This window comes from Lottia gigantea (assembly GCF_000327385.1).
Source record: "Lottia gigantea unplaced genomic scaffold LOTGIsca_40, whole genome shotgun sequence".
NCBI classification, from domain to species: domain Eukaryota; kingdom Metazoa; phylum Mollusca; class Gastropoda; family Lottiidae; genus Lottia; species Lottia gigantea.
The window spans coordinates 558,344-630,432 of NW_008709380.1; the positions used below are offsets into that span (position 1 = coordinate 558,344).

The window sequence follows — 72,089 nt, forward strand, 5'->3', positions numbered from 1 at the left end:
ATTACAGTATTAAAATGTAGGTTATTTAAATGTCCAGAACGTAAATAATTACTGTTTGTCCAGGTTATGATTGGCTCCAATCTCATCTTGAACAAACAGTCTCTTAATCATTTCATTTAATCATTCATAGATTCCGCTTAATCTACTTTTATTTTGTCGTAGTCTCGATTATATAAGTATTATTTATACCTCATTTATTGTGATATATAGTCTGGATAGACCGCGACATACATTCCATTAGTACTATTGAATCCGCTACTTGCGATTTATCTCAAGAGTTGATTACGTCTAAATAACGATCTTGGATCGATTCATTTATGTTTGTCAACTGGCGCTGTTTGAATAGTATAGTGTAAAATGGAAAGTATAAATTTCTTTAAGGCTTTTCAATCAATCAAGAGATAATAGTGCGAGTATCATTGATACTATTTACTTATTTCCGCCGCTCTTAGAGACTCGCAAACTTCTTTTCTTTTCAACCTAAACAAACGTGTCCAATTGTATCATTCTATATATTCTTAAGGATTGGTTTCATATTTTCCATATTTCCTCCGCCCACTGTCTTAATATTCCACAGTTGGAAGAGCACATGAACTTAAATCTACTTTTAGATTTGCCCAATTAATAAACACAACCGTCATTTCAGAGCAGATAATTCTAATCGATCTGGAGCTACTTCCATAAAATCTCAAATTTCCAAATAACCCCCCTAAACTTAATATTTGCATCTTAAACTTTCATATTCCTCAGCGCACTGGGTAGTCTGAGTAGACACTATAATCTACAGGTCCAAGATCACATGTATTCAAATCAACTTTCAGATTTGCCCACTTGACGAACGAAACCGATAAGTTATGGCAGGTAACTCGAATATGTCTAGTAGTACATCCATGTGTTTTCTTGGAATGCCAAAAGAATTTTCCAAAGGGGTTTGCAAACCTTAATATCTGTATCTTGGACGACGTCACTATCGCAAATGACATTCAAGTCAACTTCTATGAATCCCTCCTAAGTTTTCCATGTATTATTGATATAACTAATATGAGTTCTACAGAAGCCAATTGACCGAATTCTTCCTGTCAACTAACTACGTCATCTTGATGTATGAACGTTTTGTTAATCATTGATAAACACAATCACTTCCGGTAGCCAATGGCGAAATTTCCGGTTTACATTACTTTAGAAAAAGACAAGTATTCCTATTTTAGATGTGATTTAGCTTGTAATCAATTGCCGCCATTCACTGATATTCAAACGGCATCGTCTGTTTTGTATGCATGTAAAGGAAAAAGTACTGGATAAACAAAGGAATCAATAGTCTCTGACATCATGAATAGAGTTGTAGTTCATTTAGATGTCATAGAATTCAATTATAAGTGAATAAACTTAGAGATAATTCGTTGCTGTTCAGACAAGCGTTAAGCAAACTATCGACCTGACTGGCCTTTTCTATAGTCTTCATTCTTTGTAAAGCTTTATTGCAGATTTATTACATAAGGGATGACAATTTCCTCAAGGGTCCAGAGGTAGATTATGGTGAATAAGTTTAGAAATATCGCTTATCCTCTACACGGCTTACAGTATCTAATTTGTTAAGAACATTCGAATGCCGCGAGATTTTAAAAATGATTGTTGTTTAAGATTTAGTAAAACAGACTTTGGCAAAAATCCACATAAGCTGCGAATCTGGATTTAAAATCCGTTTAAAAAAAGCCAAATACTAAAATAAATCTACCAAATACTATCAGTTATGTCTCTCCGTACGGGTTGTGTTTTTTTTTGTGTGTTTTAACGTTGTTCGTTTTTCAATATCGTGGCCGGTGTTGAATATTGGTGTTAATAATATCAAGTGGTTTTCAGTAATATTAGATATAGAACAAGTTTAATAATACGATATATTAATGTCAGACATCATAACTTCAACTCGTTATTATTTATAACACACGACGTTTTAAACTCGAGTAGGAATCCCTCTAGAATCTTGTACCAACTTCTCTCGTTTCTAGCATAGATGTTACTTTGTTTAGTATCTCTCTTATAGATCAGAATCTGATGTAACTGAAAAGACGTTCACTTACCTTAAAATGCCTATATCGACGTTGCTCCTAATCGTCTTACGGGGCAGTTATGAAAATTTCATCAAATTTAGGATCACGTCTTGAAGAATACCTCGAGAATGAGAAGGAAAACAAGCACATTTGAAGCCAATAATACAAGCACAAATGGAGCCAAAATTTTACCCGAATACAATTTGCGTTTTCATTTGTTTTAATGGTCAGAATACTTCAATGTTAATTTTGTATTATTTAGGTCCTTTGCATCCGAAGTTAGCGATATAACAGATCTTGAAACAGCAAATTTCAAGATAATCTGTTCTCTTTTACAATACGAAAGTAAAAATACGAGTTAAAAAAAAATGTCGTTCTATGAGGAAAGGTCATTGTATAGAAACTTGGTTTTATGTCTTTTTTACGATACGACAGAACAAGATATTACACCAGTTTTAATGAGAATTCAAATTCAAAATCGATTAGGTGGGAAGATGGATGTCTGTACGAAAAAGCGTGTGGAAACAGTTTACTAGTGTTACAGATGTAAATTTGAAACTATGGAGACATTAGTTGCTATTTCTTATTATTATTCATCATAATTTTCATTTTACATTTCGGTTTTTATGTTTGAAATTGTTGATACTTACTATTTATTTTTAACAGTAATTCATTCAGAATATCACATTTTCACCTATTTCCATAACTTGGAAGAAAATGAAGATAAAATTATTCAAATTGCCAACAAAAATTGTTCAGATCAGCTTCAATAAGAATTATTACACGTTTTAATATGATTATTTGACAATTTGTGGTGTATTTCAATGATATTTTAAACGTTATTAGGACAATAAAGTTCCCAAATAGAGGATGATGTATTCATTATTTAAAAAGAGGGTAATAAAAACACAGTGTTTAATGTTGTCATTAGATATGATTTGGTGTGTGAAGGAGTACAATTGATCTAAAAACTTAATAAGTTAAACCAATACCCAAGTACTCTTGACGAAGCCCACATCTATTAATCATTCTGTAGATAATAGATGTTTTTAATCCTTTTGATCATGATCATGGCTGTTAAAATTCTTCTTAATGATGCTCTTGAAGGCAATCCTTCTTTTGATGATGTCCTTGGTTGTTATCGTCTGATGGATGGATCCTACGGAAGGTATCTCTTATAGTTGATGCCAATGATGTCGATGAGTGCTATGGGCGGTTTCCGTCATAGGTAATTTCATTGACATTATTTATGACGACTACGGTATCCATACTTCCATTGAATATGTCCATGGATGTTATCTTATCAATGGATTATGGATTTTATCCTAGCAAAGATATACACTTTCTTTCTTTGGATGATGCTCTATGCTTATGTATTTTTTTGGTTTCCTCGCCTTTAACGCAATTCCTTAAATGAGCACTACACTTTCAGCTACCCCAGACTCTCCAAAACTGACACCCGAGATGACTAACATACATGTAAGCTTCATCTGCTATAAGTGTACACATAACTTTCTTCCCTCAGTACAATTATTAAGATGTGCATGCCAAACCAAAGGACTCATTTACGCGTTGCTCACTACTATTAGGTCTAGCATTAGTAGTAGAAGATATAGACCATAAATTATGAAAAAAAAACATTCATCTTGTAATTAGGGCGTAATTTCCGTTTTTTTAATCATAGCACCAACGAAAATCATTCGATAAATAGAATATTACCCTTTACTTTATTTTCACAGTAATATTCGTGGTGATGAACAGATAAACAATGCGGTTTAATTCAAATCGTATGCATACAGCCAATGATCATAAAGACACTTAAAATAAAATAATCATATTCGGCAAAACGATTAACAGTAACCAAGCTATCTCGACCTTTATCTTGTGCACACTACTGAGAATTGATGTGCAGTAACGTTTTATCACAAACCGGCGCCTCAGATCTATCATTTATATCAAATATATCAATTTTTCAGAGAAACTTAGACAATGTTACTTTATTGTAGTATTTTCAATGTAACAGTTCTTTCTCCCAGATAAGTTGTTTGATGTGGTTACATCTTTCACAGCGGATTAGATGTGTACTCATCTGCAAGGAAGGAACATTTAGGATGGTCAAGAGAGACAACAGAATGAAGTAGAAACTGTCCTTTTGGTTAATTTTCTGTTCTTTCAACGAGGTGTCTTATCTTAATCAAAGGTTGTTATCTGCTCGGAAGCTTTTCTGGTCTATACAAATGACAACAAAACACTTCTTAACACTTGCTCTAGTGTCGATTTATTTTTTAAAAAATAATCTTTCATCTGAAATTCCTACTTGAAATGAAGAGAATATTTATGTTTTCAAACGATAAGGTGAATATTTGAGAAGGATTCAAAAGAAATGGACAAAGATCAGACGATTCGAATGTCATGATTAACCATTTTAAACAGTTCCATCAAAATAACATTTACCAGACCTGTAAGTCGTCTGTATTTAAATTCCATTCTCTCTGTCAGAACCAGTGCCTTCTCTCGTACATAAGAATTAAATATAACCTTTGACTTATTCCAATCTTCCCGAAACAAGATAATCCCTCGCAGCCAAGCCTCAACATTCAAAAATGCTCTAAAAATGATTTACAGTTACTCACGAATTTTTTTTTTAGCGTTGTGAATATGAAGTAACCGATGGCACTCATTGTATGTTTGAATTTCTTGTTTCGCTCTTTTTTTTTTATCGTTATCTTCGGTCTATATCATATATCACGCCATCCCAAAGATTGAAAAAACCACATTAGATCTTGTGAAGTGAAATCTCAGCACTTCAACTACTTGCGACTGTCAAGTTCACTATGTGGGGTATTTTAATTGGCATTATATTGTCATTATCAACTTCATTTCTATGACTGGCATGTGGGATTCTTTCTCGATTCCTGCTAACCTGATAGTCATTACCGATTTATCAGTTCCTTCACCGTATAATAGATGACAGAAATGATATAACACGATTTCATCTGATTTATTCCAAGTTATCATGATTATTACAACATTGAGGAATTTGTTGGCGTGAAGAATGTTTTTTGTATGCTAAAACATTGTAGTATCTTTACATAGATTTTTTATTCCAACGGATTGAGGTCAATAGTGTATCAATGAACATGTTACAAGATCTCATTCTTGTTGCGGCAGAATTTAAAACACGCAGCTTGACCTCTGTAGCACAATCTTCTGGTATATCCATTGGTTAGCTCCGTTGGTCGAGAGTAAAAGTTTGAAATTTAACAATCATTGGGATAACATTTTTGATATATGACAGGTGCCATCTAGGATTTTACCATCTGTAATCATTACTAATTAATAATTAATGTATTAATATGATTTCTAAGGAATATATGTTTAAGTGATATATCCACGACGGATTACTTTCAACAGTGTAGGTGTATAATTCCATTTATTTGTACTGTAATATCTGATGCCGCAGGGTTCATTTACCTGCCATCTCTTTCTGAGAGGACATGGCTATTAATACTGTTAATGAGATCTAATTAAATAGTACTTTGCTAATTGATCACAATAATTTAACATTAGCTTTCGTATAGAGATCTTTTGGAAAAAGGCAATTACTTCTGTTTAACCTAAGCACTTCACAACTGAATAATTCTGTATATACATGTACTTGAGGCACAATTGCTCATTTGATCCACTGCATAGGCTGGTGTAGCGTTTTCATTAGGCAGTTAGGGTGCAAATAGTAGTTTCTGTTTTTATTTTCGTACTGCTTATTTGCAACTGAATTGGCTAATGAAGACGTCATGCAGCTCATAGTAAGGGCAATTTTATCAGGATTCAAGTAAGTAAGCAAGTACATAGATTATTATCTACAGGCATCAAGAAGTTATTGAAGGTTAAGTGTTACTATTAACCATTGCTGATCTGAAATCACAAAAGGTGTATTGGAGGGAGGTGAATATATGATCAGCTAATAAAAACCAGGTAGAACATAAAAACACCTGTATATATGATATTAAGAATGTTTATTTGGTAAGTTAATGGAGGCTTATTAAATGTAATCTCTGAAGAAACATTAAATGGGATGTAAGTAGTAATATTGTTTATCTATACAAGATAAATACACTAATCTTCCATGGTGAAAATACTCATAAATCTGGGTGGAGATACTGAAATCTTGGTGGGGAAACAAGGCATAACATACATGAAAATGGCTTATTTAAACGGTTTTCTGAAGAATGCTTGATCAAGTCAAATGCGTGTCGAATCTTGGCATTGTACCATATCGTGATTCGCATTGTATGATTGTAAACATTTTAACCAAGAAGTAATGCACAATTAAACTTTAAGTTGTGCCTTTCGTGTTTACATTGTGCCTTGAATACAGCTGCATCCCGTTCCATACCAATACAAATTTCCTTCTCTCTTTATTGTTTTAATATGCCGAGATTGTTTGTCTGCCTCCAGGCATTCTATAACAAGATATTATTACTATTGAAAGACAATATTTAGTTCACAATTATCGATTCACCGTATGCCATTCAGACAAATTTGGTAGTGAATTTATTATGGTTCAATTTCAATAAGTACAATGGATATCAATGTCTGCTTTGGAGAGTAGTTATCAGGCCCGTAGCGAGAGCTGATTGTTAGGAGGAGCAAGTAATATATCTTTAGGGGCAATTGTGTAAGGTGTGTATTTGCAGTCAGAATCTTTTCAGAAGGGCAATATTTATTCGGGGAGTTAGGGAGGTGATTATAACTTACTGCAGAGGTCGAGGTTTGCGTATATCATTTTCACAGTAATCATAATCAAAGAAGGAGGAAGCTTTCCAAATATATGAAAAACAAAAGCAGTAAATTTACGTGGTTGGCCAACTTCAAAGGGCACTTATCATATCTTCGGTTTAGGGTACAGGTTTGTAGTTGATGGAACAGTGATACTGGGGTCTGTTGTCTAGTATATATACTTCTGGAAATCTGCTGGTTGTTATCACTGCAATAGTATTGTGCGCTTTTGATTATCTTGAGGTTATGATATGATATGATAACAACCTCATTATTTCGTCTCTGCTGTTGGGGTTATTCTTGTGATATATGCAATATTGAAACGTTCAAATTGTCTTCCCTGGTCTCACTGGTAATTTTGATGATAAATACCAGTTAACTCCTCGATATTGCTAGAAAATATTGATAAGAAGTAAAGTTTGATTCTGCCTATGTCCAGCTTGGGATGGAACAAAAACGAGTGCTTAAATTATTTTTCGTTTCACCCACATATTGCAATGGGCATTATTTTTTTTGTCGTCGTCAAGATATAAAGGTCTATAATATCCCATTAAAATACAGATAACTAGTGTTGATTCATAGCGATTATAATGATTCTATGTCTGATTCCCTCAATTAGTCTCAAGTGTGGTGAATAGATTGTCTCGTGTGACCTGTTATACCTTTTGAAATTATGCCATGTCAGCACACCATTTTGTCATGGCACCTTGAACAGGGTCTTGTTACCTGGAAAGGATAACAATTGGACGTATGATAGTAGCCTACTCATGGGTAGAATGTTAAACAGAACTATATCTCTTCCGTTTAATGGACCTAATTCTGACCCATGAAAAAGAATAAGGTGGCCATTTTTATTAGAACCCTCTATCATTGCACTTTTTAAGTGCACAATCCGTTTCAGTACTCTCAGTCGACATTATCTTCTCGTGTTATAACCAAAATGTGATTTAATCCATTTCGTTTAATGGAGTCAGGCGCCACCACTGGGCTTATACAATACAGAACGGTAGAAGTTCGTTTTAATTTTCTCAATACCTGTATTCTCTTGCCGATAAAATCTTTTTAAATTTAGTATAGTAAAATGAGACATATTGCCACATGCAATTATTTTGCTGTCTTTTGGGATTCTATCACTGAGACTGTTAAAGACACGAATAAAAGTATTACGTATTGTATATATTTTAGTAAAATAGTGAAATATGAGAAAGTAACATAATGTTTCAAAAGTATACCGCTAACATTTATTAGGTTTGCAGCTTTCCAAATCGTGGCATTCTGCCTGCATGATACCATTTATGTCACCAAAACTTAGCTACATAAAAAGAAACCATCTTGGCATATTGACGACATTAATTTTGCATTAGGAGATTTCCAGGATTAGTTTTTTCTTACAAAAAACAATAAAACTTTTCTGATCGCTAGACATTGTTACGCTATTTGTAGAAACAGAATAAAGCTCGACCTTTTGCTACATATAATGTGAGACAAATAAAAATCTTCCGTTGAAAAGTATCTGCTCTCATAGGGCTTAAGAACCTGTCTATCTTAATTTAGCTTTCCTTTTTTATTCAATATTCTTAAATAATTTATTTGAACATTATGATTTTGATTACGTCAATACTCAAGTGAAAAAATACATTCTTTTTATATTTCAGGATATCTCCAGGATTCCACATCGGCACCAAATAATGGTAAATATGACTTGGAGATCTGGTTATGAAACACGAAGAATCCAAACTGAATTCAGTATTGCTAAATTTGTTTTGACAATGGATAATATTTAACCTAAATATCAGCACAACAGATTGCTGACGTGACATTTTAAAAATTTTCTATGAACTGTTTGCTTCAATCTCCAAATGAATGATAATCTTATTGATCATGAATAATGTATTCATAGGATTTAAATTCTGTTTTGTTAAGTACAACTAAATAACAACCTAAACAAGAAAGGGAGTTAAAAACATGTTATTTGGAAGCAAGTGAGTGACAAATACCTCAAACTAACGGACATAAAGAAATAAAAATCAGGAAATATTTGGAATTGAGGTTTTCGTGAACGGAAATAAGGAATCTATAGAAATGAAACATGTGTATTTTATGTGCCAAAATTGCGAATCGAGAAGTATTTCCGGTTAAAAATGATTATTACTGGATTTTATTGTTGTTATGCCAAAGTTACTAGCCAGTCTGAACATCAATCTAAATGAGTTGGTGATTAGGAACACAATCATTCTTCCAAACATTTTCAATAACTTTAAAATGTGATAGTCTGCTTCAATGGCAACAATGGATAACACAAGTCTTTGTGAAAATATGTCGGAATATTTCACTAATAATGAGGTGGACGCAGGGTTTGTTATCTCCACTATTTGTCTGACATTGCTAGTGGCAGTGGTAATTGCCGGTAACATCCTCGTCATAGCCGCTGTGTTGACCACTCGGAAACTCCGGACAGTGACCAATATCTTTATAGTGAATTTAGCTTGTGCAGATTTACTACTTGGAATATTTGTGCTGCCTTTTTCAGCAGCTCTGGAAGTTCTTGATAGCTGGATATTCGGGACCATTTGGTGCCATGTTTGGTTAGCGACCGATGTCCTGCTGTGTACTGCATCCATTTTTAATTTGTGCTGCATCAGTTTAGACCGTTACATAGCAATAACAAGACCAATGAAATATCCAGGATTAATGTCTTCCAAACGCGGGAAACTGCTTGTTGCAGCTACGTGGATTGTTTCCTTCTTAATCTCTCTTCCGCCATTGATTGGCTGGAACGACGGAAACGATGAAACAAGCCAACAAACAGTGAACTTAGCCAATATTAATATTAGTCAAGTAGTTTTCAAAAACTTTTATACAAACATGTCACAAAATTTTATAATGGATTCAAATTTTTATGACAATAATTCAGAGAGAATGTTTGATGAATTTCAGACATCACAACCTTGCGAGTTTATTCCAGTGAAATGTGAACTTATTAATACGCGTGGATACCGTATTTATTCAGCATTAGGTTCGTATTTTATTCCAATGTTTATTATGGTGTTTTTCTACATACGGATTTACCGTGCTGCGGTGAAGACTATATCCGCTTACCAGAAAGGTGTCCTTACGACAAAATCAAACGGAGTGACTGTAAATAATAAAGTGACGTTACGGGTTCATCGCGGTGGAAGTTACATAAACCATAATACATCCAACCGCTCAAATAAAGATTCCGTTGAGAGGCGGAAATCTGCCGAAAGTCCCTTGAATAGAGGGAATTCCAAAAAAGACATGGATACGCCTTTAATCCAGACAAACTATCCACGACGCTTCAGATCGCGGTATCATACTTACAATAAAACTAAAGAGTGTCCAACATGTGAAACTACAATAACGATAACTCGCGATTCCTCAAAATCGGACGACATTGACCAAGAACAACAACTCTCTAGTACAAATGGCATTAACCCATCGCGTGATAAAAATCAAAAAGGACGAAAAGGAAGTGATCGTTTAAAACCAACAAATGGCGTTAGAATAAAATTTTCTGGAAACGGACCAACACGAACATCGTCTGCTCTGCAGAAAACTGGTAAAAATATGAAAACTCAGATGAGAAAATTTAATCGGGAGCAGAAGGCGGCTAAAACATTAGCCATTATAGTGGGTGCTTTTATTCTGTGTTGGTTACCCTTCTTTTCTATTTATTTAATTGGTGCATTTTGTGACGATTGTATCCCTGCTGTGTTGTTTTCTGTTTTATTCTGGCTGGGGTACTGTAATTCGGCTATTAACCCCTGTGTATATGCTTTATTCGCCAAAGATTTTAGATTCGCATTCAAAAAACTGTTAACTTGTGGTATTCGAAGATTGCCGTCAAAGTCTGGATCGGACCTTGCCGCCATGAACTTAAATCCTTTACAGTCTATAAACAATTTCAGTGAAAATTCCTCGGAAAGTTGACAGTTCACTTACCGGAATGAAACTTCCGGTTCTCTTTCCTGTCACAACCTCCAGCTGTCTGTTGAACAATACGCCTGACCTTGAGACACAAAATTCTAAACTGTGTCTACTTGCTGGAGGCAAATATTTCTTTGATGTGTCTACGTAAGAATGTATTTTGAAGTCGCACGGAGACAGTTTCTAGCTGTGTGCGTGTATATGTATTGAGAACAGATTCTTTGGCATTTTTGCCAGTTTCCGTCCGACGTCTGTGGTTCCTGTAATTCAGACAGATAATGATGACACTAAACGTCACCCAGATTGAATGGTATTGCAATAAAAGCTTCATAATCTGGTCAAGCTTTCTTGAATTTAAAGGAGCCACGGGTATTGGACGGGTAATCGGAATAGAGCCAATGCTCCCTATTCAAATGCATCAATTCCATATTTGCAACGTCACTGATTATTGACTTGATACAGTACATAAAGGTTAGTGACGTCACAAATTAGAAATAGAATTTTTCAAACAGTATTTTTTTTTACCTCGAGAGACCCCGGCCCAAATTGGGCTCGTCATTTGCTTTAAAAGCCCTTTAAGGCTGCTATCGACTCAGAGTATATGTTAACTTATCTATCAACAAAATTTCTGAGTTAAGTACAGCAAAGATAATTGTGTACATCTGAGGACGAGTCAAAACATAACCACAAACAGTCCAAAATTTTTTAAGGTAGTATAGATAGCAGTTGAAACTATATAAACTATACTTATATTCTGTTCATTACTACTTATAAACCTATTAATAAAGTGGACTGCTCGTGATTGTGTTTAAATCGTACCGGATTTGCGAAGATATCTTGCTGGACTATAGTAATATTTATAAACTATCATTATTATTATTTATGTTTTATTAAAGATGTTGACAATCTGAACTGGTTGTTTATATTGATCGAATGGATATAGTCGTTTAAATATTTGATTCACCAATGTATAGAGCTTAAAGCCAGCTCTAAAATTCCACGTCTATCGTTATTGGGCTCTATTATTTTGTAAGGCAAATGTTCTTACTGCTGTACATATCTTTTTGGTATTCCGATACCGAAACCAGAATGCCTTTAAGACATCGCAGTTTATGTGCGAAAACCACCAGCCAAATTTCATTCCTTCAATTTCTCACGATGTTGTCTACTTCAGTGAATAATATCGATTAAAAAGAAATATTATATCATTCAATAAGTCATTATGTGTTTACCTTTTAAACTAATCAATGGTGAACACTAGAGGTTTTATTTAAAATCAACTTTCTATATATTGATAATATTTCTTTATCGCGCTTTGATATCAGATAATATTTCAATACATACTCAATTCCATTACATACTGCAGATTTCTGCTTCAGTGCCGTTTCTCTAAAACCATAAATAGTTAACGTCATGTGCAATTAGTTTCAAATTGTTGAATGATCATTTCTTTACACAGTCTTATGATTATAATGTGCAGTAATTTTCAAAAGCATGTTTTCAATGAAGCGTGGCATATTCAGTTGCAATTTTGACACAAACTTATGGGATAATCGATAATACTTTTCAAATGAATAACCATGGCGGTGTACCCTTGTAATACTGGTTTCTTTTCAAAAGCACCGTAATATAATCACAACGGTACACTATTATACGAAAGTTTGGTCTTATTGGTTATCATTTTTGTAAAATAAATGTCTAGGTTTCAAGAACCTGGTTAGTAGAAGCTAAGACAAATTTAGACATCCCTTGGCATTTTCGATTTTTCATTTTTGATAAGAAGATTATTGTTGACAAGATAGTAAGAAGTAAAACAAAACCGTAAAAATCGATAGCTAAGGAAAGTCTACGGGAAATTGGGCTCCAATCGGCTCGGTGACAAATGATTCTGTTTAATTGATAATGAAGCTATTTTCGTTTAAGAACTATGAGTTTGTACAGAACAAATTTATAATCCAATGCCATTTTCTTGCGATTAAAAAACAAACAGCTTCGTATATTCTTCAGTGCAACTATAGTTCACCATCAAGTCTTTGTCATAGCTACAATGAACACCATATCATCTACGAGGTGCGCTCCATTTTCTAAAAAAAAAACACCTTTTGATTCATTTAATTTCACCGAAATCAATAATTCGATAGATTTGTAGACGTAGAACTTCGGTTCTTCCATATCATAAGACAGATTTCTCTCTTAGAACTCTTTTCATAGTTAACAAAATGAATCAACTGTTAGTAGCAAAATAACCGTTGGAAAAGGTCCAAATTGCAGAGATGACAAAATATCAGTGGTCTCGGTGAAAGCGTTTATTCTCTGCTGTTGGTCTAATAGATTTGTACAAACGAAATCGAGCAGATGTCATGCCACAAATATCACATCTCTAAGACATACACTAGAGTTCAAACCACAGTAAATGAGCACTGGTAGAGCAATTACTCTTGTAAAAAACAACACTATCGGTAAAATGCTGGAAAGATGTTTGTGGTCGGAAAAGCCATGTTGGATGTTACCAATATCCCCTCCCAAAAGAAAGCGAGATTCGTCTATCTGGATATGAACCGGTGCCCAACGGAAAACTTTGAAACAACTTCCTTATTATCGTGATATCATAACTGGTTATGATTTGAGAACTAGGAGGGCATGATCAGATTCAAATGATATCTTCTTATTTAACTGGTTATTCAGTGCAATAAAAACCGATAAAAGTAGAATAATGAAAGGAATAGGGGGTTTATCTCATTTGACAGTTTGTCTCGATTCACAATCTGGAGAATTTCAAGTAGAATTTAGTGGCCTACAGCCTAATCTTTATGTTTCAATACGCGGTATTATTTCTATGAAAAACACTTAAAACTGGATAAATCCCAGATAAAAACTGGGTGAAATCAATTTTTAGCGATCAATTACAAAATCTGAAGTTTTCATGAGATTGTTCGTTAAAATAATATAAGTTTTTTTCTTCAACAAACAAAGGAGAAAAGAATTTTGTTGTATCAATATCTTGCAGGTTTTTATTTCATCATCATTTATTAATAATGACACGATACATAAACCATTCAAATACTGAAATCTAATGTTGTTGGAAACTATTGGAATGACTATGAATGTGTCGAGTTGTATTGTAATTTAAGTAGTTGTCTCCTCTAACTAAAAACACAAATATTTTACACCATGTAATTCCCGTTTCGACCCCATCTGAATGATTGCTTTAACTTATTAACATTTGTACATTTCAGTAGAGAATCGTAAAAAATCGTTACATGGTGCCTGTTAATAATGGTTGACCATTTTTCAGAAGCGTTTCTACATCCCAGAAAAGAAACTTCTCCGCTTTAGCCACCCACATTCAAATTTATCATTATAAATGGGGAAATAATTGCCTTTTGCCCCGGTAAAACCATTCAGCCATATCTTGCATTTCTGATATAGGCCGCATCGCTGACTAAGGGAGAAAACTTCAGTTTCTAATCACATGAATATATTAAGAGGAATCGAAAGCAAGTCGTTATGAACATTTAATTTTAAACACAGAGTACCAATTAATCATCATTGATGTGCAGAGCAACACCAACATGTCAGAAATTTCGTGTCCGCTAATATTCTACTTCCCAAACTGGAAATAGAAGCACACAATATTTGCAAAGGTGTAGTTATAAGATCCAAGCTCTAGAATGCAGACACAAAAATTAGGAGGGTAAGAAAAATAAAAACACTCACTGTTAATTTACTATATTTGACACTCTTTTAAATAGATACCATATATACACAATGAATAACAAGATATTATATACATTATTCAATATATAAAACAATTTATAATAAAATATATCAATAGGAAATATCTCATTGTTGTTAAAACTATATGTATATATTATGATAGAATCTTACTCTTCTTTGATCAATAATATGAAAATACAATACTTTTTTTTTCTCCTACTGGACTCATCTAAGATGTCTATTTGACAAAATGGTGGTTTATAGCTAGTTTTACTATTATTTCAAACACAAATTGACAAGAGCAACAATAATAATAATCTCTGTAAGTACTCAATACTTTAATATATTTTGGCAAACTTTATTCTTAATTCAATACAAAGTGACCTTTTATTATAGATAAACTAAACAGATAATTTCATTAGTTTCCTTCAATCTAAATTGTACTTCAAGGTTTCCTATGAGTTTAAACTGAACACGATATAAATGAGTTTAAAATGAACTTAGATAGTAACATATCATCTAATACTGGTATAAAAACACAACACAAGTTTATTATTTTAGGTTTAGGAAAGGCTATACAAATATCTACATTTATACATATAACAACCAAAAATATAAACTGTTCATATATTAGAAATAAAAAAAACTATAAGCCAGGTCCTGTTACTCAAAGAATCTTACCATAAAAAAATTGTGGTTGGCATTCAATTTTACATTTAGAAATACCATACTAACTACAAAATTGATGGTAAGATTTTAAGTGAAACAAGGCCCTGGTTTCCTCCTGTATTTCTTCACATGAGATCATTAAAATAAAATGTAAGAATAGAAAATGTTAAACACATGGACATTATCTATGATACTGGAATCATTGAGTCCAGATCAGAATATTAAATGTAGCTTCAGACTAAGTATTAAGGTGGGGAACAAAAGATTCAGTTCACATACAGGAAGGGTATAAAATAAGCTGTTATAGCTATTATCTAAAATAACACAATACCACAGAGCTTTTATAGTCTATCATTCTCACACAAAACTCATGGCCTGGGGAAATACAGCTCTAATAGACATATTGTAGTAGTTGCAGTTGGAATGTATTTTGATAATTTTTAAATGCACCATTTATGCAGCTTTAGAATGAGTATCTTTCATATTCATAAACCTTAATGTGATGGCAAAGACGTTTTCGTGGTTCCTATAAATCCAGAATATAAGCCAGATAATGATATTAAATCAGGCTAAACAAGTCATCTAAAATCTCAATAAATTGCCCTATATTCAATATCATTTACCCACTGATAAGAAGAAACTTTACATTGAGGACTACATGTATTATATATTAAATTATAGACATTTCAATAAAAACAATAAATTTGGGTTCTCATATTTGTCAAATACTGGCGTATTGTTCCGTTATTAATTAATTATTGATAACAGTTCAGTTAATAATTACAACATCTTTATAGGAAAAAACAGAGTAAATTTATTGTGTATTTATATTCAATTATATTATTGTATCTATGAAGAAAATTTGTGTAGATAAAAAATGGAAACATTATGAACACTATCTAATAATGAAAAGTGTAGATTGATAAGATGTGTATGTATATTGTACATTATCACAATGATTCAACAAGGCCCATATTAATATATATCTTAAATATAACCCTCTTATATATAAACAGAATATCTCAATTTGACTCATTTGTCGTCTTGGAAAGGCATAACAGACAATTTACTTAGTTAAAGCCAGACGTTCAACACAAATTCAATTTATATTGATTTATACAAAATGAGTAAATGATACGATATATTGTTTGTGTAATAATTTCTATATCCCGTAAATGCTAATCCAAAAAAGTTTGGCACCACTTTCTCCAATTACAAAATATATCACTTGAGGTATTCCATTGTAATAAATTTTGATGTAATCAAGGCAATGATGTCAAGTAAGGATTTCAATGCTCTAATCAGCTGAAGCTAATATAGTTTATGTCATTGAATAAAGTTGGTGCTAATCTGTTTTCTGACTAGTTTATGTATATTTATATGTAAGATATGGTCTATGTAATTATGTTTGTATGAATGAAGAAAAATCACACACAATTAAAAAATGACAGTCAATCTTGGTCCCAGATAAGGCATTCAACTGTCTGTTATTTATTCACAGAACCAAATGCAGCAAAAGCAGCATCAGTTCGTTGTTGGAATGAAGAAGAACCACTGGTAGTCGAAGACATTTTTCCCATTGTTCCTTGAGGCATTGTTCCCATCATACCTGGCTGCATTCCACCAATACCTGTTCCTTAAAATAGATGTAGATATTTACCAAATAAAGGATTTTCAATAACATAAACTTATTTAAAATAAGGGCTTTTTACACTGTAAATGAAATCAAATGAAAAGATTAAATCAGTTTCCAGAAGATGGTCCACAGTCATTATTTTGCTAGCATAACATATCTGAATTTTCTCGTAATTAATGTGAAACACTTGAAGATCCACTTTCAGGTAATACCATGCCTAAAACCAACTAATTCAGCAGCCCTGGGAGCACTAATAACACAGATAGAGCCACTTCAGTATGCTTTGGGGCTGGATTTAGCACAAGACAATCTAAGCCGACTTACCCATTGGTGGTGACATCATACCCATCTGTCCTGGTGATACACCAGACATAGATAAACTAGACATACCAGTACTAAGTTGACTAACACCCCCACTTGGTCCTATAGCAGCTGGATTAGCACCAAAAACACCACCTCCTCCCCCAATACCTAGAATAGAATGAACACTATTATACATGGGACTTCATAGTGGTTCATCAAATCTTCCCTATCTATTCACTGATTCAGCATGACTATTTTGGAAATTATGGATGAGTATTAAAGTCTGAATCTAAATTTCATGGAAACAACAGAGTCAAGATTAACTTCTCTCCAGTTAACCCAGCTGTATATAGGTACAGATAATCTGGGGAATATCAGTGCTACGATGTTTGTACAAGTGCCAGCTGAAACTAGGTAAAGGTATGATCTAACAAAAGGCTTCTCATTCTACTGAGGATGTAATAATTGAAATAGTATGCTGATTTAGAAATATATAAAATACATCTGAGGAGTTCTGAAAAACAATCACAACCACACTTTATTTATGACATAGATAATGACCTATTTCACCCTGTTCAAAATTTTAGGGACATCAATTCCACAGAAAGACAATTGTGAACTAGTTAAATCCATAAAAATTGCATACAATTTTCAACACTTGAAATATACTATTGACGTTTACTGGTAGGTACTGGACATGCAACTATATATTTGTATGGTTTAAAATTAACTGCATTCATGCATTGTCAAATAAAGATTTTACAAAATAAATACACACTAATTGATAAGTAAACCATGCAAATATAATAAGTATAATCTAAATATGAAAATATACACTGAATTTATGAAGTCATTTATAGTCGAACAAAGGTTTATATAGGTGGGAAAATTAATTCCTAGCAACTGACCAGCAACTGGCCATGTTCTTTAGGGTATTTATAGTGAGCAGAATAGATTTAAATTCCATTTGATGTTGATAAATAGCTTTGTTTAGACTATATTGCATGCTTCAAAATAGAATCTGAATTTGAACAATCCAAGTGTTGGTTGAGCACAATAGAACCATGATAGAATACCCAGACCCACACAAAATGAAGATGATCCATGCTAACAAATGAATAGTTGTTAATATTTGTTAATACCTGATGCATAACCCATTTCAGGTGTCCATACAACATAACCTGTTAATTTGACCACAATTATGATGTTAATATATCACCACAGAAGAAATATCATTATTATTATTTAGATGTATGCTTTGAACGTTTGTCATTACTGCTTGTTGTTCCAGGACATAAGAAAAGCACATTTTCTATATTGAGCTTGCAACTGTCCCACACAGGAATCCATTATTCTTTTGGAAAATAAGAAACACTTCCTCGGAAGTTCCTACTGGTTCACAATATCTTCCTCAAAAATATAGTGGACAACTTGTGTTTATGTTTTAAATCACATGCGCACAACCCAGGGGTGGTTTAAGTTAATGACATGAAAAAATCTTAATCTGCTTTCAGCAATAGCATAGTTCTTGTTATAACGTAACTTTTAAGCCAGAGAAACCAAACTTATCAACATAAACCCATAATAAAAGATCAACCTACCTGCATTGATTAGGTTTTGCTGTTGTTGTTGTTGTAATTGGTTCATACTAGGTGAAGATTGTTTTTGGAATCTAGAAGCCGGATTTAAGCCATCTAAACTGATATTTACACCAGAATCTGACCATGTATTATTAGACTGAAAATATTCATTAGATAGTTTCATAAAAATGCCTTAATCAAGCATTAAGACTTATTATTATAAAAAATAGTTAACAAACTAACACAAATACTATTCTAAAGATATAACTGATTTTCAACTCTTTTGATGCAGAGAAAAAACTCTTGTGATGTCATCTTAACCTATTCTCAGATTACTTTATCCATAGTCTGTGAGTTGGATTTTTCAACAAAGATAATGATAGACTCTTGTAACTTCAGGTAAGCAAACTGGTACCTTACAAAAAACAAACATATAGTACCTTCCAATAACATAGAAAACCCAAGGTAGTGACTGAAGCCAGTATAAGGTAAAGTAAAGGAAATATACAGAAGTCAATAGATGTACAAGTGATATGAATTTATAGTGATTAGAAGAAAATAAATAATCAAGTGAAAGAGTAATATACAAGACAATATCATGACTGAATTATCGAAAGAATTGAATAGAGAGAGATATAAATAACTAACCTTAGAGGTTGTAACAACACTAGAGGGCTAAATAAAGGTATATAAAATATAGGTAAGTATAAATAATATAGGTGAAACATAGCACTCTCATAAATAACCATATATCAATTAGGATGTTCAGAAACATGCATAAACCAAAATGATACCGTTGGATTTGTCAACCTTGTTTTGTCATTCAGACACGACAACTAAATGAAGCCTAGTGTGTCTTTTTTAACAGACAAGCAAAATAAAATTACAGGCGTTTCTCTGTTTCAATGACTTGAAATGATTTATATGGCAATTTATGAGAGAATACAAGTGAAATGATGAACAATGATAAAGGTATTTGAGGGAAAGATAACAGCATGCAATAACAAGAATGGTGTTCGTGATGAATGTGAAGGTGGAAAAAACAAATATCAGCTCTTTGATTCACATCCACTTTGTTTTTGGACAAACTTATGACTTAAGCTAGTTTTCTAGCAGTCAAACGGGTGAACCGAATAAAGATTGTTTAAGTATTGAATTCAAACTAGCTTTACGTAAAAATTTATCTTATTGTTTTCAGTAAATTAAATGAAAGGTATTTCAAAGTTCATGAATAACTACAAAATGTCTATAGTATTGAGCAACTATCTTGCTGTAATGGCATTTTGTAGTTGGTATTGTGGTAAACAGCAGCATGCAATAAACAGTGTGGTACAAGTGAAAAGAACAATATACCAATATGAAATATTTACCTTGTTTGGTGTTTGAGAAGTATTAGTTGTTTGACTAGTCATAATGTTGGATGTCATACCCATGTTATTACCTCCAACACCCATAGACATTGACATCATCCCTGGATTCATCATAGGCTACGGTGGGCAGAAAACAAATAAATGTTAAACTAAAAAGGATTTGACTAAAAACAGAGTTAGGAAGAAAAGGATCTTGAAATGATTCTTCTATTATAATGACAAAAACATTAAATTATTTGATCTTGAAAACCAACTTTAAAACAGACTTCTGGAAACAAGCAATTAAGTCAATGGTTTTTGAAACTGAAAGTAGAATATATTTAATTGAACACTAACCTGTTGCATACCACTCATCATTCCCATGTTACCCTGCATTGGCATTTGTCCTGCCATAGAAATACCAGTCCCAGCATTCATTCCACTCATCTACAATTCATATCATTTGAAATCAATGTAAATTAAGCATCACTTAAAGAGGGCATCTTTGTCTTCCTTCAGATATTTACTTTTACACAAAGGAGAAATCATAGAGCAGGACGGTTTGCTAAGCATGTTTAATTATACTTACCATGGGCATTCCCATATTCTGACCCATAGGCATTGTTTTGCCTGCCATTGGATTAATGACTGGAGAAGTCATGGGTACACCTCCCATTTGTGATTGCATCATTGGTCCTGCACTCATGTTTGACATCATTGGTTGGGAACCCATTATGGGCTGGGAACCCATTATTGGTTGTTGGGAACCCATCATGGGCTGTGTTGACATAGCAGGTGAGACACCCGCTGGTTGTAAAGGGGATGTCTGTCCACCCACCATGCCAAAAAGATCTGGCTGGTTATTGGATGGTGGTGGTGATGTAGGTGATGAGGCAGATTCAAATTTGGAAAAATCTGCAAAATTTTCTTGTGTACTGAAATAATAGATTGAATGAGAAGTTTAATCATTACTGCAAAAATATAACCAGATCAACAGCACTGATGAGAAACTTCAAACTTTACTTTCCTCATAAATCTACTTCTCTTATTGGTTGAAATGTTAATAGGCGACAGAAAATAAACGAACAATGATAGAAGGCAAGTTTCTGAATAGTACTAATCCAACTATCACTAACAGTACATTGTACTTACCCATTTGATGTAGGTGATGTTGTATTAAATTTAGTAAATTCACCAAATTCATTGGATGTGGGAGCTGAAAAATATCAAATTAACAAATCATTTAAGACCCCTAAAAGATGATTCACATTTTTTTTTTAAGATTACTGAGAAGTAGAATATTCTAGCTCCTGTTCAGATTTCTCTATTTTCAGGCAAACTGTCCTAACGGATACTATATGTACATGACCAGTATTGGCAGCAAGAAATGAACCTCTGCTATTAGTCTATCTATTTGTTCTTTATGATAAATACAGAAGACAATCAACAGTACTTACAATTAATGGTAGTACCTCTTGGATCAAAATCATCAACACTATTACTATTACTAGCAGACTGGAAATCAGCAAAGAAATCATTTGATGAGGCTTTACTCTGTCCAATATCTAGAAGATTTGGTGCTTCTCCTGCTGAACTTTGACTCTAAAAATTCATATAAGTTTTGATTAACATATGAGACAGCAAATATTATCAATACATCTGGACAATGGACCCAATTTTCTTCAATATCTTCTTCTCATATCTAAAGACTTTAATTAATTCAACCTATCAAAAACACTCGATGCCTCTCTACAACTACGATTATCACTTCGGTATTTCATTCAAACATTTCTGGTTGTACCCCAGAGAGATTTTGTAGCATGCAGTTTTTTTTCTGCTACCTGTATTGCTTATTTCAGAAACAAATAAATACTATTCCTACCTGAGCATCTGACTGTGCATAAGCAGAAGCAGCACCTAGGTCTAGAGATCTTTTTGAATCCCTAGTTGAACGTCTGTTGGTGGTTATTTTCTCTGTTCGTGTTGTGTGGGTACGTTCAACTGATGTATATTCTTCATCATCATCTTTAAATTCATTTTTAGGAGTTCTTCGATCATAATCTTCATCTTCTCTATTATTATCATATCTATCTACAGGTTCATCACTACAATCAATAGATCAGCCATTTTAAATATATTACATTAGAGCTATTAAACTCTTCTTTTATCCAATTCTCTTTCTGTCAAAAAAAAGTCCAGTCTGAGAAATTGAGTACTATCATACCTGTAGTCTGTCATATCCATTCCTTTTCTACCTCGAGCATTATTCCACAGTCCCTTCACCTTATCTAAAGCTTCACTAGCTACTGACTTCTTCTCATGATCCCAATCATCAATATCATCTAGTCTATTACGCCCACCAGAAGGCCGGGCTGCGGGTTCACTGTCATATCGATCACCTAAAAAATTTCAAGTCAAAGTCACAAGATTTCCATGGTTACCACAACATCTAACACAAAAATACAAGCAAGCCAGAACATTTTCAACAGAAACCAGTTTAAAGCATTCATAGCCAAAATTGGGTCGTAAAAATAGGTCAATTTTTTCAGAGCACAAATCATGCACATGCAAAATTTTACAGTAAAATTTAAATTCATGCAAATTATCATTCAATTTAAATATCAATTTTACTACTACAAACAACTAAATGGTTTAATTTTACTTTTGATTGATTTGTTTCTAAAAATGTACAAAAACATCGATCTAACAATTTTTTTTTTTAGCTACTTAACAACAATGAATATTGGTGTATTTATTTAAAGTATAAATTTTGAACAACTGGTTTCTGTGTTTGGTTCCTGTAACTCACCACTATTAGCCAATAGGCTTGCTGGTTTATGTGGTTCGTGAAGGTCACGACCTCTAGTGTTACGACTGTAGCTCGTGTCTGGTTCATCTTCTAAATATAGTAACAAACCACACATAGATATATATTGGTGAATGGAGGGTTTATACAAAGATTATGTTCATTGAAGGTTAATGATTTTAAACAAAAATAATTCTGTCTTCATCTTTGAATGCATGTTCCTTCTTAACAGTTGTTTGTGCTAATCAAAAATCTCTATAGTCTAAACTTTCTATCCTGATGAGGATTTTATACCTGAAACTCTCATAAATAAGAGGGTCACAGAGTAAATTTTGAACACAATCTTAGTATTTACCCAGTGATTAAATGTTGTTTGGTTATAAATTAGGATATAGTGTGAAAGCATATTGTTGATGAAGTGAAGTTAATTTCATGATTAGAATTCAATTAATGATATGCTAGTTTGTTTTGATGAATTCAGATATATAGTTTGAAAATAATCTAATAGCAACAAGTAAAGAGATAAAGTTTGAAATTAAAGTGATGATTTAACAGCAAATTTTCTAAAGATTTTGTAAGTGATATTCATATTGTGCCAAGCTACATGAAAGATGGGTGATATTAGATATATAAGGATAGTGGTAATCTAAAATGGATTATTAAAATAAATACCAATCTATACTTACTGTATGATCTATAGCCTATACTCTCTCCAGACATACCAATATATTTATCTTTATTTTTCTTGGATTTCTTTCGTTCTTCTCTCAATCTATCATCATCACCAATAAACTCTAATAATTCTTTTACTTTATGACGCACTGAAAGATCAACATTAATCTTGATAACACTTGATAACACTTGATGACACTGTCTTGATGTCAATGAATTTATCATGCAGCAAGTTATATACTGATTATTCATAACCATTTACTGCAGATTTGTCTGGAATGAGGACACTTCTACAAGCAGACCCAGATTAGAATCTCAACAACCACCATTTGGTTGACAGAGTTAAGTAAATGACTGTGAACATTATTTAACGATTGGCCAAAAAATTCAATTAGAAAATGTCAGGAGAATATGAATATCTTCCACTTTCAACACAGTAGAAGAATATGGATCCAAAGAATAATAAATTTGACAATGAAGTACTCACCATTTAACCCTTGATCTTTACCATGTTCATCTGTAAATGTGTAATTTTCTAACGCTCTTAAATCATATATATGTTCTCTAGAACTAGTTACAGCTCTCTCAGATCCATTTCTTATTAAATATGATAACAGGATCAGTGACTGAAAATAGATTCAATTATTACTAAGTAGGACGTAAAACTCCATTCATTTCATTTCATTTCAATTATTACTGATTTGAATTTGGAGTAAACTTTCAAAACCAGGACTCAAAGTGTTACACAAAATTATCCTGACCATCTTGTTTGGTACAATGGATTTCTGTGGTCTGAATGCTGAGAAATATTAAATTTTAGATAATCATTGGAAAGAACTGAACACTGAGCGAATGACTAAAAATGTTAACATAATATAGGGTAAAATGAGATTGGTATATCTATAAATATACAAACCTTATATACTCTTCTCCAATTCTTTTTATTTTCATGTAACATTCTCTTCCACAACATACCCATTACTTCTGGAAAGTTTTCATACTGATATGTATACTGAGCTATTTCATGCATCAATGTTCCATGTGGACCCCATGCATCATCATTTGTTGCTTCTCTTACTTTGGTTTCCACCTCAGAATAGTTCATAACCACATTGGTACTGTAAAACATACATAAACAAGTGAAATAGAGTTTTACATTCTATTTGGATGTGTATAAGGGAGTATTAATATGAAAGCTAAAACAACTTTTGATTTCTTATGACCCAATCTACAAGCTAATCCTTGGACAAACCACCAGGCTGGATGATGAGCTGATTGGATTACTAAGGGAATAACTTATTTGAGGTCATCAAACTCTTTCATGACTTAGATAAGAATCTATGATTACCATAATCTGTTTGTGTAAATTCACCGTGTGAATTATAGATTCCAAGAACTACAGCTGAGGTTATCCTCAAAATAAATATCACTTAGCATCATAGGATGAAAAGTCAAGATGCACTAGAGATATAACAGGGTTAGGTGAGCATTGACTGCTCTAAAAGTCTCACATATCAAATCTGATTGTAATGCAACTCAAATGCTAGCTTAGAGATATATACATTCCTAGGCCTATTGTTAACAAGTGGAATGCCAAATGGCATAATCCTGCTATGACCTGGCAGAATGAAAAAGTTTGTTGATTTGAAAAAAAAGGGGAGTGGTCCAAGATAACAACAGAATTATCTTCCTTTATGCTTATAGGGCATCTTCTGCTCTAAATCATGGTCGGCAGTAGTGACTGTAAATGGAGATAGGAGATTTGGGATAGTGTTGTTGGTGAGCCCCAACAACTTGAAAATAGACTTTTTTAGTAGGCCTAATGATTTATCTAAATCTATTCAGTTTTAGAATGAATGAACTGACATGAAATTTTAATAATATTATTGTTTGTTTGTATTACAGTCGAATTGTGACCATAAAGTACAAACAATAAAGTCACAGACAATGTTTATTTTAGAGATAATAAGACAGCTGTCAAAATTTGACAGAAAGTGCAACGTGTAAGGTGACAGCCAAAATTGGGTCAAATATCGGTACACTTCAAAGAGAATCTATGTGACAGAATTTCGAGACCGGTATATCTAGATAATTTAAAAACACCAACTTACACTTTATCGGTTAATTCTCTTATCTTCCACATTTTGAGATGGAATATTTATCTCAACCCCAAAGTAGAAATATATTCCTTATTCCCCCTACTTCGCCAGATGTTGACGGATTTAGATGCCTCCTAATATTCCGGAAATACGCTTATCCAGCAAAGATGGCGTCGTCACGTGACATGACAGCCTTGACCTTGTGGGAATTTCTAGTGGAATGTCAACAATGAAAAGTATGCCATGTCAAGCATATAAATAGAAAATGAATAATGTACTTCAGTGTAAGCTTATGTCATAAATGACCATACAATAATCACAAACTTCGGAATAGGCCTGAAAGGTCATGACAATAAGCCGAAAAGTAGTCAGAAGTAAAAGGTTTTTTGTCTTAAATTTTCAGACACACCCACAATGGCCAAAATTGCACTCGGGGACCTCCTCACAAAATGTTTTGTTGGCTAGACTTGACTGGTTGACACTTTGACTGTTATTCATCAAAATACATAGGATACAACAGGATAGGTTGAAAAAATAAAATGCTAAAAATTGAGTAGCTGTTTCCAGTAAAAAATGCATAGAGATATATACATGATGTCTTTTAATAGTATGTCTTAGTTTGGGCTTGTAAAAAAGCTGCATGGGTGCCGTGATAAAGTCACTCATGAGTAACAATGTAAAAAATTGTTTGATATATTTTTATTCAATATAATTGGTAATAGATTCACAATGTAGTTAAGTAACGAGGTAAAATAATATTAATACAGAAGATACAAAATGTTCTTAATAATATCTCATTTTTTTTGTACTGTGCATGCCAAATATCATATTAGTGAAGGCATAGTAGTATACAACCCATGACAATAGAATGTAAAAGCTAATTGAAAGAAGTCATGAGTCATGTAGACCTATCTGTCATGGCTTCTACCTATTAAACATGAACAGCATATAGATATTGGGGTTTCCCAACTGTTGGCAACCATTTACAGAGGGCCTGTGATCAGAGTTTTTAAGGACAGGTATTTTCAGTAGCCTGTAAATTGGGGTTCCAATGCAAATAGCAGATACCATTTTTTTTCTTTTTGGCTCCTTACACCATTGAGAGATAGAATTAAGAGTAGAATTCCATTAAAAAGCAAATAAAGTAAAGGCAGGATATATAATCGGCTACAAGTTGAATAATTAATTTCAATAAATGTTCTTTATCAAGCAATATAGAAAAATAAACTATTAACATGCTATTATACAATGTAATAGAAAACAGACAGTAGTGAGATATATACAATTAGCATTAATATGCTTAAAAAGGATTGTTCTAAGGGTTATTATTGTAGTATTGTTCTATATCGTCCAGAAAAGATGTTATATACCTTTTGGGACCTTTCAAACATAGAAAAGTCCATAATAGTAGAAATTTGAACTATTCCAACATTATGATGTGTTCATTACCACTGAAACTACCTCAAAAGAAAATGGACTGCTCTACCAAAAATGTGATCTTTGAATGAAAATAGTATTTATAGCACTACAGCAGGACCGATCTGAAATTGATCTATAATGTGGTTTGCGCAAGAAACATTTGGCTGGACTCAAAATTATTATCACAAAATCTTGGAAATGTTGGTGTCAATTTATTGCATGAATTATATAAAGTGCATAATATAATGTTCTTAAAAAATAATTGAAATACTATAATATCTTAAAATAATAATCTTAGCACTAATTAGTAATTAAGTAATGAAGGCTTGAACTAAATTACAGGCATTGTGAACCAACTCTCTAACCATTGTGTGTCTTCATGGTCTTTTTTTCAATTACAAATACTGAGCTTTTTATGTGCTCTTTCTATATCCAAGTGCTTCTATTTCAAAGCCCAATATTGATAAGGAGCTGAAGGCCTTCACAGACAAATGGCCAGCATTAGAAATCGAAATATTTGTGAAACAACAAACTGAATTACATTCAAAAGAACAAGTGGTATAGAAGAAGTAGTTAAATCTAATGAAATATGATTTCGGTGTTTGTGCGCATGAAATGAAAAAAAAATTGTTTAAATTAATTGCGCAGTTCACTTTTCATAACTAATTTTATAACAACGTAAACATTGAATCAGATACGAGAATCAAATTGCAAAAATTCTAACAATGACTTGATTTGTTTTAATGGGAACTGCTATAAAATAACCACATAGTATTGAAAGACATTGCTTTAAGGATTTTTAATGATTTTAGATACTAGGTTACCTAAATACAAACAAATGTGTTTCTATTAGTATTTGTTGAATAGTGATGAAAATAAAAATCTTAAAATAATTCAAAACAAAACAATCAGCTAAATATTACTAATATGTTATATTCCACTTTTTAATTAAAGCATCCTGGGCAACAGAGAGTAAAGTATGATCATCCAGCCACTCCACTCTGTTTATCTGACTGTTTGGATGGGCTGAAATAGGAACAATACATTCACTGTAAAGACCTCAAAAAGAAAAAATATCAAGAAAATTATTTGTTTGACAAAAGCTCATAGAATACTGTGGGCACATGTTTCAGATTTAAAATTCTCATCAATTACAACAAAACCTTGTCCAATCAAAATGATATTTTTGCAATGCCTCATTGTATCCAAACAACCTAAACAAATGATATTATTTGTCTGATGTGAGATAAATTTGAAGAATATACAAACACTCATGTATATTCAATGTAATTTGGGTTTACTTTAAGTGGTAAAAATTTTACAATTGATTTGATGTAATTTTCTGCACTCATATATAGAGTATCATACATGTAATTTTACCAATTTTAATTAACTAATTTATCAGAACACCAAAGCAATATTAAAAACAAACTGCCTTACATACCTCTGAATGATGTATTTTTTACAGGAAATGTGGCCTCTGCCTTCCAGATGAATATATGAGAATCGATACTGGCAGTAGCGAAATATTGACTATTTGGTGGCCATGCAACTGATGTAACACGAGATGTATGACCTGTACTATCTATCATAATCTAAAATCAAAATATAATAACACTCTGATTTTTTAAACTGTCAAATCCTCTCTGAGCACCTAAAACACTTAAAAATTTCAACCATTTTCAAGTTCACGGACTAAAATTGGTACTTGGGAATCATGCTAAACATTGCTGTATACCACCAAAATGATTGAATTTAATTGATAATAGAGTCAAGTTTACTATGCCTGTTAATATACTATAATAATATACTTACAGGGTAATTAGGTAATTGAAATAATTTTACACATTTGTCATCCATTGCACAAAGCAACATTTCTCCATCTGGTGAATATTTCATATCAGTTATCCCCCCTTGAACTTCCAGTTTTATTCTTTCATTTAGCGAACCATTTGATAAATCATAAATATGTAACTTGTGGTCCTAAAATTAATGAAAAACTACACTAATTACACAAGTAAAAGCTAGAAATAGTACACATGCTGGCAAATACGGGTGTAATGATAATACATCACATTAATACATATAGAAACATGTGACCATAAGTGTGTCCCATTAAACCATTGTGTTTCAGCAGTTGACAAAACTAGGCATAACAGACGAACATGCATACAACCACTATCTAATGCATAATTCAACACATACCAAGTCATTGGCACATACTCCTACTTTAAAGTCTACCACATAACATGAAATACTTACACTTAGACCACCAACAGCAACCTCTGTTAATTTGGGATGAATTGCAACACTTAAAGCTTCATAATTGATTTTAGTACTGGACACTTTCTTCTCTCCATCAAATACAGTTATCTAAATACATCAATAAAATACAGTTTATATTTCTTTATATCAAAATCTTGTAATTGACTTCCATGCAGTGGAAACTGGAGAATATACATGAAAACTTACATGACTAATACTGGCCACAATTGATATAGAACCACAGGAATCAACTGATTTAGGTTGGGAATCTAACTTAGTAACTGCTGATCTGAAACCAAAGAAAACTTTTATTACTATTGACCTTTATTATCTATTACTAATAAATTATATAACTGGGAAACAGAAACATGCTATACCTGCTAGTAATCTAAATAATGCCAGTGTTTTTAAGTTTTTGTACTAGACTTTAGTGCAACACTTTAACAGACATATACCAAACAAACAATAATAGCCAAGTGAACTCTTAACAAATTAAGTACTAGAGAGCAACATTGGGTGCTTGAAAAGAGAAGACATGTCCTGCCCTGATTGGAATAGTCATGGACTAAGAGCAGAAATTATAACTTTGGAAATCAGATTTTTTAGACTATACTAGACAAATTAAACTGTTCAAGAATTTACAATGTAGCCAAAATGTTTGGACAAAAATAATTACCCATATTTTTTCTCAGATGCAGATGAGAATCTAATAGTATCATCCATTCCAATAGTAACCAATGTATCATCGACTATCTTCATATCAGATACCTGATTACTATGACCTTTACCTTGCATCTCATCATCTACAAAACTTTCAGCATCCATATAATCTTAATATCGGTCGTTACGGAAATAGTATATTCAAACAAGAAATATTTTCAGATATCAAAACTGTAGAAACCTTGGCCCTTTTGAAATAATATTTTACATTTCATTTGCAAATTCATTTGCAAATTCATAATTTTACATGAAATTAAGAACTTTAAAAGGATACTGATATGACCATCAAAACTTCCAGTAAAAATAGTTGATTTATCACTTGATGCTGCTAAGGCCATGATAGATTTAGAATGTCCCTGAAAAATGTACAATCATCATTAATATATTCCATCATACCTTTGTGACAGGGCGATTGAAAGTAACAGGTTACTATTGAAGAGTATCAGTTTATAATTCAAGTTTATGGCTCTAGTATGCAGAACATTGAATCAAAGCTTGATATTCCATTAACACCTTGCAGGATTAAACACGTGTAAATAATATAACACTTGTTGTTAGTTAAAAGTGGAGGTAATAACAATATGAACAGGTAATTGAAATTAAGAAAAGATAAAATATAACATTAGTATTTGGCCTACCTTAATTATTCTTAATGGTTTATTTGGATTATTAACATCTAAATAATTAATATAACCAGATAGTGATACAGTTAAAATATGATTATTCTGCCATAAACACCCAACTTGCATATCATCTATCTGATCACCCATTACAAATTCACTGAAAATAAAAATATATTTCAATCGAATACTTTTTTTCTGTCCTACTTCTGTGGTTCCAGCATTCATTCATTCATTCCAGAATATTCATGAAATGATTATACTTCACTATAGCAAACATCGTTCGAGCTCAATGGAGTTTTTGGAATTACATCCTTGTCTACAAAGCTACTTACTTTACTACAGATCGAGACTCTAAATCCCAGATTTTAGCTGTTTTATCACCTGATACAGTTAATATTTGTCTACCATCTGGACTATAGGATATCTAGAATAATAGAATATGAGAATATCAATGAATTAACTTCAGAGGGTGGCTGTGGCATCAATATATAATTGATAGAGTAACCAAGTATTTCACATACAAGAAATAAACTTAATTGTCAAGGTTTTAGGCAGCGAAACATTGTGACACAATACCAATAGCTTTAATAAAATATATTGTACCATAAAATAAATACTAGACTTACACCATATACACCTCCTTTATGTGCTTTTTCTCCTAAAGATCCTACAGGTTCAGAGGTGCTACCATTAAACAGTAATACCTATATAATAAAAAATATATATCAACATATCATGATACAAGACATTTAACTTCAAGAATACCAATTGCTATTCTGAGATTAGGCTCATCAACTTGATATCTTTTTTGGAGATACTACATGCTAATAATTTGAGTATTATTTTTTATAAATAAGTATGAATAGTGCTTTCCAAAAATAATAACTTACAACTCCATCTGAACCTCCTGTGGCAAGAATTTCACCGTCAGGAGAAAATCTCACAGTCTGTACAAAGTTAGTATGTCCCTGTAATAAAAAGTATTAAAAGTGAATACCATTCATCAAAATCATATCGGTTATTAAGATCACTCTCATCCCAATTCATAGGCCATATTCAACAATGGAACCCTTTTAGGGCCACTGCTATCAATTCACCATAAGACTCAAATCAATCTATTTTGGTGAATAAATCTCACAAATGACATTTTGTACGATAAAAGACTGTATTTTGAAATCCATTAAACTACTTTTATGAAGGATTCTTGTCAATGCTGCTGTGTTTGCATAATATACTCTTAAAGCAAAGTTTTTGCTCTTCAATGCAAGATGTTACCAGTCATAAATTATATCAATATTGCTAATACGCTGTGTCAAGATCTCTTAAAAAAATAGCTTGACTTTTTGAAGATGTCATACACCAATGTATAATGCATAAAAAAACTTGATTTGAATAGCAACATTTCGTACTTTCATATTATTTTTTGCTTTAAATGGTGGGCCTTCGAAATAACCCACAGTAAAATCTTCAGATCCAGTGGCAATTCTAAATGGTCTAGTTTGTTTAAAATCTATAGAATTTACAGATTTATGATGATTGGTCAAGTTTCCAACTGAAGTACCAGTATCCCACATAAATACTTTCGAAAAACTGAAATAAACCAAAGAGAGAGATATAATTAAATTACGAATATCCATTTTCTTTTTACATCATTTAGCATTGTAAGGATGTGTGAGAAATATTCCCACAAGGTAGGGTTTGGATTTGAAAGAGTCTTTTGATCTGTTTAATAATTTGCATATCAAGAAGTGTACACATCTATTGTATTCTATTCAGTCTGTTTGATATAGAAAAAAAAACCCACTTACTCGCTACGTCCCTCCCCACAAATAGCTATTCTCTTACTATCAGGTGACCAGACCAGATCTTTAATAGCTCCACCCAACATCTCATACTCATATTTCAACATATGTTCTTTCTGAGTAGTATCCCAAATCCTAACCTTACCAGATATATCTGCAAATATATCAAATATGTAGCATAAGGTTGATATTAGCAGATCCATGTATACCAGTCTTTTTCCCCTTTAAGCAGGTACATGACATGTTGATTTTGCTCCATTTTCCAGATATGACCTGCATGGCAACTTAAATGTCTGAGACTCACAAGAGAATAATCATAGGTAAGCAATCTATACTATTAGTTTTATTTAGAACTAAAGTGTTCACTGAATGTAATGAACAGACTAAAACTTCAGATTAAAAAGGAAAATATAAATACCTCCAGAAGCAATATAAAATCCAGAAGGTGCATACTTGGCTATTTTTGCTTCTTTAGAATGTTCACTGTACACATCACAGATAGCTGGGTTCTAAAGCAAATTAAGGAACATTACTAGAATAAATATAAGTATTTGAATAGAGGTTAAATAAAAGAATAATATTTTCAGAATTAAACAATAGAAGAACAGTCAAATTGTTCCGGAGTTAAAATGACAATTGTACAGATGAGGAAAATAACTATCAGGTAAGAGTTGCTTTATATTTAAAGACAGAAATAGAGTTCAAATATCATCATGTCAAAAACTATTACTTACTTCGATATCTCTAATAATGACATGACATCCATTAGTATAGAGAAAATTCTTTCCTTTTGGATCACCATTGATAACGATAGGACGTCCACGAGTCGTTTTTGGAAGGCAAGCAAATGTACCCTCTGAAAAGAGATGAAATACCCCTTATTTCTATATCAGTGTGATTAAACAGCATTAGCTTGGTTGGTAGATGACAAGTTAACGTTCGCTTCCAGCGGATGCTGATATCGCAAACTAGGTAGTTGTTGGTAGTCGTAGTAGTTGGTAGTTGGATTGGATCAAATTGGATGATTCGGTGTTGTTGGTTTGGTTGTTGATTCTTCGTTAGATCTGGTCGGGTCGAATGACATGGCGGTGAAACTCGGCCCTGGATGGTGTGGCGTGAGTTACTCGGTCTCCTTCATTCAACAGCATTAGCAATGCCCATAACCAAATATAGCCTACCTAAAGGCATAATCAATTTAGACCCACTCTATGAATTTGATTCAGAAGTGATAGTTAATAAATTATCTATAAATTAATTGAGATTAATGAAGACAATGCACTATTTTATTTATTTGTACTGTTTCATTTATTTCAGAATTAGTGAGGAGTAAGATTTGTAACTTCCTCAAATTAAATAACTACCATATTCTTAACCATAGCATAGCAGGCTTAGCCTACAGAAGATCTATTCAGTAGATCTATTTCTGTGTTATGGCTCTTCATAGGGGACTAAGCATTGGGATAATAGGTAATCAACACTTGATTTGTTATCAGCTTAATCAACAATCACAAGCAACATAAAAGACGCTTAATATTTAAATTGAGTCCACCTCTCGCCTTAGGCTCAAGTTCAATCTTCCACCTTCTTCCTTGATCTTCATTTCTTCTTCCGTTTTTTAAATCTGAGTGAGAAACACACTGAAAACAAGAAAACATTGAAATTCACTTACTCAAACTGCTTTCTATTTTCGTTTTACTCATTGTCAATCGTCAATCAAAATTAAAACAGTAAAAGAAAACAAGCTGAAAACTTTGTAACAAGTTAGATGTTTATTTTATCGTCGAATTTCTTTAACCGGAAGTGAGTATAGTAAGCCGGCATTCGTCTAACGCATGCGTACATGACGTTATATCCAAATAAGGCAATGGTGCGGTCAGGTGCGTTAAAAAGGCGTTTTTAATACACGGTTAAAATGAAAAATGCAACACTATGGAACTGGTCGAAAATTCTATAATTATTTTTTTTTTAGATTATTTCTATTAAACATATAACAGTAATGTGCACGAATCACACTTAAAATATCAAAACACTTGAATTTAAAATTACCCCGGAAGCTAAATACGCCTCTATTGTATCTTTTAATAATTGATTGAATATGGTCCAGTTGTCTTTATATGGCAATGATTTCGAATTCTTTTGAATGATTTAAACAGTTGTATGTCCATTAGTAAATAACTAAAAATATATTTGGACAATATTCAGATATTATAAGAATAGAAAACAATGTATATCCAACCAAATCTGGAATCATAAAGAAGTCTTTCGACTTTCCTTCTTTGAAAATTTCATGTAATTGTAGACCTAGACCTGTCTTTGCATATTGGCATATGTCTGTCAGTTACATTCCTATAACACTTGCCTTTTTAAAAGGCACGTAAAATTTGCACCCGTTGACACCATGGAAAGTGAGTAAGGCAGTCGTGGTCAAAAGGTCCAGCTATGATAAGAAATGCATTTGATATAAATTAAGTTGTTTAGAGTAGGAAAGCCGAATATGTAAAACCAATTATGGAAAACGAAAATAAAAAAAACTAAGGAGAAGCATGTGTTTTAGATAAAAGACAAACATAATATTTCTGAAATCATTATCAATTCCTGTAGGTTCATGATTATTAAACCTTCACAGATATAATTAGAGATTTTAGTTTTTTACGTACCGGTACGTGTTTGATATCAATATCCGACACTTAGGGTACTCCTTCAATACAATACAAGCTTATGTAGATAATAAGGATTCAACATTTTCTATGGAAATGGGCCAATTATAAGATGACACAGAATTGTCAACAGGCACTTCATTTCCATGTAAAATGACAAGAAATTTGTTTCATTTAGTAGCTTCTGTGATACAAGAAGAGTGCATGGTTAAGAATATCGTGTCCAAACCACACCTCCATTCGTCATACATCCTCGAAGACCATGTCAAAACCCGTATTCGTGATACGATGGGTACAGATAAATGACATATTTTGGCTACTTCAAGTACAAGTATAAACGGTAAGCGAAAAATCACAAATGTATATGCATCAAAATAGGACCACATACGCGTTAACAAACTGCTTAAATTGATATTAAACAATTCAGTGGGAAATAACTCACAAATGGGTTGTCAAAGATTACAAATTTAATAAGAACTCATTTTTACGAAATCTGTCAGTATCTATTGCGTTTGCGTAGAATATAAAGTTTAACTAAGTAAACGAGAATTAGGAATCTTAAATTATATTAGAGCCTCCATAAATTGATTAATATATCTGAGTATAATCAATTACAAAGATAATCTCACAGATCTATTATTTTGAAGCTTTCTTGAACATTAAAGTTTGAATGGCTGATGATCGGTCTTATGATTCCTTCAAGTGATGAAGGCTACAACACAGATAACGGTAGTTAATCACTGCAGCTTACTATGACAGTTCACGGCTTTGATGGGTATATGATCGTTTCTCACTTTGTGATCTTGCGTTTTTGATCTTCCAGAAGGACTTTGGACTCTTAGTTGAATTCAAGTTGCACATGAATTATTAATATAATTTACCATAAAGAAAGGTTTTAACTTTTAATTCAATACATAAAATAACAAACATCTTATAACATTAATATTTACAACTGTAAGAGGACATCTAATTTATGTATCAAACTAACATGTTTAAAAATGTATGTATGTAGTAATGAGATTACCTTGGATTGAAAGTTCTCAGCACCAAGGTATAGTGTCTTTTTCAAGAATAGGATTATCATTCAATTCTTACATTAAAACTTATACTGATCTTAATGTTTTTAAATAAAAAATAACAATTAAGACTAAGATCCATTCAGCCTTTAGACATGCACACAACAGCTATCAGAATTTAACCAATGGTAAATGTTGTCTTCTCAGAAATTGTAAGCCTACATGAATTTATCCATTATGAATGTCTTTTTCTTTCCTTAATAAATGAATCTAATGAATCTAATCAAATGAATTCAATTATTTCAGAAACAGAAATCTATTCATGAATATATCTATTCAAGTAACACAAGTAAATCAATAATGAATGTGCATATTTCTGATACATGAATCTTTCCATAATAACACACCTATTTCAGATAAATTGATTTCTCATTTATGAATAAGCCTTTGTCACAAACATATATCTATCCATGATGAATATACTAATTTCAGAAAATCTGAATCTATCAATAATGAATACACTTATTTCAGATAGCTGAATCTATCCATAATGAGTAAACTTATTTCAGGAAACTGAATATATCCATAATGAATTTACTTAAATTAGAAAGTCGAATGATCCATAATGAATTTACTTATTTGAGAAAGCTGAATCTATACATAATGAATATTCCTAATTAAGTAAGCTGAATCTATCCATAATGACTGCACTAATTTCACAAAGCTGCATCTATCCATAATGAATATACTTATTAAAGAAAGCTGAACCTATCCATAATAAATACATCAATCCCTGTTGTGTTAATATGATGTAAATTTGCATGCATCTATTTAATTTTTAAGCTGTGTCTAGAATTACCTGTAACATCTAGAACTAGGAATGAAATGATATGAAATAACATTGTTTTTTTAACATAAATGATGAAGTTTGGTAAGAATGTTCTTGTTCAAAACAAGACAAGCTGCAGAATAGTTGGCCCTCGATTTGTTGTATATTCACATTAAAATGTTTGTGAAATACCATTTAACATTACAATAAGCTTTAAGATGTCCTGAATTATTTTAAACTGTATGTCCACATAATATTTAAAACAATTAAATAATATAAACTGTCCATTTGCAGTTTAAATCGTAAAATAGCACACAATATCATGCCCACATTCACTCTTCATGATATATACTCAATAACTAATTTACTTTGTACACTTTAACAGTTTGTAATGAATTAAATGGTAAATAGAATGCTCAGAATTTATTTGAATTTAAGACAACATCATACTGTGGTTGTGGAATGATCTATTTGTTGTTGTTGATGTTGTTGGTCTTCAACAGCAGGTGGAAGATCAGGAATTTCTGACTTTAATGTTATAGTTGGTGCCATTGCTACTTGAATATTTTGATGAAGACCATCACCTTGAATGTTACCCAAACTGGTTGTTACAGTTTGATAAACTGAAGCTGGTATTGTAACAAAACCTCCCACTGATGCATCTCCTGTTAAAATAAGTTGCCCATTCTGGTTTATAGTGGCTCCTGCTACCGTTGAAACCTGTTGCCCTTCTGCCATTTCTATACCAACTTGTTGTACAGTAGCAGTGCCATCTTCTGGTTGATTTGTCGCCACATCTGCCAGAGTCTGGACTGCTTGGGTTGCTTCCTGCTGTGTGTGACCTTGAACTGCATGGACAACAGTTGCTTGGGTACCATCAGGTAAGGTGACTACAGGATTACCATTGGGACCGGTTTCTATATGAATGATTGAGACAGTACCATCAGGATTGTTAATTGTCTGATACATGGTACTAGCATAATTCACTGTTGCAGCTTGCTGAACAGAATGATTGTCATTAAAAATGTTCAAAAGATCATCCCTTCCATGATGTTTGTAGCAATTTTTAACTATGGTTCGTAAAGCTTCCGTCCAGGACACCCGTTGTTTATCCTCATCTGTTCTAGCATCACTTCTAACATTAGCCCATGGTAGATCTATTGGCCACCAGACTGGTCTAAATTCAGGTTTACCCCAGCCAGGTTTACTTCTTCCAGTCGAGTATTTTAACATTTCAGGAATAAAATTTCGGAGTTGTGCCTGAGTCATTTTTTCAAGCTGTGTTGGAATTCCATCTAAAACCAAAGGAGGTAACTCGTGAAGCTGAGACGTTGTATCCATTCCTGTCTGTGGTGCTTCCTGTTGCAACATTGCCTCTAAATCACTCATGATTACTGATTTTGAGTTTCTCAAAACATTCTCTAAAGGTTGGGACCCGAAAACTTTAAAGGAACTATTTGAATTGGATGGTCTGCCAGGAGTACAACATAAAACAATAGCTTGCTGTCCAACTCTTGTTGTATACTCTTCTATTGTACTCCGTAATTTTCTTAAAAGACGTGTTTGTAGTCTCTTCCGTCTCGAGGGATTTGTTTCGAATTGGTGGGGATGACCTTTTCTACGTCCAGAGGCTATAGCTGTTGCAGCAGCAATTCCAACAGTTCCTGCAGCTGCAAGCTGAGCAGTTACTTCATCAGTAACTGCTCCATGAAGAAGTTCAGCTGCATCAAAAGTACTCTCAGGTGAGCTTGGATCACTCATTTCATCGCCCATCATTGAGGAATTCAATTGGGCAGTGTTCATGGTAATACTGTGGACATTCATTTTGATAAAACTATAAGTTTTTATATTTATTTTGTCTTGGTTGTTTAAACTGTTATCCAGTAAATCACATGTAAATTAATCAGGTCTATCAACACCTGTCACATTAAATTAAAACATTTATTATATATATTATTACCAAACTGACACATTAAGGTTTATAGTCTGTGACATTTTGGCACTGGAATGATTGAAGATCGTCTGCTTCTTGGCAAAAGGTTCCTTTGAAATACACAACACAAGCTATAAATGCACAGTTTAGAATTAAGTGAATAATTATCAGCAGATTGTTTCACTTGCACTTTCATAGCAACGAATTTCTTTCAACGTGGGATATCTGAGAAGTATCAAACTCTAGCCTTTGCAAACAATATAAATGGACCAAGCTTGTCACTCCAAATATCCGAAGTCAAAAAGCACTGGACCGGGTCACTGATCACTTTTATTTGCACAAAAAATCGTATAATTTCACAGTTTACGAATCACCAACACATGTATCTCATAAATCTGAAAATCTTGTGACAGGCAAAGTATTAGAAAGCACTGAAATATTATTCAAAACTAATTGCATTGAGAAGAAAATTAAATAATTCCTCTGTTTTTTTACGGCTTGGGCACACTTCAACGGCGGCCATTTGCATTCGTGAGACAAAGAACAACGCCACCACAGTAGTCATGCAAAGCCTGGATGAGCAAGACTAAGATTACAAATTTTCGCCAAATATCAAGATATATGATAATATTTTGCCTTATAAAATGTATTTGCATATATTTCATGCAAAGTATCAGATTTCAGTTTTAATTTGTTATCGTCAAGATAATAAAACCAATCCGATTTCGGATTTTAGACGAACTGATTGATCCAGATCGTTAATTTAGGCGATACTTCTAATCAAAACAAACAAGATGGCGTCCTCCATGTCAGAGGAATCTTCCTCACAACCGGTTGCAAAACCGAGAGAAAATGTTAGTCTGGCTTCATATTGATATCTTTTTCAATGCCTTGTGTAGTCTAGATATCAGGGCATGCTCTGACTATCTCTTGAACATTTTTGCCTTATATTTAAGCGCATGAAAGTGCTAAAATGTTTTTAATGGGCGTGTCAATGTTAGACCTGCCTGGGAACAAATTATGTCCTTACCTTAAACGTTAAAAGTCCTCACGTTCACCTGTTGCTTTTCCCTCGTCTTTGTAGCTGTTTTAGTTTCATGACATGGAAATTTCTTTGATGTTGTCACACCCACTGGAAATGTTATAACAATGAACTGATGTTAATAAGAATTACGCAATTTAAATGTCAAAGTGTGGGGCCATCAACAAGGCTGGCTTTCTTTGTTGAACTACAATGTGAATAATTCTGCTAATCCTCTGAATGTATAATTTAATTCTAATTTGATTGGCTTTTATTGTTTCAAACACCATTTTGACAGATCCTGATATTGGTTTGTTTGATATCTTTATCTTTCAGTCAAGTTTTTTGATGTCCATTGTGAGAACACTGTCATCTAGGTAAATATGTGCAGTATTTAGATAATTGTCATCTTTAACACATTTTACATGTGAGGGTGAATTGCCTTAAATATGCTAAATTCTTGAAACAATACTAGTTATTGCATAGATAGCATGATTAATTTAAAACAAGAAAACCAGAGTAAACACATACTCATAATGTTTCATTAAAACTGTTCTTGTTTCAGTGCTGATTTTGAACAAAGGGAAAAGGAGAAAACTAGAATTGAGAAGGCTTTTAAAGAAAGTGAAAAGAGACTTGGTGAATTAGTGACAGGTTAGACAACATTTTTTGCTTTTTTTGATTAATATTTCTTGAAGATACTTGTGATGGTCTTGGATAGAGATTGCATTATTGTCATCAACAAGCATGTTAATATACTTGATATAGAGAAGATAACAACACATCTACTAAATGCATGAATATTACGAATTCAATATAATTCAGAGAGTTTAGTTATAAAGACAATGAATTGTTTACTTTAGGAAATTATCAAGATGTAATTAAGGTGTTACAAGCTTTTAGTTCCATGACAAAAAGTATACATGGTAGGTAAATTCAAAGTTTTATTTTATTCTATTCAGTATTTTGTTGTAGATGTAGCTTGTGTTAGGGTGATATGAGAATAATTTCTCATAAAAAGCATGAGCTTAGATCATTTGATCAATAATTTGTGCATTACAAACTGTACATATAAATTTTTTTCTTGATGCCGCTTTCCTTGAACTTCGTTCTCATTGCGCTGGTCAAGTCAGATGTAAAAATCAAATTCTTACCTTTATTCCTTGTTTACTTTAGAGTCAAGAATTAAAATGAGAAAAATAAAAGATGATCTAAAGTCTTGTAAAACTTTATTACATTTTAAACGAGACGAACTCCGAAAATTATGGAAAGATGGTGTAGAACATAAAACAGTTTTAGCCATGTTAGATCAAGTGTAAGTCCTCTTATTGGTATATTCAAATATGAACTTGATATTATTTGCTTTTTGGGGGCAAAAATGCTGTTATTACTTCAAGCTGACCAAAATTTAGTCCTGATTGAAGAAAATTTGTCACATGCTTAAACCCACGTGTGAATAACAGTCTGCTCTTTTAATGAATAATCATTGAATTATCTTAATTTGTAACAAGATTGAATTGAGCTTTAATTTTGGAAGGTTTCTGAAGTTGCATGTAATTTAGTTTATCGAAAGGGTAATTTTGATTTTAGAGAACAAATGAGAGAGATACCTGATAAAATGGATACATTTGTTGCTAGTAAACATTATTTACATGCTACTGATATTATAGTAGGTGCAGGTAAGATTTCTTTAATCTTTATTACCTTTTAGATACCTGTTTCTTCCAGATCTCAAATATGTCGTTAGTGTGTGATTTAAAATTCCAAGATAATCTCTTTTGACATGTGTCTGGAACATGGGTTGACCTTGTTTATTTGCTTCTTATATTTTTGTACACCGTACTATGTCTATTTGCACCTTAAGTTTTTTTTTATTAATTTCAGTTGCCAAATTAGAAGGTCCTTTATCTGATGTTGAAGCATTAAGAGATTTGAAAGTGGAATTAGTCTCTAGAAAAGAGGTAATATTTGTTTATCATTTTAGTTTAGATGTGATATTTGAAATTGAAGATGATATTTTATATAAATGTGGTGTTTTGAATTAGATAAGTTGAAATTTTTACTGTTTTTATAAAATGATTGGTAATTTATTTGGTTTGTTGTAGAAACTTCATGAAATATTAATAGAAGAATTACATCATCAAATCTATGAGAGGTCTATAGAGATATATGGTAATAATAAACGTCAACGGAAAGACCATACATCATTATCTACTGTTACACCTATAACACCTGATAAATATAGACTGAATACAGGTAATGATTTACCAGTTGATCTACATGATGAGAACATAGTTATATCTGGTGATGTTACAGAAGATATTGATATTTGTTTACATTTATAGGTTATGATTTACCAGTTGATCTACATGATGAGAATATAGTTATATCTGGTGATGTTACAGAAGATATTGATATTTGTTTACATTTATAGGTTATGATTTACCAGTTGATCTACATGATGAGAATATAGTTATATCTGGTAATGTTACAGAAGATATTAATGTTGATCCTGAAGAAAGTCTCCCACATTTTATATCTATTTTGATAGAATCATTATCTGTTTTAAAACGTCTTCCTGATGCTATAGAGGTATGGGAGAATTCATCTTAACATTGATTTACTAATCATTTTTTATCTAATGGTTGACTTTATAATAAACAACTTATAGTCATGTCATATTTCATGATTTTTTGGCCTTCGGCTTTTGGATATATGAAAATCAGCAGATAATATGAGCAGTTTTAATCCAATTGAATGATCGAAGTGACGTAACTTTTTAAGTAGGTTTAAATCTTTAACAAGTAAAACTGTTTTTATTTTTTTCAGGCCATTAAAGTTAAAATGGAACCAGAATTGTTGAATTTAGTTGCTAAAACTTCACAGCAAGTTGTAGAAAAGTAAGAGTTATAGATTTAATTGTATTGTGATTAAACAAATGTAAATCCACGTTCCACGATCAAACGTACTTTAATCTCAGACGCAGGCATTCTAACCAGTTGTAAAGTTCACAGCTTACTGATGAAGATTTGAGCCTTTTGTGTGTTCACATAATTGCAATTTTATGTTGTTTCAGTGCCTGTCAACAAGGAGAAACATTAGCCTATCAGTCACAACCCAGATATTTACTGGAGTTTCTCCAGAATGTCTTCTCTCATTTCCGCTGTGTTGCCAGATTACATGAAATTATTCTGAAACATATTAACAGAATCAGTGTAAGTAAACTGATGTATTTCAAATGATTTTGCTTTTGTCGTTATTTTCTTACACCAAAAACTTGCTGAACCCTTTCTCAATATCTGTTATTTTGTGGCCAATTGCATTCTCTGTTCAAAGCGAGATTTTTCATAGTGAAACATTTTGTGTAGAAAAATAATTTATGACTGGATAGCAAAAAATCAAGCCAAGCTTTAGCAGTCAGCAAGCTTTTGACCATTTTCTTTTCACCTGCCAAATGAAGCCTTAAAAAAATAAACACTCAAATATTTGTCTTTCACAAGAACAAACTAATAGGTCTAGTTTACATTTTATAGTAATAGTGCTTAAATTTTTTCTGTCAGGGCATCTTGACCCTTGTCCTATACACAAGAGCACACACAATTTGTATATTCTAGCACAATATTTGTATTTGAGGATATGGTTGTCAAGATATTTGCCTTACCACATATATAAAAGCACAAATTCAGTACAGTGATAATTTTTGGAATTAAAGCTCTGAGAAAACTTACACAGTGTTCACTTCAAGGATGTTATTTACATTTTCATGATATTATCATTGGTCAGAACTTAACTGGTAGTTGAATATTAAAATGATACAAAAAGTTGAAATTGAGCTCGGTCAGCTGGTTATTGTATAGCAAATATATAGACAACTATATATCTCTGTCAAAACATTAATGTATTCTTAACTTCTTTGTTCAATTGTTGAATTTAAAGCAACAGAAACCCTAAGCACAAACTCAGAATCATCAGACTTAGTTCCTTTAAAAATTTTCTGCTATAGATTTGTAATATTTGTACATACATTAGACTGAATTATGAATATTACCTCGTTTAGACTGAGAAAGTGGAGATTGAGGTATATTACTACAAGTTTATTGGGTTATATAGTTTCTATTGTCATGTGCATGAATCTTGTTTCGTTGGTGAACTTGTTCTACCTGATGGTTTAAAGCTTTTGTTGCCATTAATGCCTTCAATAATGATGTGATGCTTCAATTTTTTGAGTGGCATTAAGTTATCAGTAAATAATAATATCATTTTATGGGCAAATAGTTAATCAACTTGTTATTGTTATCCATGATATTGTGTCCATTTGTTATCCTTTAATGTGTCCCTTGACCTAATGGAAATATTGAGTTTGATTTAATGTCAAATCCATAATAAATGTAACTTCCTTAGAAAAAACTACAAGATTGTTTCAAGAATCTGCATGTCTGACATACTGCATTATCTGGTAGAGTTTTTTAAAAATAAAGTTGAGATTGATATTAACTGCATCATAAGCTCTCATAAATATTCCAAGACAATGGACCAATCTTTGGGATATTGGTCAAGAATAGATTTAATTTAAACTAGCAACCAAGTAGGCTGAAGATCAATATTCTGAGGCAGTTTGATAAAAGTAGTCAGTAGGCCATCAGTTGTAATTTCTCTTTTCATTCAGTCCTCCAAGGCTGTGATAGAGATATTAGGCTAGGTGTCTGTTTCATTTGGTTATCCTTATTCATCTTATATTTTCTCTTTCTGTTCAAGCATGAAGTTCCTTGATATGTTATTTTAAAGTTTATTTTCAATTGCATGAATTCTTGTTTTCCGCCAGTTCTTAATGTCTTTTAGTGCCTGTGCCAAATTTTGTATAAGGTATATATATTAAGTTGGATGGTTCTTCTTAGGTTGCAAACTTAACAGTCTTGAAGTAATTAAAAGAGGATGAGATATGTTGGATGATGTGCTTTAGGTTAACAAGAATTAGTAGAGAGCTTCTTATTACCATTATAATACTCTGATGACTGTCCATTGCAGTCAGTCTGATACTTGAGCATTAAGCAAGGAAGTTGATTTGACTGCTTAGACTGCACAATTTATGCATACTGAAAGTTTTGATTTTAACCTTTCTCTAATATCTCATAGTAAAGCTATAAAAATGGGAATACTACCAGAAACAATCTCAAATTCTAATATTTTTCACTCTGTGATGTCAATAATAATGCTGAAGACCACTGCATGAATATCAAAAACCATTGATTAAAAGTCAAAATCAAATGTATATGGCAAGTTAAATATAAAAAGTACAACAATAAATCTGTATGGAAAGAGATGTGTTTAGCCAATTATATTGCTGTCATTATTTAGAAAAAATGTTTAATTATTTTTTTTTTGCCAAAAACATTGATCTGGGCTTAACCTAGACTTTCATATATATATTTTATTTGTACAGCAATCTGGTATGCCTATAAGATCTGTATTGATGTATGATATGAAAGATGTCTGGTCTAAAATACAAGCTGTGGTAGGTGTTATATTTATATATCAAATAATCATTATTAACTATGTAGACATACTGAATAGATAACATAGTTTGTATATCAACTACCACCTTATCTGGCAAATATTCTTCCCATAGGTTACTTAAACATTTTTCAAAATGACATATATAATCTGTGTGTAATTTTAACAGATAATGATCTAAGTGCACCACAGTGAGGTCCTGAGATGGAAATTCATTAATTGCATAATGAAATGAAATGGAGTTCATAATGAGATATCTGTCTACTGACTCTTCTACATGACCTCAGCAAATCTATTATACAACATCTCAACCAACAACCACCATGCTAGTTATTGTACAATACTCATTAATGATTTCTAGTCTGTTTTATTTTGTGTCTTCTATTTATTATCATTATTAGCTACAAGTCTTATTGAGTGAATATTTAGATGTACAGAATACTCTTTCAACCAATCAACAATCAACTTCAGCTTTTGATGAGCCTAGTACAGATATTAAACATTATTTTAGTAAGAAAAGGATGCCCAAACCTAAAAAGGTAAGGAAGGTTACAGTTAGAGAAATATGATTCAGTTTATTGTAATGTAATTGTATATATTTTTTTTTATTATGTAATTAGATGTTGACTGAGCATGGGGCAAAATTCATCATTTCATGATGGAAATACTGCAGTAGACTAATGATAGAGTAATTTGTATGTAATTTGGTATTTTATATTCTTCCATATTCTTTTCTAAAATTTAATGGTTGATATTATTTTCTAGTTATCACTGTTTAGATTTGATGCGTCTCTACAAGCTTTAAGTACTAATAGTTATATTGATGATAATAGACAATTTGATACAGTAAGTACAAAATCATATAACATTGATATATTTAATGATATTTTCACTTCCATTGAGAGAAGATTATATTCACCGGTCGAGATGTAGACAAATCTTGTATTAGATTAAGTTTGTACCTAAATATAGAATAAAGAATAACCCACCAAGTCTAAATTAGATTCACGGTTTTGATTGATGAAAATATATTCTTTTTGCCTATAAAATCTCGTGTGCAGCTGTTTGCAGATGACTTAAACAAAGTATGCCACCATTTTCCATTGAACAGACTCTTTCAGTTTCAGTTGTCATTAGATTTATCATGTGTCTATCAAGTTAAATTGATGATATATAAACAATTATTTTACAGATTGAATATTTAGGAGAGCCTGGTTTATTAGCTGGTATGTCTAAACATCAGTTTGTTTGTAAACCATCAGCTAATAATATAACTACCATCTATAAACCATTGAAAAAATTTATTAAAGAAATAGAAAAAGCTATGGAATGTCCTGCCAGGTAATTCATCATTTTCATTATTTTGAATACAGGCATCAATATAATGGCAACCTATATGATCTACGTAATATCTACAATGTACCTTGAACATAATTTCTACTGTCATATATTATTTCCAGTCTACAAGAGTTTGTTGGTGAATTTTTACAGAAGGCGTTTTTAGGCCAGGTTCATCAAAGAGTATCAAAATCAATAGATGCAGCTACACGAGGTAGGTGTTTACAGTAATTGCCTCAGAACACACACTCATTTGTTAATGTTATCTGTAAAAAGATTCATATTTGTAACATTCTGTGGTTCAGATAATTTCAGAAAACTTGAAAAGATTACTAAATCAAAAACCATTTAAGATAAGTGACTTCTTAAGGTGGTCAAGTTTCTTGACTTTTAGAAGCAAATATCACCTGTTTTATTAACAGGGGACCATTTGAGCGCCCCGGCATCCCTTTCTGGATTTTAGAGGGCACCATGTTCCCCTAAATACTCCACTGCCTGTGGACCATGATACACGTTTTGACAAATTCTAATTACAAAATTGTGTCGTTTGCTGATCAGTGGATGAACATGATGATCATAAATGTAAGTTTAGGATTGGTTGGTTAGTTATTGTAACAGTTTATTGTCAAATTGGTTATTTCAATTTAATTTTTATATTTTCAAAGTTGAATGTTTTTAAGTGTTGAAATCCAACTTGTTAAAAATAATTGTATTGTTTAAATTTTAATGAAATTCTCACAAAGACTCTTCATGTCCAGATATGACTTGAGAGAACATTGGAGTAAATCTATGCATGTATCCACTTATAGTCATAGCGCAAAATATATGCAATCATGGACACTTTAAGACATATGCATTGCAAAAACAGTATCCCTTGCAGAGATAAATATTAGTGAATAGACTTTACTTAAGAAAGTTTTCTTGATAACATAGATATAGTAGACTTTATTAGATAATCTTAATTTTATAAAGTTACTTGAGTAAGTTAGTATATAGTGTTGCTGCATGATGGTAATTAAATCAAAATGAGTATTCTTGTGGAACAAAGCTATTTTTGCTTTGATTCAAAACATACACGAACAATCTACTTTATGTCTAGGTAGTCTAGGTTGTTGAGTTACAATTTCTATTTATTCTACCTACAAATAAAGTGAACTGTTCATTATTATGATTTTTGAATTGGACCTCAATGTGCAAAATGATCTTCACTTGACTATAGTGTGTATTGAAGTTAGGAGTAATCAGAAGAGTTGTCTATAAATGGTTATATATTGAATATTGTAAAGTTGTTTAACATTGTGTTAAGTTATAAAATCATTTGTGCATGATTGGATTTTATATTAATTCAGCTTTGATCCCATTGATGTATCTACATTGTGTTTTCTTCTCATTTTCTTAAAATGGAGATCGATTTTATTGCTTGATTAAAAATTTTGTAATTGTTTTAAATGTTTTATGGAGAAAAGTTTTTAATTGCAAATGTTTGCATGATAAATTATTTTGTTTAGAATACCAAGGTTATTTATATATTTTCATCATTTATTACCCATGTTGCTGTTTGTCCCTAAAATACAAAACAAAATGAATATGATTAATTCTTTTACTTATATTACATTGTATTTTGTGTGTCTGATAAGGGATAGAGGGTAGTTGTATCACATTTAACTATTGTATTATCATGCTATGTTCATGGCTGATAGACTTGGTTTCTGAATCCATTCCACACTAATTTTTCTGAGGCAATTTTGACAGTAATTATCAGATTATTGGTACCAACAATGCTTGTTTTCCTGAAATGAACAAGGAATCTGACTTATTCACTGACATATATAATAATTTTTCTAACAGGTTTTGATGCATTACGTCATGTTATTGATGAGAAGAATCGTAGAGAATTAGGAGTGCCAAGACCATTGTTACAGGTACATCATATAATAACTTCAGACCTACCTATACCCCATTAAAACTTGGATTGGCATATTATTATTATAACTAACATCTTTTAATATACTAAGATATTACCAAGTTTTAAAACTAGCTGTCCTGATGAGGATTTGTGTTTCTGCAACATCAAAATCATTCATTCATCAATCATCTAGACAATTAAAATCACAGTTAAATCTAAAAAGTTAATTTTAGAAAATTTTATTATTAAATTAAATTGTTTATGAACAGAGTACGGTTACAGTAGAGAGAAATATACAAGAACTACGAGAATTAATGCAAGATTTACCTGATTGTTCAGAGAGGTTTTTAAATATGATTTGTAATGTATTAGGTGACTATAGAGATAAATGTCATTCAGCTTATAGAGGTAATTTGTGCACTATTTATTGCAATAAGCCTTCTGTTGGTCAAAGGTTGGAATTAGATTTCAATGGTCATTTGCATGTGAATTTAATTTTTACAAAAGTTCATAAAACAGGATTTATGATTTTCTCCCAACGGCCAATAATATATTCATTTTTATTAATATTCAAAGTAAATTTTTTTTTTTACATTTATATTATGTTTTCGATATTTCTGATTTGATAGATATTGTACAACATGGATCTGATGAAAAAAGAGTGATATCTGCTATGTGGGCTAAAGATGAAGATATCAGTAGATTCTTGAGGTATGGTTTTCTACCACATTATTTTGTTTATTTTTTTTGCACTTGCCATCCATGATCTGGCCAAATTGTTATGCATCTCCTGTTCTGGGTCATATAATATTCAACCAATCAAATTCTGTGTTCATTTAAAATAGTTTTGAAAGTGTTATTAATTGGTTCGCATAATAATGACCACTTTTAAAGCTTTTGGGTAAAACTTACTCAGAACACAATTTAGTGAAGAATCTTATCAGATCAGGGATGGTAAGTGAATTAACCAGCAACAAAAACATAAACTTGATCTAGATCTGCAGTTTAATTTTGTTTGTACCGGTATTTGTAGATCTTTACCTGGCTGGAGAACATTACAACCTGGAGAGGGTCAAGAGCTAGATAGAACTGTATGTTCTGAGGATGAGATGAGAGCTTTGAATTCTAAAGAAGCTGTTATATTAATAACTAATTTATCCTCTGATGAAAATCTCATACCACAAAATGAAATTATAACTGATATAACTCAAATGAGAACTGTAGCTAATGTTCATGAGAGTTTGGTATGTATACTTTAAATAGTCAAACTAGAGTGCTCAGGTTACAGTCAAATAGAAACCAAACAGTGTGGTCCAAATGAAATCTCTTACAAATTAAATTAGACCCACATTTTGAGAAGGGTGCAAAATTAACTATTTAGATATTTATTCCATACTGGTATTTCCTGTAGATTTTATAGTCAATATCCTTCAGCATAATTTCTATATGTTATCTATGTTGATGTATTTCAGGAATGGTTTGCTGGTGGTTTAAGACAATTTGTATCAACATTAAAATCTAAATCTAGTGGAGATCAAAGTATTTCTTCTACTGTAAGTACTGTTTGAAATTAGTTATCTTATTTTACACCTAGTAACATTCAAGTTAATTTTTAGAAGCTTCTGGTTGTTTTCTGATCTTGATGATATTATGCAAATTGTCTTAAATATTTATCTAAAAGATACTCAAGATGTTTTAATTTGAAGCTTCAGAAATTGAAAAGGTTGTTTCAATAAAAAGATTACTATTGGCAAGAGTTCATATCCTGGTTCTCTATTGTAGGACATCCCACCAGTTGAAGACAAAATATTACAGTAAGTTTCTATTATTACATGATTCTACCATCTTTAATATGCTAAACAGTACTCCAGTAGCTCCTCCCACTACGATAATATGATATTGAGTTCCATTATAAACTCCATTATAAACTACACTTGATTGACAGCTGAATGTTTCAACTTCAAGGGAGGTAATTTAGGAGAGAAAAAAATAAACTACTAGATATAGGTCAAACACACTTCAAGGGAGGTTATGGGGTGAAATATTACAGTTTTCTGGATATAAGATCGTTTTTTACAGTAGATTATATTAACAAAATCAAAACTTTTATTTATGTAGTTCAGAAACCTCCAAAAAATACTTCAAGAGGGTCATTTTAAAAATTTAACAATGTTTTGATAAATATAGGTCAGAATTATTGTGCTTATATTAAGGGACATAACTATGTTTCAATTTATAAATGTAAATCAAAGACAATTGTTATTAGAGAATAGAACATATAACGGATGGTTAATTAAACACTTATAAGAGGTAATTAAGGGATTATCAGATTATCGGGTTGGTCATCAAGTAATTGTAATGACAAGCAGTGATTGATGGCTTTATATTTCATCAGAGAGATGCCATTCTGTTTTCATTTGGAGGACATTGACTGACATGTAATTTGGCTAACCTATACTTGATGTCCGATTTCAGCTTCCCCGTCGGTCATGTCTGGTATGTAGAGCCAAATCAACAGCCCCGATTCCATCTATTGTATTCCATCTTGAAACAACTGTAACTTCTGCATATATTATTGACAGAATCATCCTCTTAAAAATCTTTCACACAAAGTATATTAACTCACTGAGACCTATAATTAATACCAGCAGAACATTGATTTGTAAGATTAATAATGATATTTGTAACAAACAAAAAATACAAATTTGTTATTATTGTTTTTCAGATCATTAAGTAAACTTGTTCAAGATTTCCAAGATTTAGCTGAGATTTGTTTATTATTGTTACATTTAGAAGTTCGTGTACATTGTTTTTATTATTTATTACCTGTCGCTAAACAAGTAAGTTTCTATCTAGATTAATATTTATACCTGATTCATCTCTTTCTCTTCAGAATCATAATCAGAATCTTCAAACTTAAAACACGAAAGAACTAAGCAACAAATATAGTTCAGCAAGATATTTTTACACTGGTTCCCTTTTAAAACATGGACACTAACAGTTCATCTTATTTAAGTAACAATAAACACAATATAAGTCTATTATAAGTTGTTGTTTTTGATGTTTGTTGATACACAGTTCAGAATCGCCAGTACAGTAACTAGGCTGTCTTCAAGTGAACATTATTATAAGATTTATTTAATTTATTCAATATTTCAGTCTAACTATGCTGGACCTATAGATGATTTAGATCCTGATTCTAATGTATTAAAATTAAATAAAGATCTTACTAGTATGGAGGAAGTATTAGCCCAGAGTTTACAACCTAAAAAATTCAAGTAGGTATTCTCTATTTCATATTTAAACAAAAACAATAGTCTAAATATTTTCTATTCCCTTATGAAACACTTTGCCTCCACCTATCTGTATCACATTGTAGAATTGCTATTTGATTCCTGGTTCATCTGCAAACAAATGCAGACCATTATTAACATTCCCATCTGATTTGATATTTCTTCTTAATTTAATTTTTTAACAGCAAAATTATCTGATGTTTTTGGACTCTAATTTTGTATATTTTATGTAGGTATATATTTGAGAGTCTAGGATATCTTGTAGCTTCTATACTTATTAACAGTATTCAATTCTTAAAGAAGATTAATGAAAATGGGATCAAGAAAATGTAAGTATATGTAATTCTCTCAGACAAAATCCTAAATTATAAATACCAAAATTAAAACATTTTTATATACCACACTTGGTAAGTATGTATATTGTTGAGACACTGCCTTATCTAAAAGTTTCACTGAACTGGACAGGTTATCTTGTAAAGTTAAAAGATATAATATTGTTGATATTTTAGGTGTAGGAATATCCTAGCTATTCAACAGAATCTAACCAATATAACTTTAACAAGAGAGGCTGATTTAGATAGAGCTCGACATTTTTATGAACAATTATATCTTTCACCAGACGTAAGTATTTATAAATATCTTTAGTAATCTAACAAGTAATGTAACAAGAGTAAGCTCGTGCCATTTTCAGGCAAGATGGCAAAAAAAATAAAAACATATGAAACTCCATATCATATCGTCCTAACATCATGTACACTAAGAGGGTATTTTAGAAGTAAATGAATTCAATATTACTTGATATTTGTAGGATATTTTGTCATCAGTAGTAGAGAAAGGACCACAGTTTACTGGTATAGAATATAGTCAATTAATACAGTTATATCATAGAAGTCATCCTGCTATATCAGCTTCTACACAAGATAAACATTTACAACGTCTTAATGAAGTCATGGAAAAAGGACAGAATGAAACAGTGTAATAATGCTTAAATAACAGACTTCTGATATACACATTAGGGCCTGCTGGCTTTAGTTAAGCTTGGACAGTTTGGTTCTTGTTATCAAGAGAGTCATAGTAAACATCACTAGGATCAAATGCATATACGGTTATTATTTATGTAAAATATATTTGATATAACCAATATATGTATGTTCTGTGCAATACTCGTTGTTATGTATCAATCATTCCTTATATTTCCTATGACAATACATCTTTTCTTTTCCTATTTATGTACACTGCATCGTACACTTGTATCTTCACCGTTAAATTATCTTGTTGCCAATGTTGCCATAGGATTAAAAATTATGTAAAAAACCGTTATAATGCATTGTTACTGTGTATTTATAAGTGTTATTTTAACATGTTGTATAATATGTGATACTGATACAATGATTAAATTGCTAAACATTCTGTATAGTCTGATGTTAAAATCTTACGACAACTGTACAGATTCTGGACCAAGCGCTGATGGTAGCAGAATTGGTAACATTGACGGCTTTATTTAGACTTCCTTAAAACAAAGAAGATCTGACTTTTGTCTGGATTGGAAAGCTTATGATGGAATTTTAATTCGCATTATGTTGATGTCACACTTCCTACGTCACAGCTCCTTCTCCGACACCTGCAAAATGGCGTTGTATAGCGTGGGACTATAAATGCAGTAGAAATGCTAGATACTGAATCTTACCTCTTGTTTTGTTGTTGTTTTGTTTTGCTGTATGGATGTGAGAATAGACGAGATACGGTACAGTAGAAATAGAATCAGCGAATAAACTAGGTACGGTTCTAGACACGATGCGGAAGATTTGCTTCTCCTTATTTTCTGTTGATAACCCCACACCCTACACCTACGTACCTTCAGTCCACACTTGGTATAGTACCTACCTTGTCTATGCACACATTTGCTGTGAATCCAAGTGCGTTCATGTTTATATTCATATCGACGCAGTTTTTTGTGACCAGTGGCCCATCTAGAAAACGCCTAACGGGAGGGGGTGGGGAAGCAAAAATAAGAGGTGTCTTAAAAGCCTTTTGAGGCTCGGTAGATTTCAGATAGCCTGAGATGAATGTAGAGCATTTTGAGGGCTTAATTTTCATCTCAAAATAAGACGTTTTACAGTTCAAGAATTGTGAGACAGTTATCATATGAATGCCCTGTATATATTTAATAGTGTGGTGATTGAGTTTCAACCGAAACAATGTCAAAGTCACGTTTTGTACTGGTTAAAACTATGTCCTTTCATTTTAACAATATATATAACTTACTAGTCATTACCTACAACAATATAATAGAACCCAATCATTAACTATTATTTCGTTTTTAGCACAAAATGTCCATTTTCAATACATTTCTAACTGATCGTGTCCATGCGGAAGTTCTAGGCGTTTTTACAAGTTCGTTTTCTTTTTGTGCGTCATTTACGCACAGGTTTTGGTTAAAGAGCATTTTGGCAAGTGATATCCGAACTCTATGGCAGTGTTATGATGGGATTTAGAAGGTCAATTTCTGGATGTTGAATTAGATGATCTCTATTACCATGACTCCATTGATAGTGCTTCTTGTTAGTTTTCTCGGCACTTCTGCTGCTCATGGATCAGAACTAGGAAACTCCGGTGTGGAATCAAGGTTTGTATTAAATCCTCAGCCTGCATCACCACAATTTGTTAATTCCATACTGGAACTTCTAAGCCGACTGCCCTTCAACCTGTACAACAACTATATCTGTAATGTGTACGCCGATGTTTATTCTGCTCCTTATTTTCATGGGTACCCGTATACCTATTATTACTACAGTAGAGGCAGGCGTGAGGCGTACAGCACGTACGAGTTGTATCAATACAGTCAAACAGTGAAAGGAACATTCAAGATCCTATCTTCCTACTGGAGCCACAAAGAATTTAAGAGTTTATATGATGAAGTCCGGGAGATAGCTACTGATATCATGTCCAGAAGAGATCAGAAAGGACCCACCGTTGCTGAAACTACAAGACGAGTCCTAAAGAATTACTTATCCAGAAATAAAGTTTCTATGAATGTAGATAATGTTCACAGTGCTATCGTTAAAATAAATACAACACCAAAAAGGATCTTCCAATCTTCTGTCAACTATTTTGTAAGAAGCTGTAAGTAATAGTCTGAAATAACATTAGTAGTAAAAGTCACCTACGTACCAGTCTATGCTAGGCATTTCTGTTTCTAACAGGACGTCTAAATTTATACAATCCGCACAAAATTTTATTCGACAGAGGTCTTCGAACCACTGTAATTGATCTGCCATATTTGATGTTCATTTATTACAGATCAGTACTACAGAATGACGTATTAAGAGAAAGAAAATGTCTCAAATCACTGAAAAGCCTAGACCGTCCCACTTATTCGTTATTCATAACGGTTCCTACCAAAATTTCCCTCAATTCCATTATATCGTCTTCACCTACATGCTGATGGATTGTCATTCCCGTTGTAAGTTCTTAATTTTAATACTTTTCAGCATGTAGTGCTGTAAGGAGTAACTCGCATTGTAATTATGTACGACATATGACTACTTCCGGTCTATGTAGTACAGTCTACTTTAGTAACCTAATGTTTAACCAATGTTGTGAGGGTAACACAACTACCGGGGGTGTAACGGCAACATTAACTACTACAGCTACTTCTACCTCCAGCACAACTACTACCACTACTACTATTAGCAGCAGTGATTCCTCTACAGCTTCTACTAAAGGTAAGGAACCGCGTTTGCTCAATGAGGTAAACGCTTGTTTGATAGGGTGAGATAATACCTTCATTTCATTTCCACTTAAGGTAACCGATTCTGTTAGGAATCCAACCGTTACAACACTCGAACCAACTACATCTATTAGGTTTTCAGAAACTATTTCTATCTTTATTGCTCTCGAGTAAAATATTTTACGTTTAAGAAGTTTTTAAACATTTTGCAAAAAAAAAATGCTCCTGTTACTGTTGTTTGTTTCTTAAAAAATATGCTTATATAATTACTGAATTGGTCCGCTACTACTTTTGATGCATCTTTATTTAAGAGTGTGGTATAAGTAAACTAAACCCCGCAGTGCGAGTTGGTGGTCGACTAAAAGCTTCAGCGAGATTTTTAACCTTCCTGACAATGATGAATGAATTAAGGATTGTGGGAGGGGTACCCACAGATAAATGTGAATATCCATGGGTTGTACGACTACAAGTTGACCAATCTATCTGTGCTGGTTCTATTATAGACGAAACTCATATACTTACTGCTGGACATTGCTTTGGGTAAGACTGGTAGTTTGATATAAGAGTTATTTTCTATTAGCCTACAGTAGGTTCATTCAGTTCTGTGGCGGCTAATTTTGCGTGAGGAATTGTTATTTCAATGTTTGAAGACAGTCGTGACAGACAGTCGAGTATAGAGTTGTTGGACAGCCATGGACACAAACTACATTCCTCTAGGTGCCGTGTCTTTATTGTTGCATTATGAGTAAATCAATTGCATATTTGGAAATTGAATCATGGCTAATGGAAGTATTGCTATTTCAGAGCTAACACTAAACTAAGCGGTGTAACAGTATATGCTGGTGATCATAATTATGATATTAAAGATACAGACGAAGTAGAGGTTCCTGTATCGAAGATTGATATTCATCCTCTATATAAAGATCTACCAGATGGAACTGTCGGTAGGTAACTACTATCTCTAAATGGATAAGAAAATGCACCTCCTCATAAAAGATATGCGGGGACCGAAAGCGTTCAAGTGTTGATTTTAATAGAAACTAAATAGTTGCTAGAAGAAAAAAATATTTGTAACAAAGAACAGTCAGATCCGTTAACTGAAGTATGTGATCAAAATGTTATAAACATTGAAGGCAGACTTCTATATGACCAGATACCATCTGTAGTATATCAGCTGTATTTGAAAACCGTACCGACAAAATATAAAAACGAACCTTTGTGGTGTGATGTATCTCAAGCAACTTTTTATCTATTTAAAATCTATCCCTTAAAATATATATAAGTTAGTAATGTTGAATTCTTAATGAATTCTACGTTTATATTTTATCACAGTTTATGATATGGCAATGTTAACACTGAGTAAGCCCCTGACGTTCAATGACTGTATTGGACCGGTATGTTTACCCAATGCTGGTGATAGTTCTAAACTTGATAACACAGACTGTACTGTGGCTGGTTGGGGAACAACATCATGTAAGTAAACAATTTCTGTTTTGACCTGGTCTAGTTTTAAATTGAAATGTCGCACACACATGCGCAACTGGACTAAATAGGCAAGGTTGCTCGGTTAAGTACATTGACAAATCAATGCTCATGAGGAAATCAAATGAGTATGCAAACCTCTAGATAGCATAGTGGTACCCCGCGCTCATAAGCCAAAATCAGGAACAGAGCAGTTACTCGCAAAATTCTTGTATAAAAGTACTCTATATTTATTTTAGTTGGTGGATCTCCATCACCCGTCCTTCAAGAGGTTACAGTACCAACTTACAGTGGTTTAAAATGTAAAGATGCATATAATGCCTCTTTACCTTCCAATACAGCTGTTCAGATTTGTGCTGGTGGTCCTGGTGTTGATAGCTGTCAGGTATGAATCACAAGGAAGATCAGCAACTTTATAGTACAAGCTATAAAGACTAAATGGACAAATGTAACGCAATCCTCGCAATCTTTGACAATGATATTTTGATTGTTTGATACAAAGAGCCCCTTTTGCTCCTCTTATGTCCGAATCTGAATCGACTCATTGTGCGCTTGGAAGTGATCTTCAATTATCGCATCTTTGTTTCAGGGTGATTCAGGTGGTCCATTATTCTGTCCAGTAAATGGTCAATATGTACAGTATGGAATTGTTTCTTATGGTGATGGTTGTGGCGTGGCAGGAAGTGCCGCTGTGTACACTGATGTTAGTGCTCTGTTGGATTTTATCAACTCCAAAACCTCCTCCAGACAATATGATATACTTAACTCATATTATCCATATTTCATGGCTAAGAAATTCCGGGGATGATGAAAGCCCCAAGAGAAACGTTGAAAATTAAAAGCCTATTTGTTTTACACAAGATATTGAGATGAAACGAAATTGTTGTGTCATTTTTTTCAATTGTCCAAACACCCATCATATCCTGTAATCTGGTAGTCGGAAGTTATCATTTCTGCATCACTGGCATATTTTTTTATAATGTATAAAATTATATGTACATTATATAATCTGATGGAGTAAGATGTGCTGTTGTCGGAGAAATGATAAACTGATGATAAGATGCCAAATAAATTTATAAATTAAACTTCATATCAAGATAATCCCAAGAGTCGCCTTCCAGTAGCTGAAAACATTCTGAAGACGATTTTCGGTTAAAATATATCATTTGGGGCAACGATTAGAACTGTTTGGAACATAGTATGCCTATTTGGGATGCATACAAAAGTTTTGGTCTAGGATAGATGTTCTGTAGCATTGGATTGCAAATTTGGACGGATCGATTGACATGGGTACTGCCAATGTATGTCCACTTAGGAGGATGAAAACGTGGGTATATATTACCGTTCTCTAGTACGGATGTATCTGTATGTGTAGGGAAATTCAGAAATTAGAACAATGCAAAAATACGACACGATTTTGACCACAATTATAGAAAAAAAATGTGGAATAATGTATCTGTGTATTTATTTGAACATTTTAATTAATATTTTGACGGTGTTAAAACCGTTAAGTCAATATATGGCCATCTGTCTATGCGTCTTCTTGGGCTTGACTTGTCTATATATAAAAACTAAATAAATACAAAATATATATTGTTGTACGTGGGTATCTTCAAGCTGAGAAAGGTTCGGTTTCACAAACTTAGTTGGCCTTGTTACAACGCCTCCGTCTTATCGATCAATCGGTATGGGTATTTAAATGTTCTTTGAAACAAGCAGAAATGTGCATTTGCTTCCAAATTATCCACCATGAACACCAAAGCTGTTTTAGTTTTATTGAGTGTTATTTCCTGTAGTTTTGGAAAGGATTTGCGAAGATATAGACAGAGACCAAGACATGACCGATGGGAGACACAAGATTTCCGTCCTCCAAGAATGGACCATGGTTACCAACAGTATAATAACGACGACTTCGACGGATGGGGATCGAGATGGGAACGTCCTAATGATGGTCATTTCAGACATCCACATCACCATGAATACCACGAACTACCGCCATTTATGACTGGTGGTTTCCCAGAAGGAGAAGAAATTGAAGAACCTGCACGACCTGCACCACCTTCCAAACCACTCAATCCAGTTTTGAGCACCCTAAGTGATCTTCCATTATCGCTGTATAATAGCTACATCTGTAATATGTTTGGTACACAACAAGTTTCTCCCAACATTGATGGTAACATGATCAGACAAAAGAGAGCTTTGTTCAGCAACGATTTCTTCCATTTGCTACGTAATTTCAGAAAAGTCATACGGGAAACTTATATCCAGTTGAAACCTTTCATGTCACAGCCGGACAATGAGCTACTTACTCGAATCCAGAATACCGCATTTAATCTCATGGATTTCTCTTCAAACAGAGGTCTTCAAGTCAGTGAGGTTGTTCAAGCTTTAATCGAAGAAGAAATGCAGTCTGAAGGTCTAGTTGGAAGCGCCCAGACAGTATTTGAAGCTATTCAAAAACTGTCTAACGAAAATAAATCAGACATTGAATCATCAACATTGGAAGCTGTTGACAATTGTAAGTGAATTTATTTTAAAGACGTTTTTGAAATATCATATGTTATTTATACCAATCTAATCTTCAAAAAAAACCCCAAAAAAACCTGAATCTGCTGTCGTTCACAGCCAGTGCCTATTTTGTTGTACCTATTCCACTGTCGTTCACTTGTGATTTGATTTTTGTTAAACGGTTTTACATTGGGTGAAAGCATTATTCGTTGATTTGAAGTGGTAATTTTATGGTAACGATCTACCCTCATTTTTAGCTTGTGGTATTATCAACAATGAGTTTTACTGTAATTATATGAAGAAATTATCTGCCAGTTCTGGTTGCAGTGGTAACTTCTTTAGTACCGAAATCTTGGAAAAATGCTGCAGTTCCTTTGGTGAGTTCATTGTGTTTTGTCTAATCAAATCTTATTTCGTCCCTAGGTATTCTCGCTTGCAATCAATATCGATTAACATGAGAAGAATTCCAAATTTACCTATGCCATTTGCAATGCACAATCAAAGCCAAACTGCCCACGAAATCATTACCAAAGACCTGAAATGGGTCCATGAGTTATTCTGTATCATCTGCTTTGGAAGATATTCAAAAGAATGAACAAATTATGTTGAAACGACCAGGTTTCCGACATTGTTTATGCATCTAATCTTCAATTCAAACGAAGGAACAATCATTGTAGCAACTGAGCCGACTACAACTGTAGATGTCACCACGACTCAGCAGGTCCCACAAGCTCCAGAAACAACAACACCAACTCCCATAGTTCTACCAACAGCACCAACTGAGAAACCAGTTCCACCAACAACACAAACCCCAACTACTGCAGCTCCAGTTGTTACAACGACCACTGCAGCAACAACACAAGCCCCAACTACAGCAGCTCCAGTCGCTACAACAACCACCGCGGCAGCAACAACTTCTACCCAAGCACCAAAGTCAAGTAAGTACCGGCATATTCCTTACGTAACGTAAGGTCGACCTTGTGCCTACAAATTCTGAGAGCAACTGGATTGATCCTTACTACTAGCAAGTGGTTGCATGTGGGTAAATCTCGTTTGATTTAGTCGAACTGAGCACACCGACGACTGGAAATCGCTGATGCAAATGTTGTTCTTCTAGCAAAAATCGGACCTAAGCTTTCGAAATCTGTAAGAAAAAAACAATTGATTGCAGTTGCTGGTTGTTAATAATTTTTTAAATATCCGCGCTTCTTTCTTTAATCATGATGATCAAAGCTAAAACAAATTTCGGCTTTCGAATTTTCATTTTTCAGACTGTGGCATCAGTTCTGTAAATCCGGCTCAAGGTTTCAGTGACCTCAGCTCGGCTTTGAATCAAGTACGAATTGTTGGAGGTGTCGATACTGAGAAATGCGAATATCCATGGATGGTTCGTCTTCAAGTTGGTAACTCATTATGTGGTGGAACTATTATTGATGAGACACACATCCTTACTGCTGGACATTGTATCGGGTAAGCTACATCTGATCATGCATTGTATATCTTCATATAGATATTTTGGTATCTATCTACCACAATGCTATTTCGATCCGATCCAGAAATGTGGTTTGCCTTTTTTTCACTAACGCAGGAGGTTTTCCATAGTCCTATAATCGAGTAACAAAGTCGAAATTTGTGAAAAATTCAAAAATAATGATGGCACCTGGTCACTTCCATAAATTGCCATAAGATGTTCAATCAAACTGGGATAGACGCTCTTATTTACAAGAATATGGCTGGCTAACGGAACATCCCTGTCTGCTATTATTTTAATTATAGATCTAATACACCAAGCGATATTACAGTTCATGCTGGTGAATACGATTATAATGTCCGGGATGGTCAAGATGTAACTCATACCGTCAAAGCTATTGATGTACATGAAGAGTATGCGGAATTCCCCTCAGGTGGCGTTGGTAGGTTTACGTATTTAAAGATTCACCTAATTATCTTCTGAACTTATCTTCGATAAAGACGTCCTATATAAATTTGTCTTTTAGGTACAAATTAATCATTTTTCGTTAACATTGAAAACACTTTAGTTCTTTCTTTGATGTCAGTTAGAATTTTCTAATTTTTGTAATAATTCTCACGTCTTAGACCTGAAAGTTGGACGATGCGTTGTGGTTGGTCACAGCAAACTTACCGTTGAATTATTCCTAATTTAAACAGATGTATTTTTATGTCGTAGAAAATGATGTTGCCGTACTGACACTGGATGAACCACTAGTATACAATGATTGTGTTCAACCAATTTGTTTACCAAGTGCTGGAGATGGGGCTGCTATTGAGGCTGGTACACAATGTGTTGTTGCTGGTTGGGGAACTACTTCCAGTAAGATTGGTTTAATCATTAGGGGAGCAAATACTTAATACGTATAATCTAATTAAACCATAGTGTATATCGCGCCCGTAAGCTGCCTTTGTTTCATAAGAGACAACACCCCAACGAGAGTAAACGAGGAAGACCGGATTTGTAAAAAATCAAATGTAAAGTTAATACTTTAATTATCGAATTTTTTCTTGACAGGTGGAGGTCAAACTTCGAATATCCTAAAAGAAGTAACAGTACCAACCTACAGTGGTGCTGACTGTGCCTCGGTCTTCTCTCAGACCACTCCATCGAACTCAGACCTTCAACTGTGTGCTGGTCGACCAGTTATTGGTGGAGCTGATAGTTGTCAGGTAGTTGCTCGGAATTGTTTTAGATTCCAATTCTCCTAAGTGGAAGACATTGTTTGTTTGGTTGTCATACCATGAATTCATACCACATTTTGAAGCCGATAGTGTCATTTTGTAGCTTACCTTGTCAGATACCAGAAGTTACCTGAAGCCCAGGTAGCTAGAAATATTGTGCTTAGCAGTTTTATTATACATGTCTTATTTTGTACAGGGTGATTCAGGTGGTCCATTATTCTGTCCAGTAAATGGTCAATATGTACAGTATGGTATTGTATCTTATGGAGCAGGATGTGCTGATGCCGGAGCAGCTGGTATTTATGCTGACACTAGTGCTATGTTAGATTTTATTAATCGAGTAACTGGAGCTTAAAGATTGATACGAAATAAAGAATAATTCTTCTTAAACATTAACTGCTCGATATATTTATTGCTATAAAGAAGCAATAACATTGTTACTTGCTTCTATAAAATTACATGTAATAACAGAAAAAAGAGAGAAGTTAATTTAAGTTTGCTGTCTGACTTGTCTTATGAAGACGATTGACTTGTCTTATGAAGACGACTGACTTGTCTTATGAAGACGACTTACTTGTCTTATGAAGACGGACATCGCGACAACGTGCTTTGTGAAATGATAATTTTAAAGTCACTGATTATTTGTTGATATCTGTTTTGAAGGCCCGCTCCGGAGATATTACCTTTTATTTCTAACTGGATGAAAGTAACTAATTCTCTTCTTATACAAGTCTGTGGATCATATTAAATACTGTGTCAATTAGATAACAGACTGCTTGGTACAATGGTAGTTTTCCGTACTTAGATCGATCTGTGAGTTGCCTCTCTGGAACGTCTTTATTTTACGGCCATCCCTTAAAAAGATTGTTTTGAATATCATTTAGTCGAAGTTACATAAATCTATTTGTCAAATCTAATGGTTATTAAATTTTAGTATAAAGAAATACATTACCGGTTCTTATACTAATGGTTCTGGCCTTTTTCAATCAGCTTGAATCTTTTTTAAAGTCTATTATTGTTTCATTAAGGCAATCTACCGATGAGAAATTTCAGGTTCCAAACTCACGTTCGCAGAAGCTCAATTGTAACAAGAAAACACCTGTAATTAGTAAAAGTGAGATTAAAGTGAGAAATATCTCGATGAACATATTGAATCTTATTTCCGTCATTAATTATTGCTAATGGGTTTCAATTAGATTAAAACCGTCATTCACTTTTCTAATACCCGTGGAAGAACGACTTGAACACAGTGTCAACAACCTCATAATCCGAAACAGTCTTTTGTTCAATCTGATTTATGAAATTCTAGATGATATAAAAGTAAACTACTTAACATCGTCTTAGAACAATAAAGTCACAATAGATTTTTTTCTTGAAATTAACTTCTAAGAAAAAGGCAAAAAACCTTCTCACCTACAAGATCATATTTACAAGGCATTTTACATTATCAATGAATGGATACACTTCACATATGACCTTTTAATCACTCGTATCAACTTTGGGGTCAGAAATGCACGAGAAGTAACGAACATTGGCGAAGGTTGAGCCATATGACCTTTTCATATTTTCGTTATATTCTGAAAACTATTTGATGTAGAAGGTTCAAAATTACTAACTCTATATTTAAAAAGAGCGACTTTTGGTCATAACTACCACTTAGGACCTTATAGTTCTATAACTTAGAAAATAAAAATTAAATTTGTAGTAGAGAACCGGGGTTCAGCTCGAAATGTTTCGATATTTTCTGCACATTGTAGATCTGATAAACCTGACTGCATATTCTCGAAACGATCTTCGCCCTAGGATGTCCTATGGTAATAAAAGGTATTTACTTCTAACATTGTTTCTAGGATATCCTAGCGCTAAGATCGTTTCGTGTCTAGGTTCTGGACTATCTTGCACGCACTAAACCAATACAACCCACTGTATCCCAAAAGATCTAAAGAAATAAAGATTGGTTGATGTGGCTGTATTACAATCAAGGGTGAATTGACAAAGAAATGAATCGAGTTTAACGTCCTACTTTCCTGCTAGGGCAAATTTGGGTAGATGCTTAACAACTGCATAACAAATTAAATCAGACAACAGAGAATAATCTGTGGCTACGTTTCTTTGAAGAAGGCTTCTGAATTATGCAGCGTAAGATAATTTCACTTGTATTTTCCTACCCCATACAAGAACAGATGACCATATATCCCTGAGCTCAAAGATGGTCATGAGAGATGCAAATCAGACAACTACGCTTCAGAAATCTTCGGATTGTGTCTTGACTCAAGATAATAAATAACACCTTTCCCAAACTCTGCTCCTAGTCAAGGAATCAAGCTTCGATTCTAATGAAACGACATAAACTATATTACCCAGCTGCGACGCTACAGTTTTCTTGTTGAAACATAATTCTTACTAAATGTATCTTATCAATTGTTTTATTTGGAAACTAGCATGTAGTGACGGTATTAACCATTTACGTTGTAGACACCTATTATTCTAATAAGAAATATGATATTAATTAATTAATTGCACGAGTAAATTTTATTGAAAAACATAGCGTGATCAATTGTTATAAGAAATAAAACAAAATCAAGGAAAGAAGCACTGGTCAATATTCGAACTATTGTGAAAATTTTAAACCAAGGAAATTTCTCTTACGGATAAGAAATGAAATAAAACGACTCTTTGATGTGATAAGTTGATGAAGATTTATGGAAATAATATTGGATTCTTATATTAATATCTTGATTTATTCCTGACCACTTGATGATATTTACCAGTTTTGGAATTTCAACGGTGCTGATATTTTGGATATTTTCATAAAAGCACTTTCCTTGCCGTGTGAATGCAGCCAATTGAAGATAATATTAATTTTCTAAAATAGTAAATGTGTAAGTGTAATATTTAATGCTGGATCCTTAATTAAAACGTGAAACAGCTTTTACTGAAATTTTTGGTGACTTGTTTGAAGTGTGTGGAAAAGAAACGTTCATAATGGAAAATCAAAATGAGAAAAACACATCAGTGACAACTGAAGCAACAGCATCTATAATAGATCTTGGAATGATCAGTAAAGAAGAACATGATATGGTATCTTGGATTATAGATTATTTCAGCTTACCACTTCTCTTTATAGCCGTATTGTTTAATTTCTTCAATATTGCTGTTTACAAACGAAAATGTAGCGATGCGTCTACGACGTATTTAATTAGTCGTGGTATTGTAGAAGTTATATATTGTCTGATGTCCCTTGCGTCTGGCCTTATGTCCATGATATACGGCGCAAACGCTACCACCGAATTCGCCTATCTTTGGTACACTGCCTATGTTTCTAGAGTTGTAACCTCTGCTATAAGACGATCTGCGTTTTGTTTGACCTGCATCGTCACATGTCAACGATGTCTCGTCTTGGCATTTCCGTTACGTTTCCGTCAATTCAAAATATCACGTTTTCCAGTAACAGTAAGCCTTGTTGTCATAGTTACAACGATATTGCTTCATATACCACAAGGCCTTAAATATTCTGTGGTTGCCATTAAAGGTACCATGCCAGAATTATTTCGATTTTCAATGAGGCCTATTTATCGTAAGAACATGGAAATTTTTGATGGAGTCAATCTCTTTACTAATTTGGTTACCGCGTATCTCCCTTTGTTTGCATGTCTGATTCTCGACTTATTTACGGTTGTCGCTTTCAAAGTACAGGCCCGTAATCGGCCAGATGACATGCGCACTAAAATTACGTTGCATAGAGAACATCAAATGACTGTTATAATTTTGACCACGTCTTTTGTATTCGTGTTACTTGCAATCCCTCTGAATATCAACAACATGATCGCAACGTTTCGATCTGATTATGGTTTAAGAACAAAGGAACATTATTTATTTTACCTTATGTTCAAAGTTGGCTATTTAACCGATCTTTTGAGTAACTGTACAGACTTTCTCATTTATTTTGGTATGAGCAAGTCCTTCCGACAAACCTTAAGAAATATAATGTGCTCATGTTGTTGCTGTGCTAAACTGAGGCAAATATCTGAGGTTTCAACTAGTTCGCTTAATGGATATTCCTCTGAAAAGGTTACAAATATATCAACTATTTGATTTGCCACACTAAACTATGGTAGCCTCAAACATTTAACAAAGCTCGACTGTGCTTGAATGATCGAATACCAACAAAAGAAAGGTCATTCAGGACAACCTATCGTCAGCAAATCAGACATGTACCATACCTGATCAAGTTGAAATCTATAGCTTAGGCAGAAATAATGTAAACTTAGGGGGCTCAGATTGATCTTGCAACAGATGAAGAGATGCTCTAAATCTCCAGTTATCCTTAGCTCACTTCCGCTATAGCGAATACACAGATACAAGTCACCTTTTTGATAGTATATTTGTACGCATATCCAATTAGATTTTTTTGCCTGTGTTATTGATAAGTGCCATTATGATATATCGTGTACCCTGCCTCCAAAAATGGAATCTTATTAAAAATTTGTGTGTTGTATAATTTCCATTGTTGCAATAAATATATTGTTCATTCTGAAATAAGGCTATGGTATTTATATATTGCTTGTATTACGTTCAACATGTATGCTTGAATTTTACCATTGGAATTTATAACAGCTGCGATAGGCTATCAAAGGGGATAGCAGGTCCTACCGCAATAGCCACATCCACAATAGTGCTTATCTTAAAGGAGTTCAATATTCCATGAAGTGTCTTGACTTTGAGCACCAGTTTGTAATAAATATATACATCAGATGAACCTTAGCTTTGGGATACTACTGCAACGACTTTCCGTTCGCAAAGTGGCATGTGGTAATCTGGAATGTCGATACCAATTTCAGGTAAACTGGTATTTGGTAGGAATTGCCGATTGATCATTTCATTCTGCGAGACGAAAAAAGATATGAGTCAAGACACTTATATATGGCTTATGTGTTCTACAAGAGATTCCTGGAAACACCTAAAACGTAACCTGATAATTCAAGATTGCAAAATATCCTTTCAGAAACACAGGGGATAAATGGGAGACAACAACATTTATCACCGTAGACCTACAAATAAAACCAATTATTAAAACTAAAAAGTAACTGCTACACAAAGCCTAAAAGAGAACCCGGCCAGATCGAAACAATATGAGAAAATGAGATGGTGAAAAAGTTTTCATAGACTTTGAAGGACCCATAATATGTGCACCTTGTCCCTTTATGTATTGTGATGCGCCTTATTTTGACGATATATTCTTGTATTGAAGAAAGTTCATATTTCAAGGGAGGTAACTTGCTGCTGTTTCAAAAATAAACGGTTAGCCTAGTGGTAATTTCGAAAAGAGTTAGAGGTCATGTGTGCCATTCCAGGAACCTTTAACTTAACGTTTTGAATCGTACGATATATTCCCTCTTGCAAACGAACAAAATGATGGATTAATGAGGCTGATAAAGTCATCTGGGGCAAATAACCTTCACTTCCCTTTTAAAAGCGTCGTAGTCCTATACTTTTTAAAGTTGTTATTCCGAAAGTATTGCAATAAAGGAAAAAAAAAGGGTTATCGTGAGTTATGGAATCTGCTTACTCCTTCTGACTAGAAATCTGATAAGCAGTGTTAAGATTTAAGAAAAAAGCCAGAGTATGGTGTCCATTACGGACACTTAGGGCCTACCTTGTGTAATCGCTTCTATTATTTTCTATTGTATCGATAACCGCCACTCCTTTAATCTCCTAACCCTCTGGCTTTATTACAAAGCATTAAACCCCAGTCTATATGAACTAGTGCGTTCCGGCTTGGAGGAAAGTAATATTAACGAACGCGACGTTATTGAAAATATGTAGCAGGCAGTCAATACCTTTCAATAGAATAATTTTACAATATAGTTTTCACACAAAGCTAGAAAGAGAACATTAAAAACGAGATGAAAGGCGAGGGTTAGTCAATGCTAGCTCAATAGGTTTCCAACAGCAAAGACTAAAGGAATTCGTGTTTTAATTATAAAAAACTTATCATTCGTAAGATCAGGGTGCAAATCACGGTTAAATTGAACTTAAAGGGACACGCCCATCTTATTATGCAGAGATCTATGTCAACTATCCTGTGCAGCGTGTTTTCTGATTTAGATAAATTAATACTAAGCGCAGAAATTGATTGATTTTAAAGCACGTATCTATGTAAATGCCATGTAGACATAGTACCTATATCATTTTCAACGTAAAAAGCTTGTATGATTTTCAAGCGCAATGCTATACCAAACAATTTCTTCAGTGAAATTGTCAAACAAATTCTATGCCTGCTTTCACACTGAAAGCAATTATTATATATGGATAGTTTGCGGAAAGCTGATTTAACCAATGTCAAGAAGATCGCATCCCTTTAAGTCGATACGTTGATCAAAGTGAAGAATCTGACATTATGATAATTTGAATATGCGAGTTATTAAACGAAAGACGATAAGAATAAACCTTTATCAGTTTCTAAAAAATGAAGGGTCAAAGATCTTAAAAGGTTGTTCGATTGCAGACAGCTTTTTTCAGAATGCATGGCGGGGTTACCACTGTTTGCCAATTATTAGAGTTGTGTCCCCTACATTGAAATATAAACGTAGTTCCAGCTGCTCGACAGTAATTGAATTTGATTGAAGATTTCATTTTGCACCAAGTATAAAAGCCCTACAGTCAATAGATAGGCCAGACAAAAGTTTTTGAAAACCCCGTCAACGCAGTGATGGTTTCAGACGACGAAAATAATCGATTTCTGTTTGATTTCAACTAGCTATTCTGTTTTTATGTTATCTGACAATTTAATTTGACAATATTCGATTTTAATTTTTACGAATGTGTGGATTGCTGAATAGTATGTTATGGTGTGTGTATTGATTAACCGTAGCCCAGGTTATTTCATTTCAATAAGTAATAGGATACGAATGTTTTGTGTTATTTTTACAAACCGTTATTTCTTTAAATGATCGCCTTGGGTGCTATAAACCATTCTGTTCTACACCAGTTGCTCATTTTCAGTCCTCAAGAGCTCAAAGTCTTGTCTTGTCGATCTTTCATCAGAACTGATTTAGAAAATGAAAATTAGGTAGGAGGGTAAATTTAACAGAAAACGCATCATCAAAGTGTGCCAACTCACCGAAAGTGGTTTGCTTTAATCTACCCACAAACGGTTGGTTGGTTTGCTATCTTACCAAAGACGGTTTGCTATCATATCATTTAGTACTTTAAGATGGCCATATATACAACTCACGTTAAAATATATTTACATTTATGAAATACAAGTCTGTACAAACATGTAACAATTCACATAAAAACAACCGACTAGAGTCTAACAAAACAATATAAATAATGATAATATACACTGGTATCAATAAGATTATTTTATATTGAAGTAATAGATGGGGTAACAGCTGCAAACAGACTGATTTAATATATCATTAAGGGAATGCAGTTCTGCAATGCACTCGATCTGATACATGACATATTAAGTATTCATTTTTTTTAAAAATTTGATGAGCATTTGCTTCGAGCTGTTTTCAGTACTCGGCTATCATTATTCCAATCTTTTCGAACCAAGCTAGTTATCTTTTTTTTTCTATCGCAACAGGGTTATGTGCCTTTTAAATTTGCATACGCTGAAACAAAAAGTATCTCTTAATCAATAGTCCAGAGTAATCATTGTAAATGTTCATGACAGATTCGACAAAACTAGTTCTAATGAGAAAATGAGCCACAAATAGTTACCATAAAAAATTTAATACAATTTATATTGGAAAGGAAATATCGTTAATCCTGTGCTGCGTTTTTTTTGTCATTTTAAATGTCTAAAAAAATATTTGGTTTAATATTCCTTAAGGAATAGAACATTATAGAGAATCGACGGCATTTAATGAACTTCCTTGTCACCTGTTGAAATATTCAGATATTTGTTTTTTACTTAAGAACCAATTAATAAAATGTTAGACTTTTATAGAAATTCAATTATTGGAGAAATTTGAAAGTGTAAAATCGTGTTTGAGTTTTACTTAAAGACCACGTTTAGCCAGCCAGTGTGGTAATTGTGTACGTCGTTCAGCTGCTGCATAATATATAGCATAATGAGTATATTACATAATGAAATCGAATGAGCAATTACACACGGGAATCTGCCATATGAACATTGTAAGTGTATCAGTGAACATCAGAGAACATACATTCTCCATAGTAAAACCACATATTACAGACGTTTTCTCATATTGGTTATGTAAGCGACTAACAGTCATAGCGAAAGTAATGGAGAAAACACGACCAATGATCAGCAGAAAGAGTTTAAGAAGAACAGCTGCTTTAACATGTGTATAAAGTACCACCAAGGGAACTACTTTGTTCTAACGAAACCTTAAGTGTTCTTTTACTCGGGCAAATAAGCTTTAATAGTAACACCATATCATGCTCTCGTTAATACTTCTAATGAACGTACAACGTTTACAAGAATTAAGCTCTACATTAACAGATTAGTTTTAATGTTGATCTGCACACGTAAGCAAGGCGCAACAATAGCCAACGACCAAATATCACGATTTGCGACCAAAAGCTTTGTTCACTGTGACGAGTTGAATATTTCAATAGCCTAATGGTGGTTGTAATCTTACATTATGTACAGAACCTACGTTTATGTAAAATATTTGTCTTAACGCCATATTTTAGTTTTTGTTGCGTTTTAAACGTTGAAACAATACTACATCATGTCCATCTGCATTCGATACTTGCCAATTATCGATATTGACTTATGTTAGCTCAACAATCTCCATGTAACACAATTATGTTCATGAGCACGACATGCATATGGTCACTTTAATTTAATATCATTTCAGAAACATAATAGTCGTTGTTTCTTTCAGAAGGATAGTCTTATTTATTTTAATTGTTTTTTTTACATATTTTGAAGGATATCACTGGTCTGGATATTGTAAACCAAAGGGTACGTAATCAAATCATTTACTTTTGACATTTGAATTTCGTGACCAAATTGCCTACTTTTCGCTTGATTTAGGACAAATTTAAAATTGGTTTTTGCATGTGAACTGACTTGACATTTGCGTCGTGCGCCGTGACGATGATCAGGATATTGTATGGGTTCTATTAACTACTTCGATTTCAGAACGGGTATCTCCTACCGCTTTCGACCTTTTCTTGGATGATGTAAGTTCCTACAGCCTGGCGTTACCATCTGTCGCTCCACTTTGCTAACATAACATTAAGCTACAGCATGATACTGTGGCAGTTCTTTACTTGTCCTGATTGTCAACAGAGTTCACGTTTCTTCTGATTTGACAGCTTCAGCCTCCTCTTCTGCAATATTCAGATGAACTTTTTCTGAATCCGCATCGTAATATGCTTTAGTGTCTTTGGCACAGTTTTCATTACCGTTTTTGAGTGGTGAGCGATTGATAATGATAGAGGGTTGAGTTTCAACATTTGTGTATTGGGTATAAGTATTATTACCATTGGCGTTACCACTTGAGGGAAAGAGGCAAGGTAATATTTGTCTGAATTCTTTCTTAAAATTGTCATTCATCCAGGCATATAGAAAGGGATTGTATATGGTAGAGCTCATAGCAATAACATGGGCTACAAAAAACACTAAAGCAAAATGTGACCATGTCATAACACTTCGCTCATATTCACGAACTAAATGAAAAATGTTCAGTGGCATCCAACAGCAGACAAAGATAGTGACCATAGCGATTAACATTTTATTGGTTCTCTT

At 33.1% G+C, this 72,089-nt stretch overlaps 10 protein-coding genes across 10 annotated transcripts in view; 6 read left to right on the forward strand and 4 right to left on the reverse strand.

Annotated features, from left to right (window-relative positions):
- Nucleotides 1-9,143: 9,143 nt before the first annotated feature.
- Nucleotides 9,144-10,778, forward strand: LOTGIDRAFT_178787 (hypothetical protein; the record flags this gene model as incomplete). The annotated part of the gene is made up of 3 exons (XM_009059996.1): nucleotides 9,144-9,635; nucleotides 9,765-10,074; nucleotides 10,252-10,778. 3 exons carry the CDS (start codon nucleotides 9,144-9,146, stop codon nucleotides 10,776-10,778), a joined length of 1,329 nt encoding a protein of 442 aa, XP_009058244.1.
- Nucleotides 10,779-23,935: 13,157 nt separating this feature from the next.
- On the reverse strand, nucleotides 23,936-25,656 carry LOTGIDRAFT_122472 (hypothetical protein; the record flags this gene model as incomplete). Its single annotated transcript, XM_009059997.1, has 3 exons — nucleotides 23,936-24,133; nucleotides 24,424-24,625; nucleotides 25,619-25,656. Coding segments are annotated over 3 exons (438 nt in total), but the record flags the coding sequence as incomplete, so codon positions are not given.
- Nucleotides 25,657-26,288: 632 nt separating this feature from the next.
- LOTGIDRAFT_191449 (hypothetical protein) lies at nucleotides 26,289-34,226 on the reverse strand. Its single transcript, XM_009059998.1, has 16 exons — nucleotides 34,105-34,226; nucleotides 33,170-33,291; nucleotides 32,854-32,944; nucleotides 32,442-32,589; nucleotides 32,043-32,223; nucleotides 31,524-31,601; nucleotides 31,260-31,337; nucleotides 30,966-31,057; nucleotides 30,649-30,790; nucleotides 30,285-30,366; nucleotides 29,967-30,120; nucleotides 29,498-29,579; nucleotides 29,288-29,398; nucleotides 28,841-29,008; nucleotides 28,470-28,620; nucleotides 26,289-28,051 (listed from the first exon to the last, which is right to left on the reverse strand). Exons 1-16 carry the CDS (start codon nucleotides 34,133-34,135, stop codon nucleotides 27,948-27,950), a joined length of 1,815 nt encoding a protein of 604 aa, XP_009058246.1. The 5' UTR covers nucleotides 34,136-34,226; the 3' UTR covers nucleotides 26,289-27,947.
- A 3,155-nt stretch (nucleotides 34,227-37,381) lies between these two features.
- LOTGIDRAFT_122380 (hypothetical protein) lies at nucleotides 37,382-38,740 on the reverse strand (the record flags this gene model as incomplete). Its single annotated transcript, XM_009059999.1, has 1 exon — nucleotides 37,382-38,740. One exon carries the CDS (start codon nucleotides 38,738-38,740, stop codon nucleotides 37,382-37,384), a length of 1,359 nt encoding a protein of 452 aa, XP_009058247.1.
- A 1,487-nt stretch (nucleotides 38,741-40,227) lies between these two features.
- Nucleotides 40,228-52,918, forward strand: LOTGIDRAFT_122393 (hypothetical protein; the record flags this gene model as incomplete). The annotated part of the gene is made up of 26 exons (XM_009060000.1): nucleotides 40,228-40,268; nucleotides 40,457-40,545; nucleotides 40,755-40,817; nucleotides 41,068-41,206; nucleotides 41,482-41,570; nucleotides 41,776-41,852; nucleotides 41,997-42,147; nucleotides 42,326-42,483; nucleotides 42,721-42,791; nucleotides 42,968-43,120; nucleotides 45,352-45,403; nucleotides 45,804-45,941; nucleotides 46,168-46,248; nucleotides 46,595-46,743; nucleotides 46,863-46,954; nucleotides 48,589-48,662; nucleotides 48,916-49,054; nucleotides 49,276-49,357; nucleotides 49,680-49,890; nucleotides 50,119-50,208; nucleotides 50,429-50,460; nucleotides 51,372-51,486; nucleotides 51,806-51,924; nucleotides 52,173-52,268; nucleotides 52,449-52,560; nucleotides 52,748-52,918. Coding segments are annotated over 26 exons (2,784 nt in total), but the record flags the coding sequence as incomplete, so codon positions are not given.
- Nucleotides 52,919-54,476: 1,558 nt separating this feature from the next.
- Nucleotides 54,477-55,664, forward strand: LOTGIDRAFT_163487 (hypothetical protein; the record flags this gene model as incomplete). The annotated part of the gene is made up of 2 exons (XM_009060001.1): nucleotides 54,477-55,062; nucleotides 55,431-55,664. Coding segments are annotated over 2 exons (820 nt in total), but the record flags the coding sequence as incomplete, so codon positions are not given.
- A 1,339-nt stretch (nucleotides 55,665-57,003) lies between these two features.
- On the forward strand, nucleotides 57,004-57,959 carry LOTGIDRAFT_122304 (hypothetical protein; the record flags this gene model as incomplete). The annotated part of the gene is made up of 3 exons (XM_009060002.1): nucleotides 57,004-57,142; nucleotides 57,391-57,536; nucleotides 57,741-57,959. Coding segments are annotated over 3 exons (504 nt in total), but the record flags the coding sequence as incomplete, so codon positions are not given.
- Nucleotides 57,960-60,998: 3,039 nt separating this feature from the next.
- LOTGIDRAFT_122275 (hypothetical protein) lies at nucleotides 60,999-62,708 on the forward strand (the record flags this gene model as incomplete). Its single annotated transcript, XM_009060003.1, has 5 exons — nucleotides 60,999-61,129; nucleotides 61,436-61,563; nucleotides 61,848-61,991; nucleotides 62,187-62,341; nucleotides 62,550-62,708. Coding segments are annotated over 5 exons (717 nt in total), but the record flags the coding sequence as incomplete, so codon positions are not given.
- A 2,630-nt stretch (nucleotides 62,709-65,338) lies between these two features.
- LOTGIDRAFT_163489 (hypothetical protein) lies at nucleotides 65,339-67,402 on the forward strand (the record flags this gene model as incomplete). Its single annotated transcript, XM_009060004.1, has 2 exons — nucleotides 65,339-65,885; nucleotides 67,359-67,402. 2 exons carry the CDS (start codon nucleotides 65,339-65,341, stop codon nucleotides 67,400-67,402), a joined length of 591 nt encoding a protein of 196 aa, XP_009058252.1.
- A 4,444-nt stretch (nucleotides 67,403-71,846) lies between these two features.
- Nucleotides 71,847-72,089, reverse strand: part of LOTGIDRAFT_73358 (hypothetical protein) — a gene marked incomplete at both ends in the record, with an annotated part of 888 nt that continues 645 nt past the window's right edge. The window contains one exon of the mRNA XM_009059960.1: nucleotides 71,847-72,089. This exon is cut by the window's right edge and continues 645 nt beyond it. Within this exon, the coding sequence (XP_009058208.1) occupies nucleotides 71,847-72,089 (243 nt within the window).

Excerpts from the sequence above, each read along its gene's own strand:
- LOTGIDRAFT_191449 (XM_009059998.1), bottom strand. The coding sequence starts at position 34,135 with ATGAGTAAAACGAAAATAGAAAGCAGTTTGA. Across the intron at positions 31,338-31,523 it reads CAGGAGGTTCAGATGGAGTT|GTATTACTGTTTAATGGTAG; the intron begins GTAAGTTATTAT and ends TTTATTATATAG. Across the intron at positions 30,121-30,284 it reads AAGTTTTGATGGTCATATCA|ATTATATGGATGCTGAAAGT; the intron begins GTATCCTTTTAA and ends ACCGATATTAAG.